Consider the following 70,402-nt stretch of genomic DNA (forward strand, 5'->3'; position numbering starts at 1 on the left):
TTTCTGGCACCTTTTGAAGGGTCTCTGCTGATTCCAGTGTGTTCTCTCTGCTCATGATCAACGCTGGATTTGTGACAGTAAAGCTATCAAAATATGCTGGTGACCTAATTGTGGCTTTCCAATACCTGAAGAGAGCCTACAAGAGAGCTGGAAAGGGACTTTTCACAAGGGCCTGGAGTGACAGGACAAGGGGGAATGGCTTCAAACTGACAGAGAGTAGGTTAAGGCTGGATATCAGGAAGAAGTTCTCCCCTGTGAGGGTAGTGAAGCCCTGGCACAGGCTGCCCAGAGAAGCTGTGGCTGCCCCATTTCTGGAAGTGTTGAAGACCAGGTTCGATGGAGCTCTGAGCAACCTGGTCTAGTGGAAGGTGTCCCTGCCCATGGCAGGAGAGTGAAACAAGAGGATCTTTGAGGTCCCTTCCTACCCACACCATTCTGGGACTCTTTCTTTCTTTGAAAATATACACATTATTAGAAAAGAGGTGTCGACTACATGAATTTCACTCACTAGACTTAAAAAAGAAAAATCTTACTAATTTGACTTATTCCTTACATGAGTAAAAGGGGATGAGTTGCTAACAGCTCTCTTCTCCAGGGCTGCATTGGCTGTTGCCTGGAGCTGTGAGCTGGGACCCCAAGAATCCCACCATGTCCCTGAGAGCATTGTCCAAAGGCTTCTCGAGTTCTGTGAGGCTTGGGGCTGTGACCACTGCCCAGAAGAGCCTGTTCCAGTGCCCAGCCACTCTCTGGGTGAAAAGCTTTTTCCTGATACCCAAGCTAAACCTCCCCTACAGAGCATTGTTCCAGTGTTTTCTGTGCTGGTCAAAGAATGAATATTGTGTGTGATGAGGAAGAATCCCAGTGCTGGATGGGCACAGTCCCAGGAAGCCCTACAGCGATGTATGGGCTGTGTGGTGTGTGGGCTTTCATACACCCCTTCCATGGGAGGAGGCTTAAATCTGTCCCTGAGGATCTGCACCTGCTCTGGGAAATAAACAGGATGTTGCAAACTGAAAAGAGCTGAAAAGTCACTGCCCAGTTTGGCGGTCCATGGGTCTGTAGCTGCAGGCATTGCAAGCTTTGGGAGAATGCTGCACACAAAGCATCTCTGTGCTGCCCATCCCCAGCCCAGGGCTGAATGGGCCAGTCTTCCTCAGTGGAAGAAGCAGAGCTTGGCAGGGATACAAGCCTGGATCCCAGAAGCAGCACTGCCTTGCTAGCAGAGCATTCAGTCTCAAGCCAATTTGCCTCCCAACCCACCGGCTAACCCGGGCATAGCGTGAGACTGGTATTTCTTCTGCTGCTTCCAGATCCAAAGCTCTTTCATGCACAGCCAGTATGGGGATCTCTGTACCTTACAGCTCTGCACAGCCTTTCCTTCCTAGAGTGTTTTCTTATCAGTAAATCTTAGAAAAACTGTCTAGAAAGTCTCTTGTATCTCCTCTTTCTTGTGAGGAAAGGCTGACTTGGGTAATCTGACTCCAGGAGAGACTTATTGGCAGGCAAAAGGACATTACAGAATTGAAATCTGTTTAAAAATGGGAATAAAGGAATTAATGGAGGAGAAGTCTGCCAGTGGCTATTGAACATGATAGTCTGGTTGCAACTTCAGCTTCAGAAAGGTGCAAGCTGTGCCAGGGCAGGTTCAGGTGGGACATCAGGAAGAATTTCTTCATGAAAAGGACTGCCAAGCATTGCAAGAGGCTGCCCAGGGAGGAGTTGGTGTTCCTATCCCTGGAGGTGTTCAAGAAACATGTGAATGTGGCATTCAGTGCTTTGCTCTGCCTGACAAGATGGAAATCCATAAAGGTGGAACTTGATGAGCCTGGAGGTCTTTTCTAACCTAAATGCGTGTGTTGTCCTTGTACTCAGATGGCAGCAGCCCCTCAATGTTGAGGAAGAGCCTGAAAGCATTAATGGGAATGCTGCCCCAAACATAAACCCATCAGCTGATCCAGAGCCTGGTCCAGAGGCCTGGCTGCTCCAAAGATCTGGGCTTCAGCCAGATGTGGTGGTAGGAATGTGTGTCAGCTCTGGGGTGTCAGTGTGGATGTGGGCTGGGAGGAGATGGTGCAAGGACTGCAGTGCTCCAGAGATGGGCTTGGCTACCTTCACCCCAGGGGTGGGGGTGGTGGTAGTTTCCACAAATCCCACCTTGGCAGAGACGAGAAGGGGAATGTTTGTGGAAGGCTTCTGCCCTTGGCATTTCCTATTTGCTTTTAGCTCCATGCAGACGTCTGTGTGGGGCTCAGCTTTGCTTCTGCTTTGTGCTGGGAGCTCAGGTGCCTGGCTAGACAGTTGCATTAGGCAGCAAAGCACCTAATCCTCACTGAAGGCCACCCTAATCCTCTCAGCTTAATGGCCTTCTGCTCCTTCAGATAGTCCCTTCTTTATTCCTTCCCTATTTGGTCAGCAATTGAATTCTTTCCTCTTCCATCTCCAAAAGAGCTGGCCCTGCTGGCCGGCCATTCTCATTCCTGGTTACCAACACCTCTCAGTCCTTCAGGGCTCCAAAATGCAGAAACCCATAAAAGCAGCTGGAAGTAAATGAGTAATGGAGAGGGAAGTCACGTCTCTGTGGACTGAAGAAAGTGTTCTGTAGACCAGTGTTTGAGAACCTTTCATTAGTGCTTCCCAGTTATTTCTTCTGCATTTCACTTTGCTGAATCCAAATCCCGCTCAAGCCGGTGGGAATTATTCCACTGACTTCTGCGAGAGTTGGATCTAACCCCTGGTCTGAAAAGCAAAACTAGTCTCACTGGCTTTCTTTTATTTCAGTTGGTTTCACTGCTTCTCAACTCCCCAAATAACATGAATGCATTCATAGTCCTCCATGGTGACATTCATACAAAAAATCTTTTTATGTTTTTCATAAAATAAAATGTGTATCAGCAGTTCCATCTCTGTCCTTCTGACTCTGTTTTTTTTCCCCCTTTCCACTCTCCTGACCTTCTACACAGAAGTAAATAAAAATTTCTTTTTATATATAGCACATTTTTGAAGAAACTTTGAACAGTAAAATAGCCTCAGCTTTCGGCATTGTTAAAAACAGACAGCATGCCCTCAGAAAACAACTTGTTTGTAGTATCTCAGGTGGAAAAAAATGATATGCTGGGTTGTGAAAGATGTTTGTTCCATCACCATGGAACTCCTTGCACAGTTCCCAGGGCAAGACATGGCACACAGGCAGGTGACAGTGGATTTCTACATCACAGCTCGATCTTCAGCTTTTAAGTGGAAGCTGTGCTTTTATTCCTAAAATAGCCTTTTGTTCCAATTAGCATCTTTCTGGTAGCAGAAAGGGAGCAATGAGTAGAGTACGGTGCTACAGAACACAGAGAAGGGAACATTATCTTACAGAGCTCTGGGGGGTTGTCCTCCAGATCGCCCAAAATTCTTTCCAAGTAACGTGTTAAAATATCGGTAATGCAGTGACTCAACCATATAAACAGATGGAGTGAGTAGTGTGCAGCCAGTGATTCAGCTAATGTACAGCTCTGGAAAATTCAAATTTGATTTAACATGAGGAGAAATATTGAATAAGACATTTCTAATTTTTCCTTTTGTTTAAGGAGGCTTTAAGTAGGTTGGTTTTTCTACTGAACAGAGAGGGTGGGAAAACATAAGCCAGTGGAAAAACATAAGCCAGTGACAACCGATTCAAAGCATGGCATCCTTGGTCCCTGCACAGCAACTCCTTGCAGTAGTGCTGCACTGCAGTGCCAGCTTTTGGTCTGAGCCCAAGTCCTGCTGTGGGACACGAGCTCCTAATTTCTCCAGAGGGAGTGTTCCCAGCCGAGTTACGCAGATCTCCATGATCTAGTTCAAGCAAAGCTTAGCATTTATTTAAACTGAGTTAACTCATTAATTTCGGCTTTAAAATCTTAAAAGCTGTATTCACTATAAAGTAAATAACATGTTTTTTCCAGGCTCCTCCTATACCATGCAAAGTAGTGGCTGCAGATGTGAATGTGCTGTGCCTGCAAACAGGGCACACCAAGGCTGCTCTTGGGAATGTTCTCCAAACAGCCAGAGGACATCTAAGTTGTTGACATGTCTTACTACATCCTTTTTATTCCCTTGGAGTGATGAAAGGAGAAACTGGTTTTCTGCAGAGGCCTCTCATTGTCAGGAGATCAACACTTTAAAAACTCACCAGATTTTTATGGAAATCTGGGGGTAACCCTGCTCTCCTTAAATTATTCCAGTCTTATCACTGCAATTACAGGCTTTATTCCACAAGTTAGGAGTACAGATTACTGCCACCTGCATGGAAACCCATCCCTTCACCTCTATGTAAATGTTGCCTTTGAAAGCTTAATTATGAAAGAGTTGCCACGTACACAGTTGAGAGGCACAAGAAGTGATCTGAACAGGTTAAATGCAGGTGAATGTTATGTTTTGCTCACAGCTGTAATATTCATAACGTGGTAATTGCTGCAGGATGTCAGAGTAAGCTTAATTCCTCTAGCAGCTGTATGTAGGGTAGAGTTTCCCCCCCCCCAATGCATTTACACAGTCCTACTATGCCTACATTGATACTGAAAGTGTATTTCAGAGAAGAGATTTGGGAAAGTGTTTGTGTCATTTGATGAGACAGGACCTCAACAGTTCAGTGTGTGCAATTATTTGTGCCACCTGTGAGGAGTGCTCTTATATATTGGGGACTGTTCTAAGTAGTTAAGCAAGGTCCTGACTCCACAAGCCTCTCTGGGCATGCTTTAAATAGTGAGCTATACTTCATAATTTTATTTAGTATGTACAATGTGAAGAAGATAACAGAAGGTAGAGAATCTGAGTGTTCTGTTATTTACCTGAATATTGTCAAACCCCATTTTTATGTGCTTGTGATTTGCTATTACAAAGTATTAAAGTGGCATTTCATTCACCCTGGCATTTGGCTTTTGCTTTTTTAGAAAGAAAAGCAGCCCTCTCGGCACTGCACTGACGTGAGTACACCCATACCAACGGGAGCTCAGAGTATAAAACCTCATTAGCTGTGTAATAATCCTTATAAGATTTGTAGTATGGAGAATTTCCTCCAGGAGAGCTGTCTTCCATCCTATGGATTGTGTCCTTGCTCCTTTGCAGAACTGATGAGGGACAACACTCTTAGTTTGGACAATCAGAAACAGAAAGGAAAGGCACCTGTCCTTTCTGTTTCATTTTATTGGGATTTTTTTTTTGTTGTTTGCCTTTGGATCAATCATCTCAGTTGCTTCTTCATTCTTTTCCCCTGCTGCTCCTGTTTTCCAAGTTGCCAGCTTCTCTCAAGGGTCCTGCAATTTTTAGGGCTTTTCTTAAATCTTCATCTCCTAGAGCCATTTCAGCTGTGACATTTTAAAAATTAAGATTAAGCTTTAAATATTAAGCCTGCAGAAGCTGTATCAGCGATGACTGAAGACAAATTGAAAAGTAGGGACCTCTTGACAGTGAGTGGGATCAGAGCTTTCTGTGAGCTGGAAGTCACAGGTTTGATCAGGAATGATTTTTAGGTTACTTTCTTGTGGAAATGAGGTTTATAAGGTCATGTCATGTAGGTAGAGGTATATCTGAGGGTGTATCCATGTTGTTTAATAATGTTTGAATCTACTGGCTTACTCCAAACAGGATTAAAGCTGACAGAATAATTTAATTCCTGTGACTTTCATGAAAATCAGTTGTGGAGCAGGGAGGATGTATCATGTTCTCCCTGGATCTGCAGTAGGAAGTTTTGAGCAACAGCATGCACTGACTAAAGAGAAACCTTAAATAAATCACAACTTTTGAAAATATTTCAGTTACCACTTGCACCTTACACCCTAAAGGTAACAAACCACAAAGCATAGACATGTGGGCAACCAGGCTTTCTTCATTCTGATCACAAGCTTTTAGATCGAGGGAGATAAAACATCTACTGAAATCACAAAAAGAATAAGAGGCTGAGGAGTAAGTTTAACTACAAAGGCAATCAAAATATGGGATTACTGGGGTTGAGGGGGAAACAACAGGTCAGGAATTTCTACACCTGTTGTGCATGAGGGGGGAGCTCAGAATAGACAGTGGCAGCCAGGAAGGGAAGGAAAAGCAAAGGGAAGCAGGAGGAGAAAAGAAAAATTCAAGTTGGGAAAGGCATCAAGAAAGGCTTTGAAGATCACTGTGAGGAGAGATTAAACAGAGACAAAATTAGTTTTAATTTAATCTGTTCATTCTCAGAAGAAATCAGTGAACTCCTATCCAAAAAAGTGCAGGCGAGGCAGAAGGAGAACAAAGGGGTTGAAGGGAGAATCAAATTTGAGGAAGAGGCAGGTCTGGACATGGGAAGCAGTTAATTTTAAGCACTGTTTAGTGAATGTGTCACTAATGAATGTGTCAGGGATAATGAGAGCTGAAACTTGTGGTAGAAGCAGCCAACCTGGCCACAGGAACTGTATGAAAGGTGTTGTTACACAGCACAGGAGAGGAAACAGAGAAAGAGGCTCTTGTGAATGAGACAAACTAAGAGTTGGTTGGGGTTTTTTGTTGGTTTGTTTTTTTTTCCCAATCTTGTTTAAATCAATCATTCCCATTAACACTGATCCATGATTTGCACATCTGAGCACTCTGGACTAGAAGAGCTCAGTTCCACCCTTTCTAACTTGGTGTAGAAGTTCCCTCTCTGCTCACAAGCCCGATGTCAATGTGGTTCTGACTGTGCAGGGGAAAATGGCTGGAAAAGGAACTCCTGTGAAGGCTCCAGGCAGTCTGGGGATGGGATGGAGCAACTGTTTTGTCAGTGGACAAATGGTGGCAGTGTGCACAGGGTGACAAGATTCCTGAAGCAACTGTGCTGGCTGAGCAGGGTCTTGACACAGAAGTGACGCGCAGAGCACTGAGGGCAGACATGGCTTGCAGGAACATTTAAGTAGCTGTTTCTATTGCCAAACTATTAGCTAAATCTTTAAAAAGTGGCCTGTCCCAGGAAAGAGTTATATAAAACCAAAAAAAAAAAAAAAACAAAATAGCTGACTTGCTACTGTTAAACTGTGAAGAGAGACATGGACCATGAAAAAATGTAGGGTATTCCCAGTTTACTGGGGACAGGATAATCAAATAGATTCCCAGTGGCAGCTTTGGAGAGGGACTACAAGAGCTGAAAGTAAAACTGCTTTGGGTTTAAACCGAGCTTCCTAAAATGAGATTTACTTTTTATGTGTCACCTTCTTCCTCCCCTTGCAAACCTCTGCTCTCAAAGCCGGTGAGGGGTTGTGGGGACCTTTCAGAAGATGACAGATCTATAACCTGTGACATGAATGACTCAACAGCATTCCAGCCCTTTTGCACAGCAGAGACACTTCTTAAATATCCCAACAGCAAAACTGCCAAGCCACAGGGCACCAGTCTGAAAGCACATTCCTGACACTTTCCTGCCCCTTATATAGGAATGATTTGGGAAAAGGAGTATTTAACAGTGGTAACTCACGGGGGAAGAAGCTGGGACAGCACTGGTTCCTCCCAAGGGGAGTTTCAGTACAAAAAATCCCAGGCGTGGTCAGCACCTTTATTTCAGGGCATGGCAGGACCCGAGCAGCACCTGATCCACGGGCAGGATCCTGAGGGACAGCACAGGTCCGCCCTCACTCAGATCTCGCACTTCAGGGTTTTGGGGAGAACAGGAGGGCTCAGGTTTGGAGACTGGAAGGATCACAAGGATCAGCCGGGCAGTTTCACCCCACACAGGCCGGAGAAGTTCCTGGCACAGCCTGTGAGGAGCCTCCAGCGCGGCTCCCGCACTCGGGGCTCCCCGGAGCGACCCCCGCCCGCCCCAGGCGGCTCCCGTGGACATCCCACAAGGCGCGGGGACTCGCAGCTCCAACAACCGAGGCAAGGGACTCCCCCAAGCCCGGGGAGCAGCGCCCTAAAGAGATCTGAGGGCGAGCACCAAGCGCTGCCCGAGGGAACGCGGCACGAACGCGCCATAGCGGCCGCCGCTTCTCCCCCCACAGCGGAGTCACTTGGTACCTCCCTCCTCCCCCCCACACCCAGCAGTGGTTTCACCCTCCCGCCTCATACACTGCGAGGGGCGTGGCCTTGCCTTCATTGATTTCCCCGCCCCTTTATACATATTCATGAGTGAGAGACGGGCGGCCCCAATGCGGAGGGGCGGTGCGCCCAAGCCCCGCCCCCAAACGATGAATATTGATGAGGCGCGCCGTGGCGTCGGGGGCGGCGCGGGCGGCGATTGGCCGGGCGCGGCGGCGCGCGGTGACGCGCGCGGCGGCGGTGCGGGTCCCGATTGCTGCAGCCGCTTGTCAGTGTGACGAAGATTGGCACCCGAGGTAAGCGCTGTCACTCAAACCCCGCTCCAGCCCCGCCGTCCATCACGGCGCGCCCGCCGCCCGGGCACGGCCGCACCGGGGAAGCGGGAGAGCGGCTGGGGAAGGGGCGAGCGGGGCGGCGGCGGAGAGGGGAGAAAGGGGCACCCGCGCTCCGCCGCCGCTCGCACGGACCGGGGGGTTTAAGGGGCGGTGGCGGGCGCGGGGAGGGGAAGGAGGGGAAGGAGGGGAAAAGCGGGGAGGGGTGGGGGGGGGGGAGCGAAGCGAGGAAGGTTCTGGAACGGCCGCCGTGCGCCCGTTGTGTCCCGGCGGGGGCGCGCGCGGGGAGGGGACGCGGGAGCGCGCGCGGGTCCGCGCGGAGGAGGAGGAAGAGGAGGAGGAGGAAGGAGATGGGGGGAACGGGATGGGGGGGGAAAGGCAGGAGGGAGGGAGAGGAGGCGACGCGATGCTTAAAGGGGCAGCGCCGTGCTGGCCGCTCCTCGGAGGCGGGGGGGGGAAACGGGGGGCGCTCCGGGGGCTCCGCCGCCGCCCCTCGCCGCGGGCCCCGCGGCCGGAGCGCGGGCTCGGAGCGCCGCGGCAGCTGCACCCCGCTCTCCTCGTCTCCCTCCTGTGATCCCTCCACACCTGCCCTGCGGGGACAGCGGCGAGGGGATGCGGTGGTGCCCCTCGGCCGCTGGCCCGGTTTGGGGGCGCTCCCTCCCCCGCCTCCCGCGTTCATAGAAAGCGGAGCCGGTTCGGGGTTCTCCCTCGTTTTTGTGCCGCCTTTTCGGTGTGACCCCATGGTCTCCCGGCTGGGTTGTGAGCAGACACCTTCCCCACAGCCAGGCCGAGGGTTGCCGGGTGTTTACGCGGCCGCAATTAGGAGCTGAGACTTGACACTGCCCAGAGGCCCTGCTGGGGATGTGTGTAAACAATAATAAATCAAGCGCTGGTTTTATCCCCGAGTATTGCCTCAGTGAGCCACATGTCCCGGGTCTCATGGAGCGGTCCATGGCTTTCCTTCGGTCACACCACACTGGAGTTGGTCATTTAACAATATAACTATATAAGTAGTTAAAACGTCTGTGTGATAGTTCTCTGTACAGCTTATTGCTATTTTTTAAAGTACAATTTTTAAAATATTTTCTTTAGTCTTAAATGCTGATATGTAGTGTAATTTTAGAGACAGGTCACGGTATTCGTTTATTTTTTTAATCTGATGATGATGACGTTTTTAGTTCCTTTTTGCATTTTTGTCTGAGTAAATGACTGGTCTGGTTTAGGGAGGGAGAATCACAGAATGGTTTGGGTTGGATGACCTGAAAGATCATTTTGTTCCAAACCCCTGCCATGGGACTCCTTCCACTATCCCAGGTTACTCCAAGCCCCATCCAGCCTGGCTTTGAACACTTCCAGGGATGAGGCAGCCACAGCTTCTCTGGGCACCTTGTTCCAATTCTTCACCAGTCTTGCAGTGAATAATTTTTTCTTAATATAAAGGCACTATATCTGATATGAAACCGAGAAAGTGAATGAATTGCTGGTTTGTTTGCTTTATTTTTTTTATTGTTTATTTTTTTTTAACACTTGCACTTGAGACTCCAGGCAAGATTAATTTTTTTGTCCTTGCCCCTCTTTGGAATAGGTTGTGTGCATTCCATTAAACAGATCCCAGGAACAGGGAACATGAGCATTATGTTCTGGATGTTGGAAAACACTTGGGCCAAGATTCTGTGGAGGATAGCGAGAGCGTGTTGGTCACTCTCAAAGTATGCTAAATATCTCATTTAATTTTTTGTTTTTTAAACTAAAAAAAATCTTTAGCTTTTACAAAAAATGTGCACATTTAGTTAGTTCCTAATTTTATTCTCCAGTGTGCTCGTGCAAAAAAATTTCACCAGTGTAGATTGTTTGATGAGGAGAATTGTAACAACTATGGCTTAGGATGTCCACACATCTTGCTGTTCTCCATACTGTGAATACACTCAGATTATTCCCTGTCCTCTATGGGATACGTATGAAATATAACCTGTTTATGGGCTGCCCGTGCTATGGGGTTATATCCCTTTAGCTGTAGTTGTATGTGTGGTTGAAGTGAGATGGCTTCTGCAGCTGGAAGGACTCTTGGTCAGTCCCTGTTAGCTGCATGTGTGAATTTTATGGATTACACTGAACCAGCAATCAAGTTTTGATTGTATCAGAAATACATCCTTACAAGTTTTTTCCAGGCTGGGTCATTGCTACAGTGTCAAGGAACAGCAAATGCATTTTGAATGCATTTTCTGTCAAGTAAAATTGCAGATTTATCCAAGTCTGTGTATAATTACATACAGAATCATTACATTCAAGTTTTTCAAAATTTCTGAAGGAAAAAATCCCCCAAGCATTTCACATAATCTATTCAAAAGAATTCTAATTATTCTTCTTATGTGTGTTCTATCTTCAGTTTATGAACTGTACAGTATATTTTTGCTCTTGACTGTCACCACTTGACATATTTTCTTGTCATCTCATAATTAAAGTATCCACAGGAAAATTTCAGTGTAGGTTTTACTGTGTTTTCTTTACACAGTAATCTCCAGTTCAGTGGTGAAAGGCAGGGCTCAGTGTGCTTCAGTCACAGGGTAAAAATGGGAAATCACAGGGTAAAGTAGGGGTTGTTGTGCTGGACTGAAATTCTGAAGGCTCAGGTCATTTCTCATTGATCTCCCCAGTGGATTTGCATTTTTTTTTTTAATCTGTGCTTACGTGTTTTGCTGAAATTTTTCTTGTTACCATCTCCCATATGCTGATAGAAAACCCAAAACTTGTTCACATTTTGAGTACATTGTTGATGTTGTTAGGGTTGGTGGGGATTTTATTTTGTATTTGGAAATTTCACTTTGGCATGTAAAAAGTCAAGCTGGTATTAAGTGCTTACAGCTTTGATTTGTACTCTTAATACAATTTGTAATATTTGGGTTAAATAAAAATAACATTTTAAAACTAAGTCCTTGCAGTCTTCCATGATAGGACTGAAAGGAGTTTAGAATGAATGAAATATAAATTTAAGTGCTTTAGTCTTATAAAATGGTTCGTCTCCTGGAAGCTGTAATTTCTTCCTCAAAATTTTGCTTTGCAGCTGTATTTTTCTGGGCTGTAAATGCAGTCCTCTAATAAAGCCCTAATAATTCTGATTGCTACCACAGCAAGTTTGGGAGTGTTCAGGAGCAATTTAATTTCCTGGAAAAGAGTAACTCTTTGGTGAAATTAAGCCCTGTATTAGTGGCCGAGGGTGAATGATCACAGAACCACCACTGTGGCAGTGGAACTGCCTGTTCTAATGGCCATGTTAATGTCCTGAATGAAGCAGTCCAAATTGTATTTCAGAATATTATGTCGTGGTCTGGGAGCCAAATGTTGCCTCTGCAAAACTGGCACATATGTGAAAGCTTACAGTAAAGCAGATTAATATTTTTATTTTTGTCTAAGTAAGACCAAATGCAATTTTTTGTGTGAAATTAAAAATGTTGCAAATGTTACTTCTCTTGCAGCAGCAGCAGCAGCTGGTTACCTGACTTCTCACTTGTTCAAAGAGTCTGTAGGTTTAAAAATGAGAAGTCTCAGAGGGGTTTATTTTGCCACAGCTCAGTGCTGTACAAAATGTAAAACAACTTACTGCTCTTCTAAGCATGAGGATTCCAAGAGCAAGGAGAAAAAGCTGCTGATGGAGTCCTTTCATTTGCTTACTTGATGCCAGATGTTGCCAAAATCATTTACCCAGACGGTTTTAGATCTCCCCAGGGGAATTGAACACTGAAATATTCACACTTGTAGCAGGTTCCTCACTTTGTTCACTGAGGTGGTTTTGTGCCAGAACTGTGGAACGGGCGATTCGTCAGGTAGAACTGGGGGTGGGGTAGAAAATAAAATAATGGCACCACGGATCTGGAAATGCCAATTTTGTTGTTATGGAGCTGTGGCAGGTTTTGATGAAGTTGGTGAGGGGCAGTAACTTGGTTCCCCTGCCATCAGCGAGGGGATGCCACGTCATGTATGGCACTGAGAGGCAAAAGTTGCTGCTAGAAAGGGAAATAAAACTTAGATTTTGTTCTTGCATGGTTGGTTCTCATCCTTCACACGAGCACATTGTTTGATGTGGCAGCTGCTCCAGGCCATGGTGTTCTCATTTTTTAGTACCTAGGTGTACAGAAGAGGTATTTGCTGTTAAACCTCAGCGCTGTTTAAGTCCACGGAGTCAAAAGGTGATTTTTGAAAATGGGAGCTGAGTGTGGATGATCACAGACTGTCCCTTACCCTGCTGTGCCCAGGGATCTGCAGCTTTCTCTTCTGCAGCTGATGGAAAATTCAGGCAAAAAAGTAGAACATCACAGCTCACTTCTGGTATACTGAAAGAAGGATCCATTTCTTTTAAACCTCCAAATTCCAGTTTTTATTTTATTGGTGAGGTTTTGGAATTGCTTGTGTTTTTTCTTGAGGATAGAAGAAGCTAGGAAGTGTGGCTATACTTCACATCCTGCTTGGCTTTTTATGAGTTACACAGCAAACAAAGCAAAGGGAAAAGCATATCATACTTGCTGAAAAATAAAGTCCAATCCTTTTATATTCCAGGGAAACAGAGGCAATTAGAGAACAGAAATTGGATCTTTACACGTGTTTAACATGCCTAGAGAACAGGGGAATGAAAACGTGTGCTGTGTTGTATGTTTTTGTAACTAAAGAACTCTGGGTCAGCCTGTGATCACTTAATTTATGTTTTCTAGCCCATTTTTATGTGGTCTGGACTATGATAGCAGCAATACCAAAAGGACCTGGTTATCTTTTGTATTATTATTACTATTTTGAGGTGTTGATTTCAGTAGCGTAGCCCTACTGAAATTTGCCACGATGAATATGTTTGAGCAGGGTTATTCTGCCAACTTTAAAATGACTCAGCATCTTGAGAATGACTCCAAGAGAAAGTAAATATGTTAATTTTTAAGAAATGTGGGATTCTTCTTACTTAAGAGCTTATCAGCAGTTGAGTTGTGGATTTTAGTGTTGTGGAGGGGAAAGGAGCATAAGCATTCACATGAAGCATATGGCTGTTCCTTGAGAAATTTCAACAGACTGTAACCTCTTGGAAAATCTGGTTTATATGGTGCTGGGCAAATATTTATTATCTAAATTATCTGAATATTCCATATAACATGAGTGTCTTCCTGTCTGTTGGTCCTTGGATGTCGTCTGCCTGTGCAGTCATCACCTGGACCAAATAGTTCAGCATGATGCAGCACACAGCAGTAGTAGGTGATGGGTAAATTTAATCCTAATTAGTCTTTCTTTACCGCCGAGTGCTTGGGCAGCAGTCATAACTCCTAGAAGGATGGAGACTTTTGTTTAGGACAGGTGTGAAACAAGAGTAGAGGAAGAAAGGAAGAGTTTTTATTTAATCCTTGTTTTAAAAAGAATATAACAGTTCATTTAAAGACCTAAACTTAGTAGCAAAACAAAGTTAGTTGTTCAGGTTTGACCAAATGATAAGAGTCAAAACAGTTAAGATTGTGGAAAAGTGGTGGATTGGAGCTGGATTTCACAGAGGGTTGCAGCACCAGGATTTTGTGTCTCTTTTGGGATTTTTTGGCTGGTCCAAGTTAATGCTTGATTCATTAATGGGGTTGTTATTCCAGAAATCATAAAAGATATAAAAATTAAATAATTGATAAGGGAACATTTTGATCTTGATGAATTGTTTAAATGCCAAAAATGTGTAGAGGGCGTTTTCTTACCCGTTGAACATCGAAGTCCAATATAAATGCATTTATTATTTAAATAAAACTCCTGCACCCTTCAACTGTACTTCAGTACCATCAGGAATTCATGCCTTCATAGAATAATGGGAAACTTTTATGGTTTTATAATAAAAATGTTGGAAAACATAACATATGCTTACACAAACTGCTCACATTGTAAAGTATTCAATAGCAATAAAGGCAGAGAGACCAGTGGTTATTCTGTCTTCTTTATGAAACCACAAAGTATAAACACAAAACAAGATTAATTTCAGTCATAGTTTATTGGGTGCTGATGCAAATCATGATTAAAATAGGATTTCCTGTTGCTTTGGTTTAATTTGCCTGGAAGGAGATGGTTTCATGAGTGTCTCCAAAAGTAAGAAATGTGGGACGTGCTTGTGTGGATATTCCAAAGGCTTCAGTGGCAGAGGGATGGATTTATGTCTGGGACATCAGCAACTCTGTTTATCCATGTGGGGAGTGCTGGGGGAAGGGGGAGAGTGGTGGAGTTCTCACCTTTTTTTCTGTCTATTGATATTTTTTTCTATTATTTTTTTTAATGAAATTTGGTTTGAAAAAGTAATTAAATATCAGTAAGCAGGAGTTGTGCAGGATCAGTTCCAGCTGTGGAAGTGCTGGTACACATTCTCTGGGATGAAAGTTGTAGTCTTTCCAATGCCACCCTCTTGCCATGAGAGCAGCAAGGCAGATGTGGCACCATCTTCCTGATTTTTGGGTCCAACATTTTATGAAAGCACATTGGGTAAAAACTGAGGGCAAAAAATCCTTCTCTGTCCTTTAACAATAAATATGTGTGAGGATTCATGATGTGTGTGTGAGGATTCTCATGCTGGACCCATAAAGTCCTTCTGTTTGCAGTATTAAGAATACAGAAAAAAAGAATCTTCATTTTTTGTGTGAATATTGGTGGTGGATGAGGGAGTGATGGGAAATATTTTTGCTCCTTCATACCCTGATCCCTCAAGAGTCTTGGAACAATTAAAGAGGGAGGTTTCCTGTCCCCCAAGTTTTGTTTTTCTTCTGCCAAAATTGCTGTTTAGTCTCCTAAATTCCTTACTATTACCTTATGGGGCTGATAAAGCAGGGTCAAATTACAATGTGAATTGGGTAGGAGAGATTAGATGCTTCAGGAAGTTCCTTGAATTTGGGGATCTTTCCAAGTCAGAAGAATGAGGATTCTATATTGCAGAAGGTAGGAGAGCAACCTGAGGATTTCCTTCCGGAATTCCAAGAGCTGCCTGGGGGCAGGATACCTGGCATGCATCATTTTATGACTGGATTGGGTAGAATTCCTCGTCTTTCTCATCCTTGTTAAGGACTGTGGTAAATTGGTGATGACATGGAATCAGGAATGTGTCCCATAGAAATATGCTGGTGTACACAACAAGGACGTGTGCAGAATTAGGAGCTGGAGTTCTTCACAAGACCCAGTTTTATTTCTGTCATTGTTCCTGGAGGAATTCCTATGATCTGTGCATCCTTGATATTCATTTTATCAGTTAACTGCATATACAATTTTAGCTTATAAAGTGGCTCATTTTTTATATATATATATTTTTTTTTTAATTTGGTATTTGCAAATAGGAGAATTTATAGAATTAAATGTACCAAAGAGTGAGTTGCTAAAGGAACACGAATCTTTTAATGAGGTGGTTTGTTGTTGGTCATGCTGTGTGACAGTGTGTGGTGGTACTTGGGAGGTGGCCTATGGTATGAATACTTTGTATGGATTGTTAAGATCTGAGATGGAGGGATATGAAAAGAGGATGCTATGAAAGATTAATGGGACAACAAAGCAGTAAATACACTGTTGGAGAGGTCTTGGTGAATAAAGTCACTGTTACATAGCATGGATATTCAAAATCTTACATATAAATAAACATTCATGGTAGTTTGGAGTGTAGCCTGTATTTCTGCAGAAATTCAACTTTAGTTATGGATTTTAATTTATTTTTAATTTTCAGTTTCTTAAAGTATAATTTGCATTCTTTTTTAATGTAATCTCATATTCATCAAGATTAACATATAAATAACTCTACTGCACCACTAAACAATAAAGGGAACAAAGTGACACAAAATAAATCTCATTTTACTGCAGCCAAAAATTGGGTTTGTGGCTTTTTAGGGCTTGCCTCCCAGGGCAATTGACAGCAGAGCTGTTGTAGAGTAACTGAGTGGCTGTATCTGTGTGATGGAACTTCCTGAGGCTGGAATTATGTTCCTGAACAGGAATATTGTCTTAAAAGTATAATATTCTAAATAATGACTGTACTTTCTAAGCACATGAGACACAGGAAATGGAAGCCACCTTGGTGCTGAATGAAGAGAACATTCTCATTGAGTACAGTTTTAATAAACTTGTCTGCATCAACTTCATATTGATTTGTTTGTCTTAATTTCTGTGAATGACTCTGCGTGGGGGAGGTCAGTGGAGATGGAAGACTGCAGCAAAGGTGGAATGAATCCTGCATGTTGGCATGTGTGCTCTACTTATTGCTTCATTATTTGAATCAATTATTACTATCATTATTTGAATCTATAAAAATACATGGATCTTAATGTCTGCTCATATTTGTAGACGTGAATGTACACACAGGTCTTTGCCTCCTGTGATCGGAAATGCTGAATGAGAGGATGACTCAAATGAGGATTCTTCAACGCTTGAACAAACAAGTTCCTATTTCACTTTGTACTTAAAACCTCAGAGGTGATTCACTTTCTGAGAAACAAAGCAAGTTGCCCTTTGTTTTGGTTTCGTAGTTAGGTGTTTTTATTATGATGGCATTACTTTAAAGCTTGTCTGCCAGCTGAATAAAAGGAGAACAAAAATTTGCAATAGCAAGTCCACAGCGCCTTGGTGTTGTCTCCACCCTGTAACAGGTGTATCTGCTCCCTCTTCTTGCCACCACTGAAATGTGGAAGAAGAATCATCATCTGCAAGCTCAGATCTCTCTTGTCCAATATGTTTTAGGGTAGACAGCAGTATGAAATGTTCAGTGTCTCTGAAAAGGGCAATATCACTGCAATATCCTCTGGCTCCTCCTCAGCCACATCCTTCCCTCTGCAGCATCTTTCACCCAGGCCTGCACTTCCTTAGCACCTCTTTGTTCCTGCCCTCAATATCTCATTAGCTGTGTAGAAATTTGCTGTTTCCAGAGTTTCAGCTGAAGGCTTTGCAGGCAAGGGCTACTTCTTCATACGTGGAATATTGGACCGACCAGATCTGGCAGCAGTGACCCCGTGAGTTCTTGGCTGCAGTCATTTCTGGATGGAGGAGAAGGATTTTCAGATTTGCAGTAGTCCTCCTTGGGTCTGACCAGAGACAAGGAATGGATAATTTATCTATTTATCTGTGCTGATTTATCTGTCAGTCACCTCTGTTCTGAAGATGCCATGAATAGTGAGAAGTCTTTTATTTGAAAGTAACCAAATAAATTGAAGTGAGGATGAGTACCAAAATGCATGGCACGTGAAGAAGGGAGTAAGAGGGTTACATTGTCCTCAGAACAGAATTAAGAAACTGCAAAAATGAGAGAATCTCATTTTCTGAAGACATAGATCTTTGACAGTTTAAGGAAAAGTGATAAGAACTTTTAATGTGCCATCTGCTCCTTGAACCTTCGTGACCAGGTGTATTACTTTGGACTGAAACTCCTTCTTGCTCAATGTTCAGTCTCTAACCAGTGGCTGAAATTTAAACTGCCTTAAAACTCCTCAGATACCTTCCCTGCTCTGTTTAGAACCAGGTTTCATGAACCAGAGATGGCATCTATATTGAGTGGCACTTCACATTTTGTTTTTCTGTGAACTTGTCTGAAACAGCATCACTTCTTGGAAAACATCACGTGCCTAATTTTAATAAATTTAAAGACCAATTCAAAGACCAATTTCATCTTGCTTTCAAATGTATTTGCTTTACTTTCTCTCTAGTTCTTACTGTGAACTTTGTGTGAGAAACAGAGATAATCAGATTCAAGATCTCAGCTGTGTTTTAGCCATCATTTAATTTCTGGTGGCCTCTGTGCAACCTTAGTGTCTGGAACTTCCCCTGAGATGGTTTTTTAATGCTTTTCAGCAGTTGTGTTTTTTAAGTATGTTTTCACAATCTTTACTGCTTTTCTTTCACAATCCTTACTACTTTTTAAAAGTAGCTTCAGTGTATCAAATGGGTGTTATTAAATGTAATTAAAGTAATTTTAAGTGGTAATTTTTGGAAAGCTTTTTAAGATTGCTGAATAATCTTGTAGCAGAACCTGTCTTTACAGAACACATGATCCTAACAATGGCCCATCATGCTTTGATTTTACCATGGATTGTTTACAAATTATTATGAAGGAGATTTAAATGGGAAAAAAAAAAATATCTCTCACCTTTCTTGATTTCATGCTTAATTTTCACAACAGTGGTGGGTTATTCCTATTTGCATTTCATGGTTTTATTTTTAGGATGTGTCTTGTCTAGTCTTGGCAGACAGACACTGAGTCAACAGGTAAAATATGAAGGTTGAACAGTGAGGGAGTTATTATCCAAATGGAGCCTTCTGTTAGAGGTGTCAGCAGAGACAAAGGTGAATGTAGAGAATGAATGGAGTAAGATGAGAGAAAGATCTAATAATGGGATAAGAAGTTCAAGCGTGGGATAATGGGCGTGATTAGAAATTATTAACAATGTAAAAATTTGCAAAACATGCAAAAGAATTTCTGTCCATTAAAACTCGATGAGAGAACCACATAATAAAACATTTTTTAAAAAAAAAATCATATTGGGTCTTAGAATATAGGTTCTGTGGTGTTGGTTTTTCTGACTGTTTCTCTGTTAGTTTTCAGGTTTCTGTCTTCCACATTGTACATCAGTGGGATCTCTGTGCTGGAACAAAATAATGTCTTCAACTCATTGAAGGAAAGGGGTGAGCAGCTTTCTCATGGCCAGTATTTTATCTTCTTTAGAAAACAGCATGTCCTGGAAATAAATAACATCTTGAATTGTGTTGAAAAGGAAGCCAGTTCTAGATGCTTTTCATGTGTCCAAGTGAATTGATTTTTGTTTCTTTTTAACTTGGTGTGTGAATGTAAGGATCTAATGTTACATAGGAGGTGCCAGGACTGAAGTTAAATAAGAATGAACAAAGAGCCATACCGAATCTGCCAGTCGTGCATTTCTCTCTGAAGGACTTCAAAGAAACATGTGTGAGGGAAAATTAGAAGGAATGATTACTTGTTAATAAGTCTGTTGGGGAGTTCCTTCACAACCCTAAGAAGGTTGGTGGTTATGTCTTAGCCTGAAGCATAACTATTTATATCTCTTACAAACATCTGTTGTAGCTTGTATATGTTAAAAATGATACCACTGATCTCCAGCAGCTCACTTGCTCCTTCTGTTAACGTTACTGGGTGGTCCCTGTGCCCTTAATTATAAAGGAGTAAGTGGAACAAGAGAGGAGTGGAGTGATGAATGTTAAGTGATCACTTTGCATGTATGTTTCAGCTCACATTTAATCTCTTATATACTCAACTTGCATAAAGTCTCCACATTTCTAATTATGATTATCCCTCTTGACTTAGCTTCTTTTCTGCATTACATTTTCCCTTCATACCTCATTTTATAAAAGGCTTCCCTGTTTTTTTTCTCCTTTGCTTTGAAGACCATGATCTTTTATGAATTCTCTTTCACAACAGGTATCAGTGGAGTTTCTGATTGCAGATCAGGCATCAGCTTCCAGTTCCATGACCTTAAGTTTTTCCTTGGGTTTTCCACACGCTTTGCTTTCAAAATAAATAGAATGAGAGTTAGTTCTGTTCTGTGTGAAGCAGACTGGCAGACTCACCCTCAGGTTATTTTTGTTATTCGTAAGTCTTTGAATATAACACAAGCACAGAGTTTTCTCTCTACTCTCGATTTCTTTCACAGAGAATAATTGGCATTTTGAAAGCTAAGATGTGCAGAAGTCACATGTTCTTGGGCTCACCTCAGATACCCAAATACTGTGTGTCCTGAGGTAGAGTGCTGGTAGGAGATGGTCCTGCTGTGAGCTGAGAATCGACACACAAGAGCCAGAAATTACCACAGGAGTAGGTCAGCCAAGAGCAGGGGTTGTTCGAGTGCACCGCAACTGCTTCAGACCAAGTCAGCTGCTTTCCATCATAGCCACCTTTAGCAGGGAGAGGCCCGAAGCAGCCTGGCTGACTCGATGTAAAAAGGATCAGAAACCATCCATGTGTGGAGGAACTGTGGAAGTAATTAGCTGTGGCAGTGATAAACATCTGGGAGCGATAGCAGCCCCATCGCTGTCTGCAGCCTGAGCATCTGCTGAGGCTGTGCCTGCTAACGAGCCTGGCTGCTGCATCCCAAATGAGGTTATAAAAGCCAAATCTGTAAATACCTTCTCAGTTACTTTTCTTAAAGTTTAACATAGTTTGTTTCTTGCCTCTACTGAGTAATGAGGAAATGTTTCTTTTTAGTGAACAGAACTAATTCCTTAGTTAATTGCCTCAATTTAAGTGTGTGATTAGCTCAATTTGTTCTTCTTGATTTGCAGTGACTGTCTTCACTAAATCTCATCAGTTCTTATCTTGCTTAATAGCTTAATCTTTTTCTGCTGTAATTGTAAGTCAGAGGGGAAGCTCTTGTGGGAAATAAAGGATATACCCACATAGAATTCTTTCCAGTCATTCCCTTGGGAGAAAATATGGCAAAAGCCTTTCTAGATGAAATAATCTATGGATCTAGCTAAAAGCTGTGCATCTCCTTTCTTCTTTTGTGTGGCCTGAGGGCCTCCCAGATGTGGAACATCTCTTCATTATGGAAATCTGGAAGGAGGGGTTAGTCCAGCTTGTCTTGTTCTCCAAAAATTCTCACCATGTCCTACTGTCTTTACCAGTTTACATGTATTATCTTTGTGGCCTCTCTCTCCAGGTTTTTCTTCATGCCACAGATATGATCTTATGTCCCTGTGAACTCTTAAGTTTTTCTTCCTCTTCTACAACTGTTTTACTTTTATTTTCTTTATTTGCCTAAGACTTTCATCTTTCTCCCACAGTCAAAAAATTTCTTTTGCAGTGTTTTCTGTGGGACTTAGCTTTAATCATTAAAATAGTGTTTGCTCTTTCTTTGTTGATCGTTTCAACTGTTCTGCTTTTATTTTGAGGATACTCTGGTCCGTGCTTTGGATGTCACAGTCATAAATTAAATGCACATCTTTTGAGAAGAAGAAAAGCAGCATTTTCTATGTGCCTCTTCACTCTATCAATACAGACAGGCACTTGCACTGGCTGTCAGCTGCCATTTATGAAAGAAAATGTGTTTAAACATCAGCCAAATGCTTACAGGGCTGATGCTTTAAAATGTGTTCCCTTGAAGTATTTTACAAGGTATCTCACTTACTGTGGCAAATGCTGATTTAACTTTTAACACTAAATGATTTGTAACTGTAAAAAAAAAATTTAATCTGAAGTATTTCTATCAGTGAGTGCACTTAGGTTGTTTCCTTTGTATTTTTAATTTTGGTGGAGAAATCAGTAATGTTTTTGGGGTTTCAAAGAAAGAATACTGATGTTCTGTAAAAATAGATATAACCTAGTTTGTAGAGGAAGCCATGCTTACATCATCTTGGTGAACTTCTTTGGCCTTTGAAACTGTTTAAAAAAATTTTTAAAAATTGCATTCATGTTTAGGAATTACACTGAGTGAATTTGATGCAAAGTAAGGCTTGAGGTTTCTTCTGAGGAGTTTGGTTTGTCTCTGTGCCTGAAACTGTTGTCAAAGAAAGGAACCTTGAAACTTGTCCTGTGTTTGCAAAATGAAACACTCACTTGAGACTGTTATAATCTGTAGGGGAAAATATCCAGAAATGTAAAAATTGCTCTTTAAAATAGTAATATGCTGTAGAAGTATGCAATAAGGGAAGGATTTAAAAATATTCTGTTTCAGATCTTAAACTGGTGAAAATTTTAAAACTTAGTTCTTCAATACTGACATAAGTGAAAAAGAGAAGAAAATCTGAAATTATTACCTGGATGTAATGTTTTCCAAGACATGAGCTCTGACTTCTTTTTAATATGGATTTTCTTAAGGGTAGCCAAACATTAGGACTCCTATGTGTCAAGGAAAATTGACTTCTGTGTTAATAGTTACTGGTAATAGCTTAATGAGTTATGTGATTTCAGTTGTAATTGCTGTAAATCTGACAAGAAAATGAAATGTGAAGTAATAATTTGTTGGGTACACTCTATCTGATGGTGGTACTTTGCTAATTTATTTTTTTTCAATTACTGTATGTCTTAACTTAAAAATGTTAAACTCATCTGGGCACCAAACTCCAGCCTATAGAGAATAACCTGATGCATTTACTTGTGTTTTAATCCTATTGAAATTAATATTTCCCAAAGTATCAAATGTCACTGAAATTGACACTTCTGAATTCCTAGGTTCCTTTTGAAACTTTATAATCATGTGGGCCCAATTGTTTAAAAATTGTTAGATATTGTTCCCTCCTTTGTTGAACCTTAAATGACTTGGATGGCAAATCCCTGATGTCAGAAGTTATTTGAGGTTTGGTCTCTGAAAGTAGTTCCAGGCCCTGCTTTAGAATCTGGGATTCACACCCAGAAGTGAAAACTACCTAACATTTTGCATTTGGTTCATCATTTTTAACTGTTATTATTTCAGTTACAGTGATGCTCAGTGGGTTGGGAGCCTTTTCCAAACACAGAAATGCAAACCTCCCCTTTCTAGATTTCATGTATTACCTTAGAATGTCATTTAAGTAATGCAGAAAAGAATGCTAAAGTTCACTTAAAGCTTGTGAGTATAAAAAAACCTCAGCCTCTTATTTAAAATTTTACTTTAAAATATAAAAAGAGAGAATGAACTTTTTGCTGATAAAACCTGTTATGTTTCCAAACTGAATTTATTTGTTGTTTGAATTTGCATGTGGCCATTGTTGTCAATAAACTCTGAGAGGTATGCATAAATTTGAATTTCTACCTTTATTTTTTCTTCACCCTTTAGAATTGGATTCTAAGTGGCCACTTTTTTAACTGGCAATTTTTTTTTTCTTTGAAGAATATTTGTTCACACTTATGATGATTTGACACAATTAATGTCCTAATAACCATGATGGCAACACAGACATTAAGTATAGACAACTATCAAGATGGACAACAGGTAGGTGTGTTTTCCTTTCTCTAGGCACTAAATACACTTAAGAAGAGGGGGGAAAAAAATAGTGACTTTGTCCTTAGTGCCTGCTTTGGCATTGCTTAAGCTGGAATAATGAAACATAGTCATGTATATCTGGTCATGATGGGTATTTTTTGAACAACAGGCTGTATAGTTTCACACTTTCAATTGCTAAATTAAAATGCTGTTAACTGGAGGCAAGTCATGAGGTGGGCTTTACTCTGAAGATCCATTTTTTTGTTACTCTGTGTCAGCCCTAAGCAATAAATACAAGTACTTCAGTCAGCAGATGGCAACAATGGGGAACAGTCAGATAAAAACAGCAACTTTCACATCTCCTATAAAATGTTCATCTGAACGCAGTCATATTTTTGATTTTTAGTTTTACAGTTTGCTTCTTTTATTGAAATTCTAATTTCTCTCTCTTCTCTCACCTACTTACATATTTGACTTTATTCTCCTGCAAGTACATACCGTCCTGTGGCAGTGAAAATAAAATACATTTTTTTAAAATAACAGATTGGGAGAGAGCTTTTTCTTCCTATTTGTTGTGTATTTCAAGCTCTGAGTCCAAGGTAGGCAGGTAATTCTGGTGTCTGCTGTTTTTCCAGTTTGGATATGGCCCACAGAAAAAAAAAAAAACTTGTAGTTTAAGTGAGCTGTTTCCTCTCCTAGGGAGATAGAACCCTAACTGAACACACTCCCTCCCTTCCAGCTCTGCAGATGTATGGCCAGTATTTATAATCACTTGTCTGAGTCATCCCCTTTTAATTTGCTTCTCTTTCCTGTCATTAGCTAAGAAATGAGTCCATTAGTTACTTTTTTTTTTTTTTTTTTAAGCATTCTGACTTGAAAATCATCTCTGCTTGCTAAGGGAGCTCTCTGCAAGGCAGGCTGCTCTGTTGGGTGGGAGATGCTGAATTTTCTCCATTTTCTGATTTTTCTAGGAGATGGTTTGGCCCCAGTAGGTAATAAACCACAAACTTTTTGGTTCTCCCAGTCTGTTAAAAATACTATAAATTTTTCTGCTGCTGTTATGTGGAAATAAATTAAATTATGTTAAGGTCAGGTTCTCTAGTAGTTTCTAGAGGCCTTCATCTCTGCAGCTGTCAATTCTGGCTGCCTGGAGATACCTGGAACAATGTCTGTCCTCTACCTGAGATAAAAGGGAGGGAGGAGATAAAATTTTGCAGTGGTTTCATGTCTTTGTGCAGATGCTCAAATGGGAGAACACCAGAGACTTTGGGCTGAGGGGTGAAAACTGTGACTTTCACAGTTCAGGTTCCTGGAAGACCTTTTAGTCCAAAAGATATTTAGCTGGAGGTGATGGAAAAAACACTTGGAGCACCTTCAAAGTACCCCAAAGTTGTGCCCAGCCTCCTAATGCAATTTAGGAAGTGCTCAGGTGAAGCTGCGGCTCTGTGTTGCTTTTCCATGCTATAAATGTGTGTTAAATGCATGTGTAGAAGGAGTTTCTGCTGTTCTCCTGTAGTTTGATAGCCCTAAAATACTTGGTTGTTACAATAAGGTTGTTAAAATGGAGTGCTAAAGGTCATGGGAGGTTATGCTCCTATAATTGAAGGACTGGAGGGACAGAATATTTCAGATCTTTTTAAGCAAATATGCATTTTAATGGACAAAAAACCTAAAAGATCCTTTTCTTCAGTACTCTTATACAATGCACAGTAAAAAATAAGAAAGAAAACTTGAGGATAAACTTTTCTTTACATTGATTTCATCCTAAAGGACTTTTATGCAGACATTCCCATGAACTTCTTGGAGCAATATACTGTAGGCTATTCCAAAAACAGCCACTTCAGAGACAGAATGCTTCAACAGTTTACTAATATCTGTCATTCCCATTTTAAAGCCAAATGCTAAAACTTGGAAGTGACCTTTATCCATCAAAAAGTGTCAGGGATTAAAAGAGGGGTTTTGTTGCTGCTACAACTTCTTGTGTCACTGCCAAGTCACACCAACCTTCTGGCAATTTAGGAGCCCTTTGCACTGCTCTTTCCTTAGAACACAGCAGCCTTATTTTACGTCAGGGCTACAGATTTACCCTTTTTTTCTACAGATGCAAGTGGTAACAGAGTTAAAAACTGAACAAGATCCCAACTGCTCTGAAACTGATGCCGAAGGGGTGAGTCCTGCCCCCGTAGAATCTCAGACTCCAATGGATGCAGACAAGCAGGCCATTTACAGGTAGTGATGGACTCGTGTTCTGTCTTTTGAAGGGTGAAGGACAGGGTAGAGAATTTGGGGTTTTCTTAATAAATAAATAATAGGGAGATTAAAAATCAGGTGATCTTTTGGCTGTTTCCATAGTTTATAGGGAAAGAAAAAGACCAAAGAGGCTTCACTGTCAGTCATCAGCCAAGGAAAACCTCCTGAGCTTGTGAGATTTTTCAGTTTCAGCAATTTTAAAGGGTATTCTAAGGGTGGCTGCCAAATTTAGAAAGCTACCTTGGACTTTAAACTGTGGTCACTATTTTGTCATACTGTAGTTTTTATCTTTAATATGAGTTTTTACTTCTATTGAAATTAGGTCAATCTTTATTCCTTTTTCTTTAGGGATAACAATTTTTTCCCCATTAATTAGCTCAAAATGGATTAAATATTGATGTGTGAGCACACTAATTTGAGATTTTTTAGTGAAAAGTGCTATGCTAAGCAGTTTGCTCAGTTTTCATGGGGTTAAGTGTTCTTTTACTTTAAGTACTTTAAAAAGACAGAATTTTTACTGGTTTTCAGGTTCAGAAAACCCTACCAAAACAAAACAACAAAAAAATAACCACCAAAACAGGAAAAAGCCAAGCAAAACACCAAAAGCCCCTCAACCTGAGGCAGAAAGATGTATCCATTCATTTACAGACTTGTGCTAACCAAATCTCCTCCTCAGAGCATGATTTCACAAGAGGCTTCTGAGCACAGCCTGAATACTCAATTTTGTAAAGTTACTTTGTGATGTATAAGTAGGGCCCACATTGAAAAATAAATTCATTTTTTCAGGCTTCATTTAAATCTGCATTCATCCTCTTTGTAAATCCTAAATCTCATTTCTAGTGCACTGTATTAATCTGTCTCAGTGCCACTCAATTATCATGAATTAAACAGGCAGAGCTTTTCTGCTTGTGATTGCTCTCTTTAATTAAATATATATACATATTTTACTGCTGTATTTGCCTATGGAGTGTGATAAATCAACATGAAAATAAACTTTTATCTTACTTTGCTCTATAATATTTGTTATATGCAGTCTCTTCTAGAACTTGTCACACTCATAAGTGTTTGTGAGCTTTTCTGAGCTACATGTGTTAATTTTCACGGAAGTGAAAATACTTATTCATGTATTTAATTTTTTTTTTCCTAGGCACCCACTATTTCCCTTGTTAGCACTATTATTTGAAAAATGTGAACAGTCTACACAAGGCTCAGAAGGCACAACTTCTGCCAGTTTTGATGTAGATATTGAAAACTTTGTAAGGAAGCAAGAGAAAGAAGGAAAACCTTTTTTCTGTGAAGATCCAGAAACTGATAATTTGGTAAGTACTAGGAGTTTGTTTCTGAAACAATTATCACATTTACAGCTTCTTCCTACATTTCTGGTCTTTATAATTTCTCCTCACATTTTTTCTGCCTGTGAGAGGTTCTTCTTTATATTAATGATTAAAAATATTTTTTAAAATTCCTTCTTACCCCTTTTTCCCTTTAATCTGTAAATTTGCTCTGGGCTCTTCACAGTTGTTTCCTATTCTCAGCTGACATGAGTGTGTTGGAGACAAACAGAAACAAATAATTTCCATAGCCAGATTGACTCTGAAAATCAATTTTAGCATGTCAGGTGTTTAACATATTTATTAAAAATATGTAATTGATGTAATTTTTTTCCAATTTTATGTAAATTGTGGTTCACCATATCACATAGTTAATGTGATAGAAAAGCTGTTATAAGATGATCTTAGAAAGTCTTTAACATATACAATTTTTTCTTTCATATCACTGACTCCTTTAGGCTTTCTGAAAGTCATTCCTGTGATGAAGCTGTGATTTGCCTGTTTTGAATATACCTGCCTTCAATATTTTACTCAAAAATGATCATTCTGTTCTGCATGAAGCAGGTCTGCTGACTTATTAAGCCTCAGGTTATTTTCTCCATTTGTAACTCTCTGAATCCAACACAGAATCACTGTTTTCCCATATCTCTCTAATCCAAATTTCTTTTCAGAAGCACATCTGAAATATAATAGTTGAAATGTAGTAGCTGTGGCTCAGTGGATGAGGAAAGAGCAGTGGTTCTTCACTTTTGATGTCTCTTACAGTGTTCTCATAGACAAACTGACAAGACATGGATGAGAAAAGTGAGCAATGAGGTGGACTGGAAAATGGGTGAACCCCTGGGCTCAAGGGATTCTGGCCAGCATCATAAAGTCCAGTTGAGATCTACTCATAAGTGCTGTTCTCCAGGGACTGATTGTGAAAACAAAACTGTTTAACATCTCCATTAGTGACTGGGGTGATGGGGCAGACTGAACCCTCAGCAGCTTTGCAGGTGTTGCAAAACTGGGAGGAGGGGCTGATCCACACATGGCTCTGCCACCATTCAGTGGTACTTTCTTTTATCACTTTGGAGAAGCAGAAAAATGGGATTCTCATGGAATTCAGCAAAGGGAAATGCCAAGTCCTAACAGGGGAAAAATATAGACTGACTCTTCTCAGTGGTGCTCAGTGAAAGGGCAGGAGGGAATGGGCATGAATTGGAACACAGGAGCTGCCCAGAGAGTTGTGGAGACTCCATCCTTGGAGATGGTCAGACTCAGCTGGAAAGGAAACTGCCCTACCTGACCTTGCTTTTGAGTAGGGGGGTTGGATTAAACAAACTCCAGAGGTCCCTTCCAACCTCAGCTATTCTGTGGCCTCTGTGAGCCTCAAAGACTGGTTTCCCAAAGATCCTGATTGCCTTGGCCTGTTCCCTGTGCTTTTGGTCATACATCAACAGTCTGTCAGATCCAGCTTGCTTTGGTTGTAGTTGGGTCTGGTGTGTTCAGATAGTCTTTCCTGTTGTTGACCTATTTGTGGTTTTAGTTTGTGGTTCTGGTGACAAAGTCTCTTGGTTATGTGGGGTTCCCCTTTGCTGATGGGCTGCACAAATCTGTCTGGTTTTGCTTGAGGTAGGTGAGGAATTATTTGTTTATGTCCTGGATTCCATGGCTGCTGAGGTCAGTTGTGGCTTAAACTGGAACCTCATTGCAAAATCAAAAATCCTTGGCATTGAACTCCTGTCCTGTGGTCGTATTGTTAGCTGTGACTTTCTGTTACTGGATACCAAATGAAACCTGAATTTAGCTTGTTCCCTGCCTGTCCTGGAGGCTGGGAGCTCTGAACAGCTGACGTTCTGACAGGCTCTTCATTTGGTATGGGGCAGTGAGCACAGGTTTCTGTCAAGTTTGAACTGGCTAGCATGGCTTTCAGTCTCTTTTCAGCTGGAAATGTTGGTGCTTGCCACAGGGAAGGCTGTAGACAGGCAGGGTTTTTTCTGCCTCATTTCACATATATATATATTTTTATAGAGATTAAAAAGTCTCTCTTTAGTAGCAAGAAACACTACTGTGCATCTTTGTTCCATCTTCTGCTCATGCTGTTCTTCCCTTTCTAACTCCAATGTTAATTCAACCATTCATCTGAAAGGAGAAGCTTTTAAGACTGATAATTAGACTGGGCTAGAAGGGTGAAGCAGAGTCAAACAAATAAGGTGTAAATGTTTGCTCAGTAGTATCAGCTGGGAGCTAGAGCTAAAATGAGATGAGCTGAGCATCACAATGCTGAAGAGCCAAATTCAAGCCCTATTTGAGAATCACAGGCCTTTTACAGTAAGGAAATTGGTCAGCTGTATCATTTTTTTTTCCTTTTACCTCTTTGAGATGTGGCTTGTAGAACTCAGCCAGACTGCAGTTTGTGTGACAGAGCTTTAGCTGACAGCTCCAAAGCAGCAGAATACAATTCCATGCTCTGTGCTGCCTGTGGGCTAATTAGGTAGGTAACAGAAATTATGAAGGGTCACAGATAGTGATTGTAGGGTCACTTACAGTCCTGGCAACGTTTCACATTGTGCACTCACTTGAACTGCCTTGAATACTCCACAAGAGGAGTTTGGAGTTCATCCAGAGGACCACAGAATGTTGATCTGGGTGGCAGAGGCATTAGATCAGTTTGACCAGAAAGGAAGTTCATTAAGAGCAGTGGATGCTTGTTCCAATTTGAGCAGCTCTTACTAAGCTATGGTCTAGATTATCTTGTTACTTTGGTATTATAATTCCCATTCTAAATTAATTGGTGGCTTCCTGTTTTAGAATTAAAGCGGATTTCAGCATTGGAAAATGTGGGTAGCATCCACCTGAAACTTAATTTTAAGGATACTCATAAATTGCCTGTAAACCAGGTTTCAAACCCTTGTTACTATCTAGATGGAAGGATTCTGTTCTGGGGATTCTGTTCTTCCCAGTTAAGCTCTCCAACATCAGCTGGTGATCTTGAATCGCAGGGCAAAGGATCAGTCAATCCAGGAGAATTGTTACCAGGTCTTTTTTACTTCTGCAGTGTCTTTCCCAGGTCTGGGTGCAATCCTGCTCTGGCATGACCCTGTGGTTCTGTCCTGCAGATCTCCTGTTTTCAAATCCTGTGGGAAGGAAATAGAAGCTAAAGTTTGTGCTCATGTTCTTCCCAGACTGCAAGTGTGCTTTTCTAGAGTTCTGACTTCCTCCCTATCTTCTTGGAATGTTATTTGCATCCCCTTAGTCCTTTTACCAAGTGTCACAAGACATGTTTGCTGTCAATAACCAGACTTTGGTGGTCTCTGTTTTGCTGCTTTCTGGAAGTGTGCTCAGCTTATCCACATAACTTGGAGTATCATCTGTTGGAGCTCCACACCCTTTTACCCTTACCCTTTGCTATCCCTGCCTCATTTTTACAGATAAATCCTGGAATGAACCAAGGCACCAACTGCTCTTTGTTCTCCATCAGTCTCCTTTTGTGCTTAGGACATCCACAGACACCTCCATGTCTAAGAAGTTGTTTGGCATGGGTGCTTCCAGAGAGTTTTTTTAGACCTTTCACAGATTGTTTTATGTTTTAAGACATTTGTTGCTTAACACCTTTTTGTTGCTCACTGTTAACCCAGACACTGCAGAAATACCACATTGCCTCAGGGTGGTTCCTGCCTCTCAAGTTGCTTCTGTTCAGAGTAAACTCTTCCCACACATGGGTGGATTTTTTAATTTCCTCGCATTCACAGGACCATAGGATGGTTTGGGCTGGACTACAAGCTCAAGAGGTTTGTAGTCCAACCTCCTGCACAGAGTGGGGTCAGCTGTGAAGTCAGATTACTTATGGCTTTATCAAGTCTAGACACAATACAAAACAAGGAGTGTTAAATATACTCTCCCTTTTGTATTTGAACAGGACACTGCCTTTTTTGAAGACCCCCCGAGTTTTTTGTTTCATTTGGGGTAAGGATTTTTGGTTCAGTACCCTCTTCTCAATTCTCTTGAATTCTTAGTTGTGTCAGGAGCCTGAGTTGTAGTGGTGAGGCCAGGTGATGTCTGCCCAAGCCTTTCTGAATGATGCTTTCTGTTTTAATTTGCAGAACTGTCCCATAAACCTCTAGCTACACCTGTTCTAGCTATGTCTCATAGCTGGGGACTCAAAATACAGGAGAGAACTTATCAAATCAAAACAAATGAAAACAAAATAGATTTTCTTCCAGTGTTTGTGTTCTTCCACTGAAAATCTAAATTGAGGGAGGATTGGGGTCAGGGAGGCAGGTGAGCTGTGAATGTAAAAATACAATTTCTTAAATTTGGAGACATGTTTATACATGAATAGGCTCTGGATAGCAAGAACTAGAAGTTTTTTCAATAACTTTTCTTCCTCTGATTAATAGTTTACTATTATTTTTACTTAAAACAATTTCAGCAGTAGTGGAAGGTCTCCCTGCCCGTGGCAGGGTTGGAACAGGATGATTTTTAAGGTCCCTTCCAAGCCAAACCTTTCTAGGATTCTGTGAATATATACAAGTCTCATGGTTACTTCATCTTTCTGCACTTCTCTGAAGAGAAATAAAAGAATAAAACTTCTCCAGCTTTATTGCTACAGCTGTAAAGACTGAATCAATTAAAATAATTCATTGTTCTGTGGCATATTCTATACAGTAGCACTGAATAAATAAAGTATTACTGCTGCTGTGACCTCTCTGAAAACACTTCCTTGTATTACCTTTGTCCAACTTGAGTTATTTCATCAGGAGTTCTTGATTTTTTTAGTTTTAAAGACAAAGTGAACTTCTTCTGACATTAACTTTGGTCCACCTGTGCTGCAAGAGAGCAGGAGCCATATGGCCACAATTATTGTAGCTGTAAATGAATGAATAAGTCCTGGTGACAGGCATGACATATTTACAAAGTTTTGTTTTCCTCCTAACCACAGCAGCACAGCTTCCTGCAGGAATTGTGTGATGGAGAGGGGCTCTGCAGAAACCTGGCTAGTGTTACCGAGTCTGGGTGTGTGGTTAATTTTGACTTTAATTCAATTTTCACCTCAAGTCTCAACCATCAATTTTAAACTAAGTCTAAGCTGAGGAAAGGACTTTCATTTTTCCTCCAAGCACATGCTGATAAATAAATAGTACAAATTTGGCTAATGTTTAAAAAAAAACCAACTCCCTTGACTGAGCAAAGATAAACTAATCTCTAATATGGTCAAATACTATGTGTCCAAAAGTATATTTTTTTAACTCAGTTTTAGCTGAATGTTTAAAACACTCACTGATATGATGTGCAGTTTGTTGATCAGTCACACATGAAGAATTTTCTATTTTAAGCTTTTTTGTTTCTGAAACAGAGACAGAATTTCTTTAAACACAGATGACCTTTGTTTTGTGTTAAAATTTAGATACATTTGCATGCTTTAATTTTGTTGTGTTTAAAGGTGCTTGAGCACAGTTTAAACAGCAACTTGGGCTGGGTTAGAAAATCACTGGTTTGTGTCTCAGTGCTGGGTCACTGCACTTAGTGTTTCAAAGGCTTTCAGTGTCATAGATTGCAAGAGTTACCAGATATTAATTTGGATCAACTCCCTCAAATCTACAGCTCAGGTTTTTCTGCAGCTGTTTTTTGAAAAAATGTATGTTTGGGTTTTTTTTTTTTCTTTTTATCCTTAAGAAGAAATAATTTTTTTTAATCCCTTAATTTCTTAATTTTTTTTAAATCTTTTTTATTTTAACTCAGTTGTCCACACTGAGTGAGTGTCCTAGAACCTTTTCCTGAAAAAACAGGGAAAAGATCTCTCAATGAAAGCTAAAATGTCATGATGGAGAGGGGAGCACACTCCAAAGTTTTCCTGCCTTGATCTCCTTTGGGTGACTTGAGCAAAGGCATCTTCATCTCCCAGTTGTTTCTGGAGCTGGAAGTAATAGATAGATTAGTTTGGGGGGTATAATTTCTGTTCACTGGATTCAGTGCTCTGCCCAGGTAAATAACCCATCATATAGGAAAGATTTTTCCAAGTAATTGTAAAGTCAAGCTCTGCACTATGCTTCAAAATTACAACTCAGTGTAATTTTCAGTTCAGTTTCATGAAACTGAAGGATATTTGTCTCAGAGATGCAGCACAGCACAGAAACATTGGGGATGGCATGTTGTATAAAAAATAATGACTTTGCTGGTGTGTTGTGTACATATTTGAATGTCCTGGATTTCCTACTGATTTTAGACCATCTGGGTTTGGTTTTAGCTTCTGATCTTCTGCCATGACCCTTACAATCACCTAAGCTATTTTTATGCAGTATGTAATACCTTTGGTTATCCAGGCTTACAGTGTTTTTCTCACAGTGAGCATGACAAGTATTCTTCTCACATATGTATCTCCTGTACTTGGATTTTAGCTTAAACATTGATTTTGTTTGTTTTTTTTTTTAATTTGGTGCTTTGTATTTAATGTTTTGATTTCAGAATCAGTCTCCTCCAATTGAAAGTTCTTACAAGATTTTACCTGAGAGTTGTTCATCTTTGACATAGAATCACAAAGGAACTTAAAAGCTGTAGCACTGAAGGACTGTTTGATTACTTTAAGCTTGTGACTAAATTTGGGAGTTCTTTATTCTAATTTTATTGAAAAATAAAAGCTTTCATCCTCCCTAGCAATCTGTGGGACAAATTTATGCTTAATCACAGAAGTGTCTTCATTCTCACACAATCTCAAATTCATCTGTACCCTTCTGGTTTCCTTGTGTCAGGGTGTAACGTGGAGCTGAACCTGGTGTTTGTGATTTATAGAGCTCCAGAGAGCTGCTGCTGGCCAAGCCTGTCCCAGCCCTGCTTTCCAAAGAATTTGTGTGGATGGGATTGCTTTCCATCACTTCCAGTCTTGTGTGGTCTGTGACCCAGAGTTGTACAAGGAGGTGAAACACCACATGGACATGCAGGCTCATCCTGTGCCCTGTGACACCTGAACTGCTCTGTCTTCCTGACGTGTCACATGTGACAAAGATCACTTTGTTCTGTTTCATCTTCCCTGTGTGGCAGTTTACTTGTGTTCCTTTCACATTCCAGGATTTAGCAATTAGTACCTCTGCTTTAATTGGGTGATCTTTGTTACTGGAAAGTAGTGTTTGTTTAAATATCACATTAATTTATTATTTTATTTTTTTTTAATGAACAGTTATTTTGTTTCTGATTTTTTTTCCAATTCTCTCCCTCAGATGGTAAAAGCAATCCAAGTTCTGCGTATCCATCTGCTGGAGCTAGAAAAGGTTAATGAACTCTGCAAGGATTTCTGTAGTCGTTACATTGCCTGCCTGAAGACAAAAATGAATAGTGAAACTCTATTAAGTGGAGAGCCTGGAAGTCCTTACTCACCTGTGCAATCTCAGGTGTGTTTCAAATACTGTTGAGTGGATTTTTGCTTGGATTTCCTTAGGAAGTTACAGCTACACTTCTTTTGCTGTCAGTTTGCAAACAGAATTTCTGCAGTTTCCTGTATTTTCAGATCAGTTGTTAAGAGTAGAAAGAGCTCTTTTTTTTGTCTGTTTTCCTTTTATGATTTTCTCTCAGTTCAGAAAATGGAGATATTCAGAATAGCCTGGATTTGCTGTTTGGTTGGAAGGAGTTTAGGAAACAGAATAAACAAAGAGGAAAAATTTTGCTTGTGAAGGCCTCCTTAGTCTGCCTCCTTCATGAAACTATTGAGATGATGGATATGTTTTATACACAACCTGTATTCTGGAATAAGTAGACAATATCTGATGGATTAAAGTTGCAATATTGCATTTTCTGTATTAAATGGACCACAGCTGATAGGTTATGGTTGATGTTTTTGCTGTCAGATGCTGCAGAGTGAGCCCTTCCACCCCAGTACCCACTTGGAACGGAGTCTTGGGGCATGGCCCTTCTCTGAATTACTCATGTGTCTGATGCTCTGTATTAAAAAAAGCCCAAATGACTTTTGAACTTCATTTTCTGGACTCCTTATGTAGGTTTTGATGTCTGGAGGTGTGGAAAGGAGATTCTAAAATCAGGCAAAAACACTTTTTGAAAGGTTTTTTCCCTCTATCTCTTAGCAGTTTTCTGTAGAGGTATGAGGGACCCATTTTGCATTTGCTATCAAAAGAGATTATTCATACATAGTAAGGAAATGTGTAAGAGTTTGCATGTTCAGGGTTGAGTAAGAGCTATCTTGAGCAGAATAAAACATACTGAATATTTAATACATTATGTTCAAATTGAAGGAATTAAGGTAATAAGTAAAATTCTAAAGCTTTGATGCTTGTAATAAGAGCATCAAGGGTGATTTCATTTGTCCTTTTTCCCCTCTTGCCTTTGGAAACCATTTCTTGTTCTTTATATACCTAGAACAAAAATGTCTCAAAATTGTTTTAATCTTTTCTAGCAGTTGCTTTCATGAGGGTTTTCAAAGGTAATGGTTGGTGATAATGAGGAAGTTAATGTAGGTAATGATGAACCCCTAATGAAGGATCTTTCTCTTTGAAGGTAATCCTGTGGTTAAACTCCAAACGTACTTTAGAGCAAAAAATACATAATGCAAATTACAAAAATACACAAGCATGCTTGATCTCCTTACATTAAAAAAAAAAAGTTCAAAAATGTAAGCAACTAATTGTTTTATTTTTCTAGCAAATTCCAAGTGCCATTGCAGGCACACTCAGTCCCCAAGGGATCATGGTGCCAGCATCAGCATTGCAGCAGGGAAATGTAACTATGGCAACAGTAGCAGGTATGACACACTAAAAACAACTGGCACCTTGCTCTTCATCTTGGTTTCCTTTATGGTTGTTTCAAAAACTACACAAACACTTTTAAAAATGTGGTTTAATACCTGAAAAGTTGTTGTAGTACAACAACTTTTGTACACTCAAATGCTTTACTGGCTTATGAATCATTTTATTTATATGTTTTCCAAGTATGTTTGTGGGACTGGCAGTTCCATTTATAATACTAAGAGATCACATATTACATTACATATATAATATTAAGAGATCTTAATGTGCAACACTACATTTGTTAAAAGACATTTCCACAGACTATGGTGTTTTGCTTTCTTTTTTTTTTTTTTTTTCCCTTTAAAAATAAAAATTCTATTTGACAAAAAATATGCATTAGCTAAACCATTGCACTTGTTGGCTGCCTCATGCTCCTTGGAGTTTGGAACCACAACTACAAGTCTGTGAAATCCTTGATGTCCTTGTTATAGTGGAGATTACATTTGAGATGAAATATTGAGTCTTGCTTCTCAGCAAGGTTTTTAATCAAACCCAGCTGCCCTAAGGTGTGATCATATAGGTTTGATTTTGGTGTTGTGACCCTTGTTGGTTGAAGACTTAGCTCAGTTAAAACAACATGAAGAACTGTTTTGTAGCCTGATAATCATGGCATTTTCCTTTTGAAATAGATTTAGAATGCCTAAAATACAATATAATATAATCAAACATTGTACAGTTTTTTGTGAATGGGTGAAAATTTTAGTGTAGCAAAGAGCACATCTTGCATGCTGAATAAAAAAGCGTAATTTATATATTACCAAAAGTCTTGTATGGTGTGTAGTGCTGATGTGTTTAAAGATAATAATACTTGGAGGAGTTTTTCTTCCCCATAATGTGTGTTTGTTTTGTTTCAAGGGGGGACAGTGTATCAGCCAGTCACTGTGGTCACTCCACAAGGACAAGTGGTGACACAGGCACTGTCACCTGGGACTATTCGGATCCAGAACTCTCAGGTTTGTTTCATGAGCTCCACAGAATGGTGCTGTGGTTGGAAATACATCTCAGTGCTTTTAGAGTTTTGATTTAAATTTGACACACTGGCAGAACGAGCTCTGTGTACACACAGAGTAATTAATTGTAAATTGGTGCAGCCACTGCTGTGTGTTGCAGGTTATATAATATGTCATAAGGTCCCCCTTGCCACAACAGCACATCAGAGTTCCTACCTTTTAATTGTCTTCCTTTACTGATGCCAGAAGAGTATGGGTACATGAAATTAAAAAACAATCAAAAACCTAACTAAAATTAAAAAAAAAAAAACACCCCTAAACCAAATAGACAAAAAAACCCCAAAACCAAACCCCAAAACCAGTGCAAACCAAAAACCCTTCTAAATTAAATTAATACTTTTTCAATTATTAGAACTTTTCTAATCATTGAACTGTGTTTATGGCTGTATAGATTTAATGTATTGCATTAAAATGCCACACTGCTATTGTGAGAAATTTGACTTTTTATCACAATGGCAACCACTAGTACTGTTAAACTGTGTGTATTTCAGAGTTTATCTATTTGGAGAAGCATTTTTCTATTAAACCTTCAAAATATTTAGTTGAGACTCTGGAAGATCCTCAATTTTGTCTCCTTACACCCTAAAATATAAGGGCCAGCACTCTTTTGTGAGAGGCTTTTAAGAGGTGGATCTGAAGAGTTCAAAGAAACAGCTAAAGAAAAAGAAACATGAAAACTAGACCATCTTCTGGCACATAAAACCTTGCTCATTTTCTCTGGAAGTGATAAACCAAATCTTCCTGGAATCTGGATTTAATTAGAAATGTGAATGAGGAGCTCCCATCTCCACAGCATAAAATCTGTTGGTAATCACTGACTCACTGGCTTCTTTTCCCCCTAATTCTGGCTTTCCAACCAAAAAAGTGTGCACAGAGTGTTCTTTGAATTGGCAGGAGCATATCTGTGCTCAGCCATGTTCTCCCCTAGAACACAGACAGCTCTGTCCTCACACACCTCTCAGAAAGAAATGTGTAAAATTACTCTCCTGGACTGAAGGGATTTTGAAAAATTAGGGGTTTTTTACCTTTTATGAAAAAAATAAAATACTGAGAGAAAAATAATGCCTCTAGCCTGTAAATAAAAAAGGACTTCACCTTCTGTATACGTCTGTGACTACTCTTAATGTTAGTAGAGTCTCCAAACCCATCTATGCAAAGGTCACTAATTGAAAATCCTTCAATGTCTTCTTTTTCAGTGTTTAAGAATGCTGTGGAGGTAGGGAAAAACACTGTAGAAAAGCTATTGAAAGTTCATTATAAAGCCTCCATATGCAGGCAGGTTATTTAGAAAGTAAGACATTACTTTGGAAATTAAAATGTGCTCCAAATATATATTTGTAGTAATTTGATAGCCTAAACCTTGTTTAAAACTCGTTTCCTACATATTCATTGGCCTAAGAAATTGCTCCAATTTGTCTGGAAAACCTGATTTAGAATTATTTTTGTTCCAATTGTCTGAAATAGAATCTTATATGCAATTTATGTGCTGTTTCTTTCTATTTCTGCATAAGCATTTAAGAATGTACTCCCAAATGTTCAGATAATCAATGTGCAAATGATTTGATGAATCATAGGAAGCAAAAAACAAAGATATGTGAATATTTAGGAAGTGGTATGAATGTTGTAAAGTGAATTATGGGTTCTACTGTATAGATCTTAATGCTCTTTGAGAATTTAATGCATTTATTTAGCAGGACCTTTAGCATCTTTGTGTACAACTGCAGCATTACTGCAGCATTTTACTTTATCCTTCATTTAAGTCTTAAATCAGTAATATTTTAAAGCTTCCATAGTTGTTTATGTTTGCACACAGTGAGTATATTCAAGATATTCAAGCCTAATTTCTTTTCATTCCTGCTATAAATGAGCTGCTCATTCATTGATACAGAACTGCCACTACTATGTTAACTGCCTTATTTCTCCTAAAATTACTTGTGCAGCTCCAGTTGCAATTAAACCAAGATCTAGGCATCTTGCATCAAGATGATGGCTCATCAAAAAATAAGAGAGGAGTTCTTCCCAAGCACGCTACAAATGTGATGAGATCTTGGCTTTTTCAGCACATAGGGGTAAGGACTGAGTGTGGTCAGTTTTTTATGTAGCTCTCTCATGTGGTGTCTTGCAATTTTTCTTCATAAACAAGGTGAATTTATTCTGTTGTCAGTTGTGGAATCTCTGTTCAGTTTTCCCTGGAGTTATTTGGAGTAGTTCCACAGTCTAATGCTGGCTGACTTTTATTAATATTTTAATAAATATATTACATTTGTACTGCACAGTCTCAATAAGTGTTGTTACAAGGAGCTTTTCTTCATTTCACTGTGTTGAGAACTTAATGCTCTCTACATTCTGGTTCATTCCACCTGTATTTTGAGGTGTTTTAGGGGTATTTTTGACCGAGGAAAATTTCAAATTTTCTGTCTCGATCTCCTTTCCAGTCCTCCTGATGTGTACCAAGCATGTCACTATCTGCTTGTGCTTTCAGCTGCCTTCCCTTTGCATGAACACACTGAAAGGATAAATGGCTCTCAAGCTATTACAATATTGAGTTGATTGATATTTTGCCATTTACAACTTTTTTTGCAGCAGAGAACTGATCCAGGGAAGCTGCTTGAGCACTTCTTGTGTTACGTACCCCGTCCTCATCTGCTTAGAGCAGCTTTATTTAACTCCAGAGTGCTCCTCAGCTCTCTCATATGACAGTGCCCTGGCCAGCAGAACTAATCAGAGCTGCTCACATGCTGTGCTGCCCAGGGATCACGCTCTTTAATAAAGACTGTCAGCCATGAGAAGCTTTTTCTTCTGAATTACACAGCAGCAGTTTCATGGTGCCACGGACACTCTCGAGGATAAAATGAGTTTTTGTGTAGTAAAGCACTCTTTGTTGAATTATTTTCATCTATAAAAGTTTGTGAGGTTTCTAAGGTTTGTGTTTTAATGAGTCAGATGGCCTTAATCCACCCTCTTTAATCAGATGTAATAAAGGAGTTCTTATTTTTGATGGGGAGATGAAAAGCAAGCTTATGCCTTTTTTGTTTGCTTTTCTGGCCTCTGTAGCATCCATATCCAACAGAGGATGAGAAGAAGCAGATTGCAGCACAAACAAATCTGACACTACTCCAGGTTAACAACTGGTAAGAGCAAAGCCCTTAATATCTGTCCTCGTCTCCACGTGCTTACAGCTCAGAAATAGTGAGGAGGATAACTTGGACATCTGGAGTTGAACTTAAATTTTCTACATATGTTACAAAACACGTATAGAAATACAAGAGTTATGCACTGGCACACAAGCACGTTATTTTTATAAGGTATAATAATACTCATGTCATTTAAATTATAAAAGGACTCCAGAAAACATTGCAGCATTAAGGAATTGTGTTCTGTTCCAGTGCTGAGAGAGATGGAAGTACTCTCATGTCTCTTCTTCAAGCAAAGAAATTGAAGTCTAAAGGCATTTAGTGGCCTGGTGGCTGCAGATGTTGGAGCAGTTACTGTTAAGAGATTCTGTTCTTGTATCAAAGGATGCTCTCCTAAGCAGTGATGTCTGAAAGGAGAGGCAGTTCCTCAGCTACACCAGTCCATAGTTCAGCATGTTTTGTCGTGTCTTATCTTTCCTGGAGGTGTAAGATAAGACACCTTCCCTGCAGAAGAGAGGAGGGAGGGTGCTGACAGTGTCCTATTCGCCTTGTGGCATCGGTTCCTAAAACTGCTGCAGCAAAGTCCCACAGGGATCTGCCTCAGATTTCAAAGATGACACTGGCTGTGAGGCTGTGGAGGGGTCCAGGGGGAAATAGTCAGGATAGTGACAGAACACTGGTTCCAAAAGTGGAACAGGGTGACTGTGACTGTGTGACATGTGGCCATGGAGCTCCGTGCACTGGGATCTGACTGCTGTCTTTGCAGAGCATTGTATTACAACTTAGGAACCTGCCAGCTGCACCTGATTTCCTCCCATTGCAGGTAAACTTGGGACCTGGATGTATTTTGTGATATTTAGGGATGATGTCTTCAGTCACAACTCCCTGCCATAGATCACTATGTTGAAGTACTGTTGGTTCAGTTTAAGTATTTTTTTGTTCACTAGCAGAAAGGGGAAGGGTGGCAATTAGCATGCTAAAGTAAGCAAGTGAAAATCAGAGAACAAAAGGAATCAGGAGAGATCTGACAAATGTGTTTGCTGTCATCTCCTGCATCAGGAGCCAGCCTTTAGAAAGCCAGGGAGCCTGTAAAATAAGTAATGCAGAAGCTTAAGGGAGTAAATGAAACCAGACCAAACAAAGCAGGTTAGGCAGGAGCTAGATTTTAGGTGAACCCTAATGAGAGGAGTATCAGCTTTCTGAGCTGGGCTGTCAGCAGGTTTTCTGGTGCTTAGTTTTTAATAAGATCCTGAAGTGTACATCTGTTGTGCTGTCTGGAGAATTTTTCCTTCTGAGGTGGGGGAAAAATGCTGTTTGCTGCAAAATGATAGAAGTGCTTTCTTAGCTAGTTTGCCAAAAGGAATACTGGTGTTCTAGGGGTGGTTCTACACTTTAAAAAGAATGTGAAGCCCAGCTGATAGAAGATTTTATATTCCTATTTTTTTTTCCTTCTGCATGCTTTGTGAATGTGAGAGAGACAGAGACTGAATTTACAGCCAACTGGTCCTAAGTTCACCTTGCCCTCGATTGTATTTAGGTTTATCAATGCTAGAAGGCGAATTCTTCAGCCAATGCTGGATTCCAGTTGTTCTGAAACTCCAAAAACAAAGAAGAAAACAGCCCAGAACCGACCTGTCCAGAGGTTCTGGCCTGACTCCATTGCCTCAGGAGTTGCTCAGCAGCAATCGAATGAGCTCACGATGTCAGATGGTGAGGAGAGCTGCCTCAACATGGATAATAAAGTTAATCCCTCTCTGACAGGGGAATGGTGGGAGGGAAACTTCTGGGTATTTCAGTATAAATGTGGTTTTAATCTGGGAAGGCATAATAGAAATGTGCCACTTTTATTCTCTGTAACAGTTTTCTGTGGTTTAAGCAAGGGTATTGTATTGGAATCCACGTTGAGAAACTTGCTTTTGTTTCAGAAGTTATGAAATGACAGAATAAAAGATGTAAAACTGAGATGTGCAGCTGAGTTCTCACTGTGTGCACGTCAGGAGTGTCCTGTTGGATGAGCAGCACTGGGCTGCAGCTTCAGCTTCAGCAGCTGCAGTTCTACATCTGCCTCACATGCTTCAAGCTGAACAGTGAGAGGCAGAAAGATGTCATAGAGCCTCCACAGACTGTGACTGAAGTAACTTCCTCAGTGTCAGATCAAACAAAAAGGTTTAATTTAAGAAAGATAAATAACTGCTTTAATGCCAGGATCATCCTTTCTGTCCTGCTGCCTGGTGCTTTATTCTTTCCAGTTTGGAACAAATTTTTCCCCCAGCCTCTGCTGGATCTGGTGTCGTGGTTTTTATCTGGCAACAGCTTTATCCATTGAAGTTACCTTGAATCTGAACACTCCCCTTTCTCTGCAATGAATTAAGCTGGAATACTTTACAGAAATGGCCTTGTGATGACTTGATTGGGGAATTGCTGTAGCAGGTGTCGATATCACAAAGTTTAATATTCCTGACCAACCTAATTCTGACATTTCCTGATATTTAAGTATTTGGCAACTTACATATCTTCTGTTTTAATGTAGTTCCTTAAGTTTCCTAACTGTTGATTAGAAACAAGCTCTATTATGTGTAAGTAGAAGGCAAGACAGGTGCTGAGGTGCTGTGATTGTGCTTCTGCAGGTGCTGTCGTGACCATCACAGCTCCAGTCAACATGAATGTAGACAGTCTGCAGTCCTTGTCCTCCGATGGTGCTACCCTGGCTGTGCAGCAGGTGATGATGGCAGGGCAGAGCGAGGATGAGTCTGTGGACAGCGGTGAAGATGATGGAGGAGACCTCTCAACAGCAAATATCAGTGGGCTGGTCTTGGATAACAGCGATTCTCTGCAGTAGGAAGCAAGAGAGCGTGGAGAAAAACACTTAGGAAAAAGAATGGACTGACTGACTGACTTTTTATAGTTTGCACAGCAAACATTTTACACAAGTTTTATTTCTAATATGTTTTATATGTAGATATAGAAGGGTGCACTTTTTTGTATTTCATAGTAAGCTTAAAGAGTGTTTTTGCAGGTGCAGCAACTTCTTTCAAATGTGTTTTCTTTTTTTTCCGTTTCTTTTCCTTATTTCAGAAAATTATATCTAGTAATATAAAGAACCACGTAAGCACCCCTTTGTTCTCTGAATTGGAAGTGCTGCAGTTTCTGATGAATTATGCAGTTTCAATTAGTGCTGTTATTTAACACAGCTTTTGATGGGCAGGTGATGTAAATTTAAAGCATGTGACACTAGTGTGTGAAACTTGATTATTGAGTTAGATGCATATATTTGAAAGATGCTTCTGCACCTTAAAAACTGCTAGTCTGAGGTGGACAGCAACACACATAAAAAGAAACTGTTGATGTGTGATTCAGTAGAGAATGTATGGCAATTTAAATAAGTTTAGTTTCTCTCATAGTCCGTGAGCCTGTTTATCATTTGCTATAAAAACTCCTATTTTTACCTTGCTGGGGTTATTGGATAAAAAAAAAAATATTTTTATAAATTCAGTAGAAATTGGGATGACAACTGTATTAAGCAGGAGGAAAAAAAGAAAAAAAAAAGAAAAAAAAAAAAAAGAATTTCCAGAGGGGAAAAATAAATGTTTAGTATTCCTATTTGGAAGGTCTGAAAATTGACCCAATTTAATAAACAAGCCTACAGTAGCATTCTATGATTCTCAGCTATCCCACAGTGATATACTATATTTGATAATAGCATAAGAAGGGCCCACTGTTTGATGGGATTTTGATATTGTCAAACATTGATTTATATTATGTGTAAACTGATATTCAAATTGCATAACTCTGTATCTAGAATTGTATCTGAAAATATTTGCTAAATGAGTATTCAGGTAAGTAAGTTCAAATACCCACAACTTTTCAAATTATTAGAGAAATTTAACAGTTTATAGTTTGTACAACTGAATCTAAAAAAAATGAAAAGTTGCCTACTATACAGTCATGAATTCTGCTATTTTATTGCATTTGAAATATTTTCCCCTAATACAAAAAGAAAAATATAACATGGATTTATATAAAATGTCTTCAGATCTGAAGTTCACTACCAGAATATACAGCAGGCTTTGTTAGAGTAGGAAATCCTTGTGTGTCATTTGAAAAATGAAGAGCTGGTATGCAAACAGCTGGGTTTTGGTTTGGTTTTGTTTTGAAATTTTTTATTTTTATTTTTATTTTTTTTGTTGTGGTAACAGTTAATTTCTTTTATTTTCCCAAAGTTTGAAGTCTGTGATTGTCTATCCATGAACATTTGCTTTTGGAACTTTGTATTTCCTGTTGTTGAGTACAAATAAGAGACTCAAGAGCCTCATGATATGATCAACACCCTCTTTTGTCCCTGTCCATTTGTCACAGTGTTGGCTTAGACCAAAGCCAGAACTTCCTTGTGATTTAGACCAAATCTGGGTCTGTTTCTAACATGACAGGGAGAAAGGTGGTAGCCTTTAGAACCTTCAGACGCTGTATTTGAACAAAGCCCTTTGGCAGATGCAAATATTTAATTGAATACTTAATTTCTGCTTCTCAGAACACTCAGGCACATGCTTAGGTCCCCTTGATTTCAGGAGGATGAAGGAATGTACTGCTGGGCTTACTTAAGTGATTGGAAGCTGGTCATGGCAGATTGTCTTCCAAGGCAAGGCTGAGTTGGTAGGAAGAAAAGCTTCAGGAAGAAATCTCAGTGGCATTGCCATACATAGATGGAGAATAAGAGAAATTTTCAGTGACTGGGAGTTATTTTTTTTAGGTGTTTTTTACTCGACACAAGAGGTGTTTGTGCTCCGGCTCTCACCGAGTCCTGGCTGAGGATTTTCCTTTCTTCAAGTGCTGTAATGATCTGCTCCACTGGACTGCTGATTTCTAAAGAATTTGTTTTCTTCTGACTTCTCTGCTTTGTCACTAATGTGCCATGTTTGTTAAACAGCACAGTAAATGAGTAATGAAAGATGTAATTAGGGAGGCTTTGACATAGCATGGCTATCTCAAAGGCTGTTGTCAAATCCAGTTTGACCCCAAAACACTTCAAAAGACAAACCATGTACAAATCCTGCTCCTTTGGAAGCATTCAGCCTACTGCCCCTACAAAAGATAGCTTAGATTACTGGAACTCAGATTCTGTATTTTTGTTTTTAATTGTTTTTAACTTCAAGAGTGCTTCATCACCCCCACCGTCTCCATTCAATAGCAGGTTATATTTGTTGGTTTGTTTGGGGTTTTTATTGGAAACAAGACCTCAGGGTTTGCAAACTTCTGAAAGTTTATTTTTCAGAAAGAAGCCATTTTCTAGTTAGCTGCTTTTTTTATTTTTTTTTTAATCCCCCCACCTTACATGCAGCAGAAATTCTCTTCTTGCAAAACATGACCTTGTCTTCAGCGACTTTATCAATTCCTGGAGACTGAATTTGACAGAGTTTACTGTGAAAGGGGAATATGGAATTGTTTCACTGTCAGATTAGAAACATAAAAAAAAATATAGGGATGTGAATTCCTAAAACTGAAAGGGCTTCACCAGTATAAAAGTATTGCTTAACATATGAAACTCAAACCTTTTCTTTCAGTTCAGTGAGAATTCTGTAGTGGGTGTGAACTGCAAGGAAGTGCTTGTTCTTTTCATGATTTAAAAGAAGAGAAAACAAGAAACAAGTAAGGTCCTTTATTTATTTTTTTTTCTGTGTAAGGAAGATTGCTGGTTTCAGCAAAGCATCACCATTCAGGAAAGGTACATGTTTACATTCGTTAAAAAGTCTTTATAAGGGACCTAACTTCAAGTCCGTGTAGAATTCTCCCCCTGCCCCCAATTAAAGTAATATTCATATGTAATAGAACTAATTTGGTTTTTGAATCAATGTGATTCTTCTGCAAATGCAGTTATTAAAACTTTTATTTATTTTTTTTTCAATCTAACCCAAAACAGGGTTTTCAGTCCAATTTTTTCCATATTCCTGGAACAGGCAAGGCAATTTTCTGTTGGTTATTTTTTTAACTTGGGAAGCACTGCAGTTCAGTAGATCAATTCCAAGGTGATCAGAATAAGTTTCTAAATGACTGTTACAAATAAATAATCACGTTGGAAAATACTCAGATCAAGTCTGGCTCTGCAGGAGGTTTTCTACATCTGGATATTGTGTCACAGTGGAGTCCTGCCAACCTCAGGGAAGCTCCATACGGATCCATGTCAGGCTGCATTTACCTGCTGGTACCTGATTTCTGACAGGAATCTTCTGGAGAGCCCTCCAGCTCTACCTTGCCTGCATTCCTGGGTCTTCTTCCAGTGGAAACCTGGGTATGGATGAAGGGCTTGGCAGGGCAGGATTTCATGGTGACCTGGGATGCAACAACAAATATTTTTGTTGATGTTCAACACGCGGCCAGGAGCCAGAGGCGCAGTGAGGAATTGCAGTTCCCAGTTCCAAAGTTCCAAAGTTTGTGCTTCCAGAGTAGCTTTAGGTTTATGGATGTTGGAGGGGAATAGCACACGTGGCTCAAGCCCCAGCTCCTGGTCAGTGACACCCAGAGCCCTGTGTGGGCCATTCACTGGGGAGCTGGACTCGCTGTGTGTCCCTTCCACCTCAGAGTGTTCTGTGAAATACGACGTGGATTTGTTTCTGGAAGAACCAGAAATCCACCTTCCTGACTTCAGGAACTTGGCAGCCCATGGGATAAAACAAAGCCTTTCCAAGGGATGATAGTTGCACTTAAACAAAAATCCAGAACACCCATGTGTTTTAAAAAATTGGAACACATGCATTTAATTGTAATTAAAGTTGATTTAACATTTTATTTTCTGAAGTTGAGTTGTCTTGGGAGAAAAAGAATGAATAAGTATTTGTCTATGCAAGACACAAATGTCAAAAATGTGTGAATTACCCATTTTTAGGTACTGTATTGTTATTGTCTTTCTGACTTCTGTTCCTTTGATTAGTCTCTTCGACCTTTCAGCCTAACATTTGGCTTAGAGTTGAATAGGCAAAATGTAGTTTTGAAATCCTGTTGGAAATGTAACTAACCTTTGTTCCCTCATGAAAATCTCGCATGTTAAACAATTAAGTGAAATGTTTTGGTTTCCTAATAATAAATTCAAACTCTCACCACCTCCTGAAAACAGCATATCCATGACCACGCACATTTAGTGTGGTGTGCAGGCCATCCAACCATCAGCTGGACACACTTTGCTCTTCCCTCTGCGACAAAAGCAGGTTCATTCTGCCAAACTCAAACTCAGCCTGGATCCCTTTCCCCCCCTCCCCTGCCCTTGGCATGCTAAACTCCTGCAAAGACCTTCTGGGTTGTTTAATTTTCAAGTCCTACAGTAACCTGATGGTCCATGGCACTGATGTGCTTTTGGTGATTGCCCAAATCAGGTAATTTGTTCATTCCTGTCACCTGGACATACAAAATCCGTTCTTCTTCTGTGGCACAGTTCTTTAGGACCTGCTGAGTGCTCACAGTTGGTTTTGCTAGAGAAAAGCAAGGTGTGAGAAGGCAGGGAAATGCCTTTCCAACCTCGTAGAAGCCCATAAAGATTCATAGTTGGTTGTTAATAAAATCCAGTGTTTCAGGTCGTGACGGAAGCAGCCGTAACCTGCCCGTGGATTAGCAGCACTGGGTCTGTACAATCGACAATCTTTAAAATGTGAACCCTGTAACCTTTCTTTCCTTGGTTGTTAAGGGATTTTGAAGCAACTGATCTATCAAGGGATGAAATTAAAAATGAGAATATGCTTCATGGATGATTTATTTTTACACTGCTGCTCTCTGTGAACAGAAAAAGCACATTTTGGAAGCAAAGCATTTACATTGCTTTAACAGTATTGTTTGGCTGAAAGACAAATATGTTTTCAGGAAATCTTGAGCATAGTTTCAAACTATTTAACCAGTTCCTGGCCAGGGAAAGTCCTTGGCCCTTGTATTTGTTCGGGGTTTCTTGTTTATGCAAATGAAAAAAAAATGTTTACTCGTTCTTACCAGTGTGGGGATTTTTATTACACTTTTGTATTGCAGGAGCAGCTTCGATGAAAGAAAGAATTAGCAGGCAAACAGTCCATAATGTTTGTGACTTTGGGTGGGAGGGGTTTGTTGTTGTTGTTTTGAATTAATTAAAATGGCATGGACATCAAACTTCAAGTAATGGTTCCAAGCATATATGGTAGTGACTTATTTGAAAACACTTCCTCTCTGCAAATCCCATGTGTTAACTTGTTTAGCCAGATTGTAATACATCTCTAAAATTACCATGTTCTACCAAATCAGCAATCTTCAGGAAATGAGCAGCTCCTTTATTACAAGATTCTACTCAAGCAAGAATCTCAAACTCTTTTCATATCCAGCGTGCGAGTCCTGCTCAGCAGAGATTAAATCAGATGTGGGTACTCCAGGATTTACTTCTGCTGAGTACTGGAGCATTATTTATTCCTGCCATCTCTTCCCCAACATCTGGCACGGTGACACCCATGAGTGCCTCCAGAAGGGAAGAGGGCTGATTATAGATAATATTTTGTGGTTAGAGGGTTAATCTGTGGAGAGCTGAGTAGTTTGTGTTCTAGACAAAGGAGTATTTATCACTTCCTTGTCTGGCATTAGAAGAGTGTCTGAGAGTAGTGCCAGTAACTCCTGGTGATATAACAAAATAATTTTAACTCCACTGCTGCCAGGGAGCAATTTTTTCCTTAATCTGAAATGAATAAACAACAAAAAAATCCCCCACCTGTAAAGCGCTAAGGGGAATGTTGTCTCTCAGACTGAGAGAGAGCAGGGTTAGATTAGATATGAGAAAAAATTCTTCCCTGTGAGGGTAGTGGGGCACAGGCACAGATTGCCCAGAGAAGCTGTGGCTGTCCCTGGACCCCTGGAAGTGTCCAAGGCCAGGCTGGATGGAGGTTGGAGTAACCTGGGATAGTGGAAACTCTCTGCCCATGGCAGGGGATGTTGGAATTGGGTGATCTTTAAGGTCCATTCCAACCCAAACTATTCTGTGGTTATATGATTATAACAACTAAATTAGGTCCCATATTGAGTATTTTTAGTTGGATGGTTTCAAATTTCCCTGAGAGATAAATCCCCTCTTCGAGAAGCCATTACAGGAATCAGAAGTTTAATTGTAAATAACTGGTGAGCTGGTTTGCTTTTGTGGAGCATCAGTTTACAAAGTCCTCTATTCTGCAATTTAGGGCTGTTCCTAAATAACTCTCTTTGTAAAAACCAGAGCAATATCCTCAAAGCTAAAACAAAGGAGAATAAGCTACACAATCAGTGTGAAATGAGGATTCTGCAAAAACAACCCAACAATATGGCTGGGACACATATTAGGTATTTACTTATCTGTATATAAATTCATGCAAGTTCAGAGTGTGTGAAGTATGTGAGATTACATCTGTGGTATATTTAAAACACAAAATGAAAAATCACCATTTAGATACCCTCCTAAAACCTGAAAGCAATGTGACTTTTGCAGGTGAAATTTGGTTTGTCTTCCTGATGCAACTGAGGTGTGATCTAGGGCTTGTGAAGTAATCAGGGAAAATCTGTGGGTATTTACCTTCTGTGTTGGACTTTGGTGTCACCACTGGCACAAAGCAGGAGCTGAGTCCCTTGGACCTACTCCTGAAAATTATTCCTTGCACATTTTTTGTTAAGTTGATCCTGAATCCTAAATACACACTGATGCATATACTAAATGTGACTGTGTTAATAAAAAATTAATTTAGATAATTTTTTGCTAAGTTCCAAGGATTTTTCAAGTTAGATTTTTAGGAGTTGTGAAGAAATATGCAGATCATACTGGGCAGTGATTGTCCCTCTGTGCTGGGCTGGCTCCAGTTGTGGCTGGTGCAGGAGAGCCCTGGAGGGGCTGGAGCGTGTCCAGGGCAGGGAACGGAGCTGGGAAGGGGCTGGAGCCCCAGGAGGGGCTGAGGGAGCTGGGAAAGGGGCTCAGCCTGGAGCAAAGGAGGCTCAGGGGGCCCTTGTGGCTCTGCACAAGTCCCTGGCAGGAGGGGACAGCCGGGGGGGTCGGGCTCTGCTGCCAGGGAACAGGGACAGGAGGAGAGCTCAGGCCTCAGGCTGGGCCAGGGCAGGCTCAGGGTGGGCAGCAGCAGGAATTTGCCCATGGAAAGGGAGCTCAGGCCTTGGCAGGGGCTGCCCAGGGAGCTTTGCAGTGCCCATCCCTGGAGGTGTCACCTGGACGTGGCACTCAGGGCTCTGGGCTGGGGACAAGGTGGGCATCGGGCACAGCTGGGACTCAGTCTCAGAGGATTTTTCCAACCTTAATTATTCTGTGATTAAGAAACCAGTGATTGACTTCTATGCCACTTTTATCTCGAGGGGTGTGTGTGTCCCTCCTCCTGCAACCTCTCACTATGAGCTACAAACTGTGGACACTTCCTTTAATTTCTTAACATTCATCAAGTTCTGTTTCCTCATGTTTCTGCACAGCTCAGTTCATGGCCCTGTTTGGTCTTTAAGATTTAGACTCCTTGCTCTCAGCAGGGGCTGGCACACAGGAAAAACAAGAAGACTTACTGATCTGTGCAATTACAGTAATTACAAATTCAATTACTGTGCAGGTACTGATTTTTCTAAGATACTTAGCAGTATATATGGTTCCACAGGCAGGATCCCAATTAGGGCCGGGAAGGAGAGAGAATATTTCTGTTGTTTTTTTAATTTTTTTTTAATACACAAAAGGACTATTTTGCACAGCTGATTCTGATTAAGTTTCTTAACTCAGTACTGTAGCTGGATCGAGACCTAAAAGCTCTTGAAAATCTTAAACATCATCATCAAATGAAACTCAGAATGGCAAAATTCCAAAGATTTTGAGGAACTGGGTTGGCATTTGTTAGGTAATGCCTATGCTGCTCTCCCAGCTTTTCAGATGCTGGGGGGGAACGATATTCCTGACTCACTTGCACACACAGGGACACTTTCAGCACCTACAGGAACAATAATTTCCCTCTAAGATCCTCCATTCTGCTTTCAAACAACTGGGTTTGTATTCTTATCCTTTTTTTTTTTTTTTTTCTCCTTCCTTTCTCTGGAAACTGGCAACAATTAATCCTTGATTACATACCCTGGACTTTTTTTGTGTCTCTTGAACTTCTGAACTGTGAATAGCCATGAATAATGACTCTGCAAATCATTACTCCAGGATTCAAAGCCAGCTGCTGGAGAAAGCCCAACAGCCTTGGAGAACTGAGTTGTGGGTGCTGCTATGGATGTAATATCAGAATGATTTTAAAAAGCTGTTTTTAGTGTAGATGTACAATGTTGAAGCTAAATCATAGACCAGAATCACAGAATCAATTATGTTGAAAAGATGTCCAAGATCACAGAGCCCAACCTTTCACCAAACCCCACCTCATCACCCAGCCCAGAGCTCTGAGTGCCACATCCAGATTCCTTGGACACCTCCAGGGACTCCAAACCTCCCTGGGCAGTCCTTTCCAATACTTGAGAAGCCTTTCAATGAAGAAATTCTTCCTGATGTCCAACTTGAACCTCCCCTGGCACAGCTCGAGGCCATTGTCCCACTGAAATCACTTTGGCCTTAAAACAACTTGTATATTATTTTCCTAAATGACTGAATGGCATTTTTGCAACATAGAAGCTTTTTATAATGTGTTGCACAAGTAAAAGGTCTTAGGCTTAGAAATGCATGTTTCAATATTCTGCATCACAAAATGTGCACACTTTAGGGAAACATGCAGAAATCCTCCCTATTAAATTATAAAAACCCAAATACACTTGTGTGTGTGTGTAGTTCCCATCCTTGTGCCATTTGCTGGTTCATAAATTCATTGCACCTTTGGCATGTCAGGGCAGCTTAAAATTTCCTATAATGAACACATTCAAAAGTGTCAAACGTTACCTTTCTCCCTTCCCCCTAGTTTTAAAGAAAAACTATTTCTAGGGGGATGTAATCAGTCCATTACCAACACTGGTAATGTGTGACACTGAGTTAATTCTAATTAAATTAGGGAATCCTTGAGGAAACTTCTGTTCTTATCCTGTTCAGAAATCAGCAGTGCAGAACCTGCCATGGATCAAGATTTCTGATTGTTTAAGACATAATAACTAGGAAAAAACCAAATGGCAGCCAGCCCCACACACCTGGGCTGTGCAAATGTAGTCTGGGGTGCTAAAGCTGGTAAACCACACCTGAGGAATTCACTTCTGGAAGGGTGTTGGAAAAGGTAGAAGGACTTGGGCAAACACTTCAACTTCTTGACATAGTTGTACCCAAAGGAAGCCTCCTGATGGGCTTTCATTCATGAATATTTTAATGTTTTACAGCCTCATGAGGCAGGAACTGAGAGGGCTCATAAAAGGACTGAGGGCTGAAGCACGGCTCTATTTAAATCAGTCATTTTATGATTAACAGGATGAGGAAAGGCCCTGTCCCTTCCACAACTAACTAAACATCAGTAATGATCTTTTACAAACAACACCCCAAAACCTGATTGCTCTACATGCAAAAGGAGTTCTTGCTAGGAGTTGGCAAATTTCAGCTTTGGTTTCAGTTCTCAGGGCCCATTTAGGGATGCACATCAGTCTGTGTGTTGCTCTGCTCTTGAGAAACATTTACAGTCCGTCCCTGCAAACACGTGCCTGGCTCTGGTGCACTGACAGTGACCATGTGAAGGTGCAGCCACAAAACTACACCCCTGCCCAGACTGGGGAAAATCTCATCTGGAAAAATACAAATACTACCAGCCATTCTGTGTCCAAATTGCAGATAAACACATGAGGGATTAATACTGGAGAATCCAGGACAACACCCATTCAAACAAAGCATGCCAAACCCCAGGACATTAAATTTAAGTGAAAAAATTCTGACTGACCATTGTGAGTTTTTAATTTTCTCCCTGTGCTGTTCATGGTAAAAGTAAAATAATGCACCTAGTGCCTTCAATGTGATGAAATGCAGACAGAGATGCTGGAGACAGAAGGTATCTTCACATCAGAGGAGGGGGCAGAGCAAAGAAACTCTGCACCACCTCCAAGGAGCAGCTTGCAAAGGAGCCGACAGGGACCTTTTTGCAGAGATATTTAAACAATAACTCTTTCATTGTTCCCGTGCTGACACTGTGTAGGGAAGACAAACCCAATATTATGCAGGGGCTGCCCATCTGTCGGTCATTCCCCCCTGCTCCAAGGTTATCAGTCACACAAAGCAGCGGGCAGTGAGACAGATAAGATGTGTGACAAAGGATAAACAACCCCAGCAGCCCACCACCCTCCCCAGGCAGTGAGGAGTCTTTCCAAATCCCTCATGACTCCCTCTGAATGATCCCTGTGCTTGCAAAACCCATCACTGCGCTCCCACACTCGTCCTGATCTCTTTAAATTCTTGGCAGACACTAAAGGGAGCCAACCCCATGGACTCAAACACCCTCACCTTGCAAGGGCACGCAGGATGTGGATTCCTTCAGCAATTTGTAAATACCTGGACAGCAGGTAATTAGAAACCTGTAAGGGGAAGAATTTATTGTGCTGCTGGTGGACATGGTGGCGTGGGATGTCTGGTGTCTGCCAGGTGGACAATGAGCTTTAACCTTACTAAAAACTGAGATTTTTACACCAAATGGGGAAGAGCAGAGGACGAAGTGTTGTCAGGTCAAACCCCCCTTCCCTGCAACAGAAACATGGAGCAGCTGAAAGGCTGAGAGAATTGGGATTGTTCAGACCAGAGAAGAGAAGGCTTTGGGGTGACTTCCTTGTGGCCTTCCAGTACCTGAAGGGGCCTACAAAAAACATGGAGAGACAATTTCCAAGGGTCTGGTACGACAGGACAAGGGGGAATGGTTTCAAACTGAAAGAAGGGAAATTTAACTTAGATATATGGAAAAAAATTCTTCACTATGAGGGTGGTGAGGCCTTGGCACAGGTTGCCCAGAGAAGCTGTGGCCGCCTCATCCCTGGAAGTGTCCAAGGCCAGGCTGGATGGAGCTCTGAGGAACCCAGGACAGTGGATGGTGTCCCTGCCTGTGCCAGGGGAGTTGGAACTGGGTGATTCTTAAGGTCCCTTCCCCAGTTGATGGAGACCCCTGCTGCAACCCAAAAGCCAAATTCACCTGATTCCTCCAACTTTTTCCTGACCCTCCACCTGAATCCCACCTGCTCACTGTTGTTTGGTTTTTTTGCAGTCAAACAGCATTAGAGCAGGAGAGAAGAAAATTAAAACAATCTGAGGGACACATTTAATTGTGCCTGGATCCAAGGTGGTTGGAGAGAGCCTTGTGTGGCCTAAGTACCACTAGCTAGCACAAGGGGAAAGTACATGTCTCCTTATCAGTAAAGCCCTCAAAAGTTCACTGGTAACACTGACTTTATTCAATCCTTAAACAATTACCATGTGTTAATAGCACAGCCTGATGAAGCTGTGGGTTTTATACATAGATATACATAGGTTTTATACATAGATACATTCATTTATGCGTGTGCATGTTTATACATGTCAAAGCACTCAGAAGATGTGGTTCTCCTGTATCCTGTGTCCGTATCCAGAAGACAAAGTCACACTTTGGGGCATTCCTGCCAAACTGGGACTGACCATGGGGTCAGCCCTGGGTGAGATCAAGGTGGCTGTGAAGGACTGAGCCTTGACTGCTGCCATCCTCATGTGAGACACGGCTTTGCTCCGGAGAATGGACACAGGAGAGGGGTTTGCCTCCTAAGAACACAGATCTGTGCTAACCCCCTATTCCAACCTCATGAAGAGATTGGAGAGAAAAAGCCATCAGCCAGCCAGCCCTCTGATCTTGTTCCCACCACTTGGAACCTGATGGAATTACAGGAAGAAAAAGCCTGGCTCCTGGGAGGAGCGAGTTTAATATAAACAGCCTATATAAACACAAACACATACAAAAGCAGAATCATCTTCCAAATAAATAAATAGCTGCATTTGCTCCGGTTACACGCTAGCAGCAGTCAGCTTAAGCCCCGTGGAACAAACCTCACAACCAAGCAAGCTCACCCCTCCAGACACCTCGCCAGAGAACCTGGCATCTCCCCCTCCCCATAACAGCCCCCAAAATCCTCCGGGAGGCTTGGAAGCCTCTCAGCGAGGACACCCCCCAGCTCGGGAAGCCTTCTGCTGCCGGCGAGGCCGCGGTGCCCTCCCGCAGCCGGGCCGAGGGCCTCAGCGGGGGCTGCCCGATGTGCACAGCAGCTCTCCGCCCTGCTCGGGGCAGCTGCAGCGCTGGGAGCCGCGGATGGTGACGGTGCCGGCGGGCACGGCCATCTCCTCCTGGTCGTAGCACACACACTGCGGACAGCCGTCGGCCCGCGGGCTGCCCAGGGCGAGGCAGGCGGGCCCGGGGCTGGGGCAGAGCGGCGTGCAGGCGATGTCCCCGCCGGGCCCGCAGGTGCACAGCTTGCGGCCGAAGTCGATGTAGAAGGAGCGGCCGGCGGGGACGCTGGAGAAGCCCTGCATGTCGCAGTCATCGTGCAGGTAGGGCGGGCAGGGGCAGGGCGGGGGGCACGGCGGGCAGCAGCCCCCAGCAGCGGGGCTGGCTGTCCCCTCAGGGTCCCCCTCGGGACACGGGCCGCAAGCACTGGGGTCACAGGTGGGTTTGGGGGCCGCGCTGCTGAGCAGGAGACAGGCGAGCCACAGGCGAAGGGCGCCGGGGAGAGCCATGATTCTGAGGGGAAATGGGGGAAATGGGAGCGGTGTCACACCGGGCGTGGGCACACTGAGGCCTCTCCAAGGTGTAAAACCGAGGGGATGCGGCCCTGTGTCCTTGACAAGCCCGTGGCTGCCCGGCACCAAAACCAGAATTTCTCATCCCCAAAAGCCCATCCTGGCTCCACCACGGTGTCCTCCACCCCGAGGCACCCAGGCTGAGCCCACACTGCAGCACCCACTGAGCTTTGGCTCAGTAACTAGCAAATGCGTCTTGTTCACCCTCATATTGATGCTAATAATTGACATTTAAATGACTAATTAATTGATCCTAGAAGGCATTCAGGCCTGGACAGAAGAAGGGCTTGAAGAAGCTCTGTCTGCTTTGGTGGCTTGTCCTGTGGCTGCTCCAGGCACCAGGTCTGGGTGTCAGCTCCCAGCCTGTCCTGCTGTGCCACTCACTGCCTGCCTTTTCCAGCCACCTCACTCCTTCAAAGGGAACCAAGGGAGGTCACTCCATCTTCGTTTCAACTGGAAAAACCTCTTTTTTCTTAAGGAAGATGTTTCCAGTGTTGGGCATTCCTGTGGGACTCTGCTCTTTGTCTTCTCCATTTCTTTGGCCAGCCTGTTTTCAGAGAGTCAGTCCTGGCACGAAATTCCCTCCCTGTGCCTGCTCCCTCCTCCTTCTCCACTCACACCGTGGATGTGCAGCACCTGGCAGCCCATACTGAATCCTTTTCCTGTTTAAAGGCTGAGGAGTCTTTTTTTTTTTATTATTTTTCAGTTTTTCAAGATTCAGTTTTTCCTTTAAGTGCATTTTTGGATCCCTTCCCTCTGTCTGAGTGACCTTACGTCCTGCTGTATTAAATACACCTTTTTCCTTCCTGCACTGGGTCTCTCCAGGTCTGGTCTCTTCTCCCATTGCCCCAGTGCTTTGATTACATTTATATCATCACCCTTTGATAGGCCAAATTTCCTACTCTTGCAGGCATGCAGCTACTCACAATTTCTTAACATCTCTTTAACAAAAACATTTGCAAATTGCATAACCATAAAGAAAAAACTTGAAAGCACAGACTCTGTCCATTATAATTTTTAAAAATAATAATACTTTCAAGGCTTTCCGGATTTAAAGCAAGCTTTTGCTAGTTTAAGTTACTTAGACTTGCTTTATCTTTGCTGGAGTTCACTGTTCTGCCCCTTCCTTTCATTCACACATTTTAATCCAGTGGTTATTTTACTGCTGTTCCCAGAGGACTGGCACAGAACCCAGACATGCTCCCCATGGAAAAGCTGCTGCTGGAAAGGATCTCCCTTCCCCAAGCCAAGAGCTCCCTCCTGGCTGCCCCAACTTCAGCCACATCAGCTTCAGTCCCATCCATTGCCGAAACATCTGACCCCACCCAGCAGTGAAATTGGGCACCTTTGGCAGAGCCAATTTCCAGCAGAACCGCGCCATGGGTCTGGCACTGGGCAGCATCAGCCTCCCGCTATTTCCTGGGGAAACCTCCATCCTCCCCCTCCCTTCTGGGGATCCAGGCTGGCCCTGGCCCGTTCCCAGTGCCCGAGGTTCCCGGGTTACCTGCAGGGTGGCCGGGCAGGCGGGACGGGCTCTGGGGTGCGCTCCCCGCTCCTGCCCCACAGCGCGCCCAGCACCTCTATTTATGCGGCTGCACGGTGAAACCCTGGCGGGGGGAAAGGGGAGGCGGGGAAGCCTCCAAGGTGCTGGGCAGGGCCAGCAAGATGCTTATCTTGCTCGTGGTGTTGGTTCAGTCTGAGCTCAGGCTAATCCGGCGTGTCCAGCCTCTGCAGGTCTGTCCCCACGCCGCTCTGCCCAGACTTCACCAGGGTTCCTGAAGCATCAGCAGCCCCTTGGGCTTCACAGACTGCTGGGGACAGGGATACCGGGGTCCACAGAAAGGGCAAAATGAGTTAAAAGCTCTAGGAAGGCAGCACAGCTGAAATGCAGCCAGCTCTGGGGTGATGCACCCCAAAATGCAGGAGCTGGTGGTGGGCATGGACCTTCTCAGAGCACACGTCCTTGTGTCCACACACCTTCCCAGGACAGGGCAGGCCCCCTGTGCCACACACTTGATGTGCACCCTTTAAAGCACTTGGGGTTTGTTCTCCTCTGGATTAAGCTGCAGGGAGCCAAGGCCATGGATCTCAGCAGAGGAGGGGTGCACGAGTTTCATGTGCCCTGAGCAGCACAGACAGCCTGATCTTCTTCTTCCCATTTGGTCCCTGGTGTGGAAATGTCTTGCCCTGGTGTCATGGACTCACTGGAAATGAACCCCCAGCCTTGCAGAACAGAGGGATGAAGAGCAGAGGCATCTTGGGGCAGATGGGACTGGAAAGCAGTGAGGGTTTTGGGAGCACACAGCCGTTCACCCCTTGGAGTAGGAGGTGTTAGGAGAAGAGCCTGGGCTGGAGCTGCAGGTCGAGGGAGCACTGGAGCTGGGCACTGCACTCAGGACAGTGGGCTGGGATGCTGCCTGGCCTTCATCCACCTCCTGCTTCCCTCTCATGGCTCTTGGAGCCTGGAAACCCCCATCCCTCTGGTCCAGAACCCCCACAGAGCTAGCTCAAGAGCACTGAGCTGTGCCAAGCTGGGCAGCTGCCTCTGACTGGAGGCATAAAATATTCACCGAGTCTCAGTGGCAAGGAAGGGAAAAGGAACTGAAAGGATCATTTATCCAGAGAGGGTCATCACTGTCAGAGGACAGGCCCGGGGATGTGTGGGAGGGACACTCAGACACGCTGCTCCTGCCATTGATGCTGTGTTTGGGCATGTGTTTTTAGGTCCTGCAGGCATTTCTGTACACGAGTCAAATAAAAACTCCTCCCTTGCTTCCTGAGGCCTTTTCCACAGCAGAGACACGGTGGGCAGGATGGCACCAGCCAGTCCCTCTCACTCCTAGCCCAGCCCTCTGGGGTGGCACTGGGGCTGTGCCCTGTGGGACATCCTCAGGCAAACATCAGGAGACACAACACCAACATCCCTGGGCAGGGCAATGCCACTGCTGGATGTGCCTGCACAGAGAGCCCCCAGGGACAGGGGAAGGCCCTGGGAGCACCTTGGTGAGCCTGGCTCCAGCCCAGGTGGAGCAGTCCTGAAATATCTGGGGCTCACACCCAACTTTATTAGCTCCCACACTCATAGTTAACATACAGAAGAAGTTGTAAATATTCACTGAGGTTAATACTCAGTGGTTACTTCACCTTTGCTGGAGAGTATCTGCCTGTCCTGGAGTCTGTCTGCAGCTGGCAGCCACTGCCCTGCAGCCCTCCTGCTGCTGCTGGAAGCACTGGGCTTTGGGTTAATCCGTAACAGCCAGCCTGGTCCAGACTCAGTTCTGGGCTTCATGGAGTTGTGGGGCACTTTCAGACTTACTCATGTGAGTTTGGAATACATGCATGGACTAACATGCCTCACTTCGCAACAGAATTGCTAAAACAAATAGGATACGATGAGGGCTGATCTAATCACTTTTTGTTTTTCTGGACAAATATGGTTATTGCTCAAGCAAAAACTCTCAGAAAATCTGATAATAGCTCTTGTCACTCAGGAAACAACAGACAGTAGAGACACTTTTCCTAAATGTAAATACTTCAGCATTCTATAATTTAATAAAAGTCTTGTACAAACTAGATTAGATTGGGAATATGGAGTAGCCACTTAGCAGCAAGCTGAAATTGAAATTGGTTGTTGCCATCTTGGAGCAGCTCCTGAAACTTACAGAAAGATTGTTAACTTCCCTGGGTCTTTTGAGAGCAACTCCCCCAAGCTGGGTTTCAATGGCACTTCAGTTTGGTCCCACAGCCCACTTTTGACATTCGCTTTCATTTATGTTTTTGGTAGCCATGGCAAATGACTCTTCTGACCTTCATTATCAGTTTCTGGAACACAATGGTCTGAAAGCAAAATGAGGACCAAGCCTTGCCTCCCCCTGCACCCCTTGATAAGGAGCTCTCAGGATGCATATTCAGGGATGAAGCCACAGCCCCTCTCCCAGTTCCTGTTCCATGAATGAGTCTTTGCTTCTTGTTTGGGTTCGCTTCACTGTCCCCTCCCGTGGGACCACGCATGGGGCACCCAGTGCCACCAACTCCCCCAGAGGTGAGGAAGGTGCTTTCCAAATTCCAGGTGACCATTCACCACCAGCACCTCATCCCCTCTGCTCATCTCAGCCCTCAGCTTTTCCTTCCCACCCTTCCTGCTGACACCTTTCACATTCTGGGGCTCTGTGTCCCACCCATTCCTCCCTCCTTGTTCTCCTGCTGCCTTCTTGGAACCAAACACAGCCAGGGATGAGGAGGAATGGCTCCTGGGGGTGCCTGCAGCCCTGCCTGGCTGGGCAGAGAGGGGCAGGAGGCTGCAGCAGTGATGTGACCTGCCCCCAGCCCTGCTGCTCCTGTGGCTGAAATGGGGTCAGGAAAGCTCCCAGCAGCTGCAACACGGGCAGTGTGCAGGTACCTGCAGCTGGCAAACACACCAAACCTCCTCCTGCTAAAATCTGGGCAGGAGCAACCATCCCCTTCCCATCCTCACCTTCCCACATTCCCTGCCCAGCCCCAGGAAGCTCCATGTGACCACACATGGCTATTAAACACAGTTTCTTTAGTTATCTCCTCTTTAGTGATACCGTGGCTGGCATTTGGCAGACAAATACAATACATCACAATTTTCACCTAGGCATTTTGAGAAACTATTGGCTGGATTGAGCCAGAGGCTCCCTTGACCAGGTGGTTTGGGCTCGGGGGCACACCTGGACCTGCTGGAGGAGCGGGGCCAGCCGAGCTGCTCTGCTACTTCTTGTCGTTCCTGTTGACAAAGGTGAGGAGGTCCATGGCTGTGACCACGCCTAACACCATCTGCTTCATGAAGGAGCTGCCGTTCCCACTGACTGGGAGCACAGAAAGTTCCAGTTTAGTGGCAAAAAATAAAATAAACCACCACCACCACCAGCCCCCTCACCACCTTCCAGCTGTGCAGAGCCTGCTGTTCATTTATTAAAAGAAACCCTTAACAGGGACAGCACCTGTCTGAGTTCTACCTCCACAGAAATGACTGATGGAGCCTCAGTCAGGTTACTGGGATCACACCAGAGAGGCTTTTGCTGCAAATAACTCACCTTTGCCAAAGCAGGAAACTTAATTTCCCAGTGGTTTTTAGCCAAATTCTGTTCCAGTCCTGCTCCTATCATCACAAAACTTTTCAGAGCAAAGTAATGAGACTCTCTGAAAAGTCAAGCACTTTTCTACTCTGTTCTCATAACATCCTACACCACATTAATGAAACAGCACTTCAATAATTGTTTTAACTGTCTGATAAATGTTTTCTTAAATAAAAAATAAAATTAGCCACCAGAGTGCAAACACAAGATAAAATCCAAGCTCCAGAGGTGTGGGAAGAAAGTAATAAATAAGGGGGTAACTGAGACAGCATTAAAACAGCAGCTCTGGAAAAGCAAGTGGGTGTTGTTTGAAAATCAGAGCAAGAGGTGCTGCAGACAGCTGGCTGATATTTTTTGTTAGGTGCCATTTAATTTGCTGATGCCATTTAATTTATATCAAAACGTGTTAGAAAAGAGATATTCCTTATTTTAAGACAACATAGCTGAGAAAGGAAATTCTGCCTGGCATTAATTTTGGTGATTGAATTGGAAATGTGCATCAAAGGCAGTTTTGAGTGACAGATTTTTGTCTGCAACCCGTTGTGGGAACATGGATGGAGTTGCAAGCTTCAGAGCTGGTGGGCTCAGGGGAAGCAGGGCCTGGAGATGGAAGGTTTGGGATGTTTGGGCATGGTGGGTTTTGGAGGCCCTGAGTGGAGCAGGCAGTCCCGTGCTGGCAGTGTCACCCACTGCTCACCCAAGGGATGTTCTGCACACTCAGTGTGTAAAATCCCATTAAATCAGCATAATTACACCCCTCAGCTCTAATTCACAAGACCTAAACTCTTCTGACTGCTTTTTTGTATTGCTCACTTTTCCCAGCCAAGGTCAAATCTGTACTCCCAGAAGTCTTTTGGTGTGGCTGTACCAGGAAGGTGTGTCAGGTCAGATGTGCTGAGCAGCACCTGCCACCACAGCTTTTTGGGGTCAGAGGAGGCACTGGGGTGATCCCTGCTGCCCCTGAGGTGTCAGCAGTCCTGATGCTGCTGTGCTGCTGCTGCTGCAGACGTCTCTGCTGGGTTGGTTTGCTGCACCAGGGGGAAGGTGGCTGTGCAGTGGATTGAGAACAAACCAAACCTGCTTTAATGGTGCTCCCAGACTGGCACAGCATCCCTACTCCCAGCCATGGTCCAGGTAAGAGACACACAGCTGCCCCAGGCCACACATCAGTGTCCTGATGACTCGTGCCACGGGGCTTGCTCATGGCCCAACCCAATTTTTCTCAGCTTTCTCTACTTAGGTGTCTGAATTCCACCCAGGCTTTACCTAATGTGGCCAAATGCTCCTTCTGACCTTGCCCCTGGGCTACAGAAGTCTACAACAGAGATCCCTAGTGTCCCCCTTGCTTGCTTTGCCCCTCTCCCCTCATCTCTGTGGTGTCAGGAAGAGACACAGGTGAAGAGTGGGCAGTTCCAGGGCTTTGCAGAGCAGAAACCCCTCGTGCAGAGGCTCAGGGGCTGCACAGGTGCAGCAGCTGCACTGACACCTGCCACAATCTGCTTGAGAATTTCCCTTTCCCCTCCCAAACACTTGTGCCAAGGAGAGTTTCTGCAGATACCTACACTGCATCTGCTCAAGTACAACGATTGCAAAGTGGTCGTTCTCCAGGATGCAGGAAAGCTTCCCCAGGCTGTCCTCCAGGCCAATCTAAACGGGACAAAATGTAACATTTGACATTTTACTTCACCTGACAATGGCTGAGCTCTGATTTTGGAGGGTGCTGGATGAAATCCCCTGTCAGTGCTTGGCTCCTGCTGTGAAAAGCTCTCATATCTGAACCCTGCTGGGTCAGCAGAGTTTTTACAGGTGCTTGTTCTTACTCTCATCTCCAAGATACCACCACTGCCCTCCCTGCTCCTCTCTGCCTTCACATCTCTGCCTTCTCACCGACCTCTTCTCCCAGCTCCTCTCACACCCCAGGGTGGTGTTGGTGCACCTCTCCCTCTCTCCCTGTCCCCAGACAGAGGCTGACACCAGCCCAGCCTCAGTGGTACCTTTGAGAACTGGTCGTAGGTGACCTTGGTGACAGGGTCTGAGAACTCTGCGTTTCCAGCCAGCACGGAGCTGAGGGTGTTGCTGAGGGTCACCATTCCCAAAATAAGCCTGTAAGGGAACAGGGAGTTTTCCAGGTGGTCAGAACTGAGGTAGAACATGCATCTAACATAGGGGCTGAACTGCTCAGGTTGAAGTCAGTGACTGAACTGTTGCTGCAGTCAGTGGGAGGCAGCAGGTTTCTCCTCACTTGATCAGAACAAGGAAGCCTTTGTCCTCACCAAGCTGTTGGTTTCACAGTAGTTAAAATCTGCTATTGCAGCCCAGGACTTAGCAGCTGGGAGAAGGAAAACCCGTGGGCTCTCCAGCTGCTTATTTGTGTGGGTTTCCCCCAGCTCTCACTCCCCTGGGTTCCCCTTGCCTGTGCACTGATCCAGCGTCTTCCGAGTCCAGTGGGCACTGGACTGGGCTTTAACTGGATCTTTTACAGGAGTTTTATTGATGAATCTTCACAAGGAGGCAGATGATCTTTTTAAAATTATGTATCAAAGTCCAACACAAGAGCCTCAATGCTGAATGAATAAATGGGACTTTAACTTCATCATGACTGATCTTTCTGTATGAATGCCCATCTCTGTAGTGAGCAGAAATAGTTACCCTGACTCAGCAACAACAGGAGCTTGGTCATATCCCTTCTCCTGGAGGATCTCAATTGCCTTTTGACAGCTGACTTCTGGGAGGAGAATGAGAGGGGCCGAGAGGTTCAGTTTCTGCACCTTGATGTTCCACCACCTGTTGAAAGACAAATGGCAGCGCCGAGCTGTGACTGCTGCACAGCTGTGGCCTTGAGCAGGGGGACAAGGCCAGAGGAGATGAGGGATAGTCTGTCTGCCTGAAAAGCCAGCCCCACTCCTACACCCAAAGCAGAAATGCCACCATGGCCAGATCTTGTTGAAGCCAAGCTTTCCCTACGCCCCGTGTTCATGCAGCTCCAGAGGCAGGGATGAGACCAGCAGCTGGCAAGGTGCTGAGCTGTCCTGAATCCAAGGAAGCTATTGAGGGCTTCACTTCAAGCTCATAAATGGGTGACCTACCAGTTTTATTCCTTTGTTCAGTATCCTTGGTCCTCACAAGGCAGCATTTGCAGCTCCTGCAGGAGAGAGCCTGGCAGAGATGCTCGTGTGACTTATGAGGGACAAGCTGAGCTTGTTTGTGGGGGAACACAAGCAGCTCCCAAACATCTCAGCCCTGAGTCCTTGCAGATAGGGCAGGGCAATGCTGGAGCCTGGAAGGGCCAAAAGCAGCTCTAACCAGACACAAGAGGCCTGGAAATATATTAAGTTTTCAGGAAATATTTTACAGTAACTTTTGGTAAAGGGGAAGGTGACACCAGTAATACCTGCTGTCCTTAGGGTGGGACCAAGAGCTTTTCTAAACAACTGGCATTTGCCCAGCCACACATCAGCAGTTTGCCTCTGACTCCCTGCCTTGAGGGGACTCTTTCCCCATGGTGTCCAAGGGACAGCAGAGATGGCCATAATTTCTGGCCAGCAGCTCTGGAAGGTGAAAATTTCCTGTCCCTTGCCTGAAATGAGCTGCAGAGCTGTTTTGAAAGGGGCTTGCTACAACAGGGACCCACCCTCCCCAGCAGTCTGATGGTCCTTTGACATCAGATGTGGAGTAGAGAGAGCTTTTCAGAGGGTTTAGGTGGCCTGGGCTGCCACATGGGAGTGGATCAGCTACTTTGGGACAGAAATGGCTCCTTTATAGACTTTGATTGGAAAGCTGAGATATAACCACCCACAAGAGGAGCTGACATTACAGTCTCCCCAGAGGGGTCTGGACTTTACTGTGTTTTTTCTAAACACTAAAAGGGAACATTTTCCTTTGAAGATAATGATTTCCAGACTCAGAAAGCTGATTCCCTCAGCACAGTTTATCCCAGCAGAAGTTCTCTTACCAAGGCTTGTGCTCCTGGACGTCATTTAGGAACCCATTACTTATCATCCACTTATCATTCACAAATTTGGACCTAGAAATCACCAACAAAGAGTGAGTCTGTGAGGCTTCCAGAAGAAGTCGTGCTTTGTTTCATGCACCAGACCACAGCACTGCCCCCGGGGCTCTCATGATTTTTGCAGCTGGCTGCTCTCAGCCCCTTTTAAGGTCAACAGGAGCATTGGGTGCTCAGTAACTCTTCTAAGCACGCCAGCTATTTGCCTTCCTAACTTTAGGCATGCAGGCTCAGAAAGCGTAGCTTGGCTGAGTCCTGCTCCGTGCAGTAAGTCAGTGATGAGAGGAAATAAACCCCAAGTGCCCCAATCCCCTGGTGATTGCCACAGTAGTGTGCTCTTTCTCCCTGTTGTTTATTTTGCTTTTTTCCTGTGATCTGCCCAAGGGAGACTCCCAGCTCTGGGCTCACTCCGTAATAGCCTTGCTATCAGATTTATTGGGGTGGTTCTCCAGAACCCCAAGCTCCTGGGTTCAGCTCCTGCCACAGAAGGCCATGGGAGCTCCCCCACTGATGCTGGAAAGCAGGGGAGGGAGCGGGACACTCACATGTAGTTCCGGATGGAGTCGGGCAGGATGACAACGCAGCGCTGACCTTCCTTCAGCTCCTTGGCAGCTCTCACAGCCACGGACATGGCACTGCCTGAGCTGCCACCTGCATGGGCACCAAGGAGAGGGACACAAGTGTCAGGGCAGCCCAGGATGCAGGGCCACTGTCCTGGTGTGGGGAGCACAGGCTGCCCCAGCTGAGGTGCAGAGGTGGCACCTCATGGGTTTGGGATGCTGGGATGGGAGGACAATCTATCCCAAAGCCTTGTAGGCTTTAGGGGCAGGTAGAGGTAGGGACTGATGGGACGTGTTCATATGGTGGCTCCTGGGCTTTTGAGGCAGCGTAAGTCACCACATGAACTCCATGAACCACTTCTTGTGGGCAGACCAAAGGCTGAAAGGTCCCATGCAGGGACATTCACAACACGCTGCCCACACCACACCCTCCCTTTGCATGAGCAGAAGACCATGCCATTTCTAGAGCTTCTGGCTGACACACTTGGCAGCCAAAGACTGGTTTTAAATGCACTGTAAAGACTGAAAAAAAACATAAACATTACATTCATGCTTGGAATACCAGGCCAACGTGATGGGCAGACTTGAACGCTCCCCGTGTCTGTGTGCACGCATGTGGTTTGCTGCACGTAGGGAAAGCAGGTCCCTGCTTTACAGAGGCAATTCTTCTACCCCCAGTCTGAGTGCTGGAAGTCAAACACATTCCACTATCTGTGTGCCAATTACACACTTGCATTCAAGGCAGCACGTATTTTACAGCAGGTTAATTATCCCTGGGTCACATTTTTCAAACAAACGAGGAACGGCCCTGAAAAATGCAGTTCAGGGAACATGAAGCTGTTCACAAATTATGGTTGAGTTCAAACAAGTGGTTTCTGTTGAAACACAGTGACTCTGTGCCTGCTAGGTTAAATCAACATTTAAGTGTTTCATTACATATATATAGCCTGATCTTTTCCAAAACTCCTTGGATATGAGTGCTCAGGGCTTTTATCAGCTGTAACTACAAGCCTACGTAGTGTCTGGTCCTGGATGCAAACCTGTGTCTGTTTGCTTGGTGTCAGGGAAGGCTGAAAACAACAACTGATGCTCTGTGGAGGCTCTTAGGGTACAGAGAGGGTCTGTCTGAGGGCACCTGTTCATTTTGGGAAGCCAGTGGGATCACTTACAGCTTGTTGGCACAGGGAGAAATACTCAGTAAGAACATCTCACACTTTCTTTACTTTCAAACCTTCCTGGTCCAAACCTGGCACCTCTGGCATGGCAGTGACACCGAGCACGGCCTCACAGAGCTGTTGGCAGAGCCCACCTGTCCTGCCCTGAGCCCCACTAATCCTCCCTTCAGCCTGTGTAACTCTACACTGCCTGAAGATCCAGTTCCACTGCAAAAGTGCTCCAGTAAGGAGAGAATTATTGCTTCTATAATTACTGTGGCCCATGAGTCAGACCCCAGAGCAGACCGAGGGACACACCTCTGGAGTCTGCAGTGACCTCTGCACAGCCCCAGGCTCAGCCTTTCAGCCCTGCTGACCCAGCAGACACCAAATGCAGAGAGCACTCACCCTGAAGCGTTTTGGTCCCAAAAGGATGAGGTTCAGAAGGTTTGTTAAGAGAACAAAACTGTTGTGGCTGCATTCTGCTTACCACACAATAACCCCTCCTCTCTGATCAGCCTGCGGGACATGAGGAATGAGTCTCTGTCGTTGCATTTGTACCACTGATCGACCACCTGGAAGGAAAGCAAGGAGGATGAGTCTTGACAATGTCATTTCAGGCTGCCCTGACCCTCTGAAACACACCATGGTGCTGATGCCCACAACATCTGGCAGCCCTGAGCTGCCCTCCACACTTGTTGAAAGTGTTTGTCAGAACACCCATGGTCTGGAGGGTGGGTTCTTGCTTGCAGACATCCACACCTTTCCAGCCAGCACCCTTTCCTTGGAGAGTTAGGGATGCCTGACAGGTCCAGAGTTAGGATGTGGAAGAGTATTTATGATGTCCCAGGCCAGAGTACATTAATGGTGGAGATTTTGCCAGAATGAGATCCAGCTACAATGATCAGTCTGTATTAAGGTGACAGCTCTACAGCCATGTGCTGACAGCAGGGATGTAGTCAACACCTGGAAGCAGAAGGAATCTGGGGTCTAAGGCTGTGAGGGACCTTTCTAGAATGAGGCCGGGGAACACAGGCAGCCTGTGTTAGGGATTTAAAGCTCTGTGGCAGCTTATAGACTGAGAGGGAACTTGACAAGAAGAGCTACAAGGTTCATGGTCTGCTGTCTTACAGGGCTTGGATCTTGTCATCCAGCCTGTGCATGGTGCAGGATTTCTGCTCTCTGTGTGGGGTGCCTGAGGCAGAGAAGGCTCAGGAAACAGCAGAATGATGAGGAGCAGCCTCAGCCCAGACCTCTGTGTGATCACAGTGGAAAGGACACACTGAACAACGGTGAGGCTGAGCAGAGGAGACTCACACTGTGTTATATGCCTGCTTTTCACTCTATTTGCCTTCTCCTTGTGGGTCAGTTATAATCAGAGTTACTCAGAAAGTAACTGGGTGTCCCAATCCCCCCCACAACAGTTCTGCACTGGGAAGATATGTCAGGGCCACCACACCTCTGGCCTGGGGAGCAGGCTGGATGCAAAGGCAGAGATCAGGCAGAGGCCCCTCTTCCCAGGGTTACTCACTGATCTGTCCAGGACAGTGGGGATGAAGTCGTGCCCAATGCCCTCCACCTCAATGGTTGTGGTGTTGGTCCTGTTCATCTCACTGGGCAGAGCAACGATGGAGCCGTCGGGGTCCACGCCAATGATCTTTGAGGGAAAGACATTTTGTCAAGCCAAAGTGGGAATTCAGAAACAGCCAAACACAAAACCCAAAGGAAAAGTTACCCTCACCCTTATCAGCAATGTTTCCTTCCCGTGATACTCATTAATATTCCTAATCACTGGCAGCATGGAGAGCTTCCAGGATAAAAGGGTGCTGTTTTTCACTGTCTTTTAAAATAGATCCTAGGTGGCTTCAGCTGTTGCAGAAGTGACTGGTGGCTTAAAATGTTATCACTCTCAAGGTGTTTGTCATCACCCCTTTGGCAGAGCCTGCCACTTCCAAAGCCCAACCCTTAGGACAGTGCCAGAGCTCCTTAATCTATTCTAGGTGAAGCCAGCCAGTGAGCTCCAACCTGTGGAAACCTGTGGATACAGACATCCTTTCTGGATCTAGTTGTGCTGGCTGATGGTGACACCTCCCTGGTTATTTATTGGTGTCTGGGCTCAGGTGCCTCCCTCAGCACACAGCTTGAGAAGGGATGGTGACACTGCCCCACATGCAGCTGCCCACTGCCAGGGAGGTGACCTCACGTGACAGTGCTCCAGTGGTGGGTCCACACCTCCCTGCTGGATCAGGGATCACTCACAACTGGCCAGACCAGAGAGGCAGTGACTGTCACGCCTCCAGTCTGCCTCAAAGCACGAGCTCTGCGGGATGAGCATCGTGACAGATGTTAACCCTAAAGCACAGAGGGTTTTGCAGTGGCAGAGGAGAAGCATTTGCAGTCTGTGCCCCCCAGTGTGTCCTGCACAGGACAAGGCACCAGGCAGGGGGAGATTTTAGTGGGGCTGTTGAAACTTTGGTCTCTTAAGGCACTTGGATGGGTCTAGATCAACCTAAACATCATCAAATTGCTTCTAACAAAAGCCACGATTGCTGTGAACAAATAAATAGGTGCAGACAGCAACTCCCTCAGGTGAGCCTTGGGGTTAGGCAGGAAATAAGATGCAGTGACAGGACAAGGGGGAATGGCTTTGAGCTGAAGGAGGGTAGATTTACACTGGATATTAGGAAAAAATTCCTTATTGTAAGGGTGGTGAGGCCCTGGCACAGGTTGCCCAGAGAAGTGGTGGGTGCCCCGTCCGTGGAATTGTTCAAGGCCAGCTCTGAGCAGCCTGGTCTGGTGGAAGGTGTCCCTGCCAATGGCAGGGTGGAACAGAGTGACCCTTAATGTCCCTTCCAACCCAAACCATGCTGTGATTCCTGGCAGTCCTGCCTTACCTTGCACTCCGGGCACTTCTCCTTCAGCTTCCTGGCCACACCAGTGATGGTGCCTCCTGTGCCAGACCCAATCACCACCATGTGGACCTTGCCTGCAGATCAGGGGGGAGAGAGGCTTGCAAGGACTCAGCACAGCCCCCAGCACCATCTCCCCTTTATTCAGACCCCTGTGCAGATGCAGAGCCTGTGTCCACCAGAACCCCATGTGAGGAATCACAGAATCACCAGGTTGGAAGAGACCTTCAAGATCATCGAGTCCAACCCAGCCCTAACACCACAACTGGACCATGGCACCCAGTGCCACATCCAGTCTTTTTTAAAACACATCCAGGGATGGTGACTCCACCACCTCCCTGGAAAAACCATTCCAATATTTATCACCCTTTCTGTAAAACCTCTTTCCTAATATCCAACCTATATTTCCCTTGGTGTTGCTTAAGGCTGTGTCTTCTCGTCCTGTCTGTGGTTGCTTGGAGAAAGAGACCAACCCCCATCTGACTACAGTCACCTTTCAGGGAGTTGTAGAGAGTGATAGAGTTTGGACAACACCCTCACACACAAGGTGTGACTTTTTAGGTGTCCCGTGGAAGACCAGAAGTTGGACTTTGATGATCATTGTGGGTCCTCTCCAGCTCAGGATATTCTGTGATTCTGTGGCTTTAGGGGGAAGGAATATCTCAGCACATCCATCCCTTTCAAACCACAGCATATCAAAGCAAATCACACATGTGAGTATCATTAACAGGCACAACTTTTCAGCCTGTGTTGGCATCCACAGTGGAGGGAGGGCTGAGCTCTGCCCTGGCACCTGCCTCTGTCAGATGCAGCCCCACTGGCATCACTGCAATTATACAGATTTAGGACTGGTAGGAGCAGAAGTGGAGTCTGGCCTTCAAAACCTGATGCTGCTACTGCATTGGGAAAGGGGGAGCTTCAATCCACGGCTGGCAGCCAGCTGGAGCAAATGCTACCACTGTGGTGGAGGGAAAGCTGGGTCTCTTGTTCCTGTTGATACCTGACTGCTTTACTGCTGTGATAACAGCTCTCCAGTTAAAATCCTCCTGTCCTATTCACGTTTTACAGGGCTCCCAGAACCAGCAATAAACTTCACTTCTATCTGCACACACATGGACTGGGATAGCCCTTTATCATCCCCCAGCCCTCGCTTCCCACGTCACGAGTTTGTGAGGTTTCGGTCTGTTTTGATTTGCAAAGGAGTGTGCTGGATCAGATGCAGCCTGCCATGCCCTGGTGGATTTATATTCCCCTGCA

General features: G+C 43.3%; 3 protein-coding genes across 8 annotated transcripts in view; 1 reads left to right on the plus strand and 2 right to left on the minus strand.

Moving 5' to 3' along the window:
- The first annotated feature begins 8,192 nt into the window (after positions 1 to 8,192).
- Positions 8,193 to 46,829, plus strand: PKNOX1 (PBX/knotted 1 homeobox 1). Of its 5 annotated transcripts, XM_015635404.3 has the most exons (12): positions 8,193 to 8,297; positions 18,888 to 18,974; positions 23,129 to 23,230; positions 25,323 to 25,450; positions 26,619 to 26,790; positions 33,999 to 34,169; positions 35,431 to 35,530; positions 36,432 to 36,529; positions 38,527 to 38,655; positions 39,641 to 39,717; positions 41,258 to 41,430; positions 42,348 to 46,829. In XM_015635404.3, the coding sequence occupies exons 3-12, from the start codon at positions 23,180 to 23,182 to the stop codon at positions 42,557 to 42,559; spliced, it is 1,311 nt and encodes a 436-aa protein (XP_015490890.1). In that variant the 5' UTR covers positions 8,193 to 8,297; positions 18,888 to 18,974; positions 23,129 to 23,179; the 3' UTR covers positions 42,560 to 46,829. The 5 variants fall into 5 exon arrangements, with proteins under 5 accessions (XP_015490890.1, XP_033367675.1, XP_033367689.1 ...); XM_033511784.1 differs by lacking the exon at positions 18,888 to 18,974 and having other exon boundaries at positions 8,205 to 8,297; XM_033511798.1 differs by lacking the exons at positions 8,193 to 8,297; positions 18,888 to 18,974 and adding an exon at positions 19,167 to 19,326.
- A 7,209-nt stretch (positions 46,830 to 54,038) lies between these two features.
- On the minus strand, positions 54,039 to 57,147 carry LOC107207914 (fibulin-2-like). Its single transcript, XM_015635658.2, has 2 exons — positions 56,922 to 57,147; positions 54,039 to 55,358 (listed from the first exon to the last, which is right to left on the minus strand). Exon 2 carries the CDS (start codon positions 55,352 to 55,354, stop codon positions 54,857 to 54,859), a length of 498 nt encoding a protein of 165 aa, XP_015491144.1. The 5' UTR covers positions 55,355 to 55,358; positions 56,922 to 57,147; the 3' UTR covers positions 54,039 to 54,856.
- A 2,794-nt stretch (positions 57,148 to 59,941) lies between these two features.
- Positions 59,942 to 70,402, minus strand: part of LOC107207897 (cystathionine beta-synthase-like) — a 25,066-nt gene continuing 14,605 nt past the window's right edge. For both annotated transcript variants that reach the window (XM_015635640.2, XM_033511832.1), the window contains 9 exons: positions 69,131 to 69,222; positions 67,768 to 67,893; positions 66,727 to 66,811; positions 65,068 to 65,173; positions 64,469 to 64,540; positions 63,166 to 63,300; positions 62,511 to 62,619; positions 62,079 to 62,163; positions 59,942 to 60,246 (listed from right to left, as the gene is read on the minus strand). In XM_015635640.2, coding sequence (XP_015491126.1) covers positions 60,149 to 60,246; positions 62,079 to 62,163; positions 62,511 to 62,619; positions 63,166 to 63,300; positions 64,469 to 64,540; positions 65,068 to 65,173; positions 66,727 to 66,811; positions 67,768 to 67,893; positions 69,131 to 69,222 — 908 coding nt within the window. In that variant the 3' untranslated portion in view covers positions 59,942 to 60,148. The remainder of the gene's footprint in view (positions 60,247 to 62,078; positions 62,164 to 62,510; positions 62,620 to 63,165; positions 63,301 to 64,468; positions 64,541 to 65,067; positions 65,174 to 66,726; positions 66,812 to 67,767; positions 67,894 to 69,130; positions 69,223 to 70,402) is intronic.

The sequence above is a fragment of the Parus major genome, chromosome 1 (assembly GCF_001522545.3).
Source record: "Parus major isolate Abel chromosome 1, Parus_major1.1, whole genome shotgun sequence".
NCBI classification, from domain to species: Eukaryota; Metazoa; Chordata; class Aves; order Passeriformes; family Paridae; genus Parus; species Parus major.

Bases quoted from the DNA above. Each gene is read 5' to 3' on its own strand.
- PKNOX1 (XM_015635404.3), top strand. From the start codon at position 23,180: ATGATGGCAACACAGACATTAAGTATAGACAACTATCAAGATGGACAA. The intron at 25,451-26,618 runs GTAGTGATGGAC...TTTTTTTCCTAG, and splicing joins GACAAGCAGGCCATTTACAG to GCACCCACTATTTCCCTTGT. The intron at 26,791-33,998 runs GTAAGTACTAGG...TCTCTCCCTCAG, and splicing joins ATCCAGAAACTGATAATTTG to ATGGTAAAAGCAATCCAAGT.
- LOC107207914 (XM_015635658.2), bottom strand. From the start codon at position 55,354: ATGGCTCTCCCCGGCGCCCTTCGCCTGTGGCTCGCCTGTCTCCTGCTC.